Source organism: Lytechinus pictus, chromosome 13 (assembly GCF_037042905.1).
Source record: "Lytechinus pictus isolate F3 Inbred chromosome 13, Lp3.0, whole genome shotgun sequence".
NCBI classification, from domain to species: Eukaryota; Metazoa; Echinodermata; class Echinoidea; order Temnopleuroida; family Toxopneustidae; genus Lytechinus; species Lytechinus pictus.
In genome coordinates, this window is record NC_087257.1 from 4,762,399 (window position 1) to 4,823,346 (window position 60,948).

Here is a 60,948-nt window from a genome sequence, read left to right on the forward strand (position 1 = left end):
AAAATTTGCTATTCCTACTTTTCTCTTTTCGCTCTATCCCCCCTCAGACATTTCAATCCCCCTGTCCGCTGCTTATATACCCCCAAAAGAAAACCCCTTTTCTCGCCCTCCGGGCCAACACGAATTATTAGAATCTTGGCTTGTTCATCACTCTATACTAGCACCTTAATATGCCCAACAACTCTTCAATATTGCTTTATTCCGTATTTTCATGAAGCTTGTCACTCTATACTAGCACCTTAATATGCCCAACAACTTTTATATATTGCTTTATTCCGTATTTTCATGAAATTTGTCACTCTATACTAGCACCTTAATATGCCCAAAAGAATTTTGAATAAAATGTGCTTTTCCTACTTTTCTCTTTTCGCTCTATCCCCCCTCAAACATTTCAATCCCCCTGTCCGCTGCTTATATACCCCCAAAAGAAAACCCCTTTTCTCGCCCTCCGGGCCAACACGAATTATTAGAATCTTGGCTTGTTCATCACTCTATACTAGCACCTTAATATGCCCAACAACTTTTCAATATTGCTTTATTCCGTATTTTCATGAAGCTTGTCACTCTATACTAGCACCTTAATATGCCCAAAAGAATTTTGAATAAAATGTGCTTTTCCTACTTTTCTCTTTTCGCTCTATCCCCCCTCAAACATTTCAATCCCCCTGTCCGCTGCTTATATACCCCCAAAAGAAAACCCCTTTTCTTGCCCTCCGGGCCAACACGAATTATTAGAATCTTGGCTTGTTCATCACTCTATACTAGCACCTTAATATGCCCAACAACTCTTCAATATTGCTTTATTCCGTATTTTCATGAAGCTTGTCACTCTATACTAGCACCTTAATATGCCCAACAACTTTTATATATTGCTTTATTCCGTATTTTCATGAAATTTGTCACTCTATACTAGCACCTTAATATGCCCAAAAGAATTTTGAATAAAATATGCCTTTCCTACTTTTCTCTTTTCGCTCTATCCCCCCTCAGACATTTCAATCCCCCTGTCCGCTGCTTATATACCCCCAAAAGAAAACCCCTTTTCTCGCCCTCCGGGCCAACACGAATTATTAGAATCTTGGCTTGTTCATCACTCTATACTAGCACCTTAATATGCCCAACAACTTTTCAATATTGCTTTATTCCGTATTTTCATGAAGCTTGTCACTCTATACTAGCACCTTAATATGCCCAAAAGAATTTTGAATAAAATTTGCTTTTCCTACTTTTCTCTTTTTGCTCTATCCCCCCTCAGACATTTCAATCCCCCTGTCCGCTGCTTATATACCCCCAAAAGAAAACCCCTTTTCTCGCCCTCCGGGCCAACACGAATTATTAGAATCTTGGCTTGTTCATCACTCTATACTAGCACCTTAATATGCCCAACAACTTTTCAATATTGCTTTATTCCATATTTTCATGAAGCTTGTCACTCTATACTAGCACCTTAATATGCCCAACAACTTTTCTATATTGCTTTATTCCGTATATTTATGAAGTTTGTCACTCTATACTAGCACCTTAATATACCCACAGAATATTAAATTGTGTTCAAAATTTTCTATATCGCTTTATTCTGTATTTTGATAAGTTTGTCACTTTATACAAGCACCTTAATATGCCAACATTTCTGTATTGCTTTATTATGTATATTTTGTATGCAGTCACTCTATACTGCATCAAATTAATACGGACTAAAGCAATAGAGAATTAAGAATCTTGGCTCGATCATCACTTAGTACTTTATGCCCACAAACTTTTCTTTATTCCGTATTTTGGTAAAGCTTGTCACTCTTTATTAGCACCTTAATAATTATCCCCCCCCCCCCAAAAAAAAAAAAATATATATATATATTATTGCGTTTCAACTTTACTATATCGGTTTTTACGTATTTTGTTGAACTTTTTATACTAACACCCTAATATGCCTCCCATTTTTGTTGCCTTACTTTTCCTTTGCTCTACCCCCCGCCCAGCCAGACATTTCAAACCCAGAACACCACTTTTCCCGCCCTCCGGTCAATAGTAATTATTAGAATCTCGGTTGATTCGTCCCTATGCTCACCAAGTTTTCTCTATAAGCTTTATCCCGTATTTAGTGAAGTTTGTCACTATACTAGCACCTTAATCAATTTGCCCATTAAAAAATTCAAATTGCGTTTTAACATATGTTTTTCCTTTATTCCGTATTTGTAGCTAATCACCTTTGGAATATCCATCTGTACCATTAAAAGTTCGTCTTGCTCTTTCTTGAGGAAAATAAAAATAAGCTAACATTGACAAAATCCATTTATGATAGAGTGACGATGGAAGAGTAGAAAAGATACGCAAAAATGTTGGACATAATAAAATGCCCTATATAGAGTTTAACAATTACGGAATAAAGCAATATTGCGAAGGAGGAAAATTAAGAAACAACATAAAAATACAGCATAAAGTGAAAGTTCATGAATAAATAAAATCATGAACAGATGAAAAAAAAGAAAAAAATACACAGAGACACGTAATAAAGCAATTTACACCATAAAGAATGAAGACTATAAACAAACATAACAAATTTATTTATTTATTTAAATATCTTTATACAGGATAACAAGCTCAGATTCACTGTTTTTAAACATGGTCCTGTTAAAATGAAATAACAATATATACAAAAAGATAAAAGTGTAACTTAGGTTCTATACAAATAGTGAATGAATTCGATATCAATAACATTAAAATCAGAATCATCACTAGTAAAACAATTGTTTATAAAAATAACATATTCAATTTTTGAGGAATCAATGAAATGAGAACATTTCTCTCTTGCTTTATTCCATATTTCAAGAAATTTGGGCCTGTATACTAGCACCTTAATATGCCCAACAACTTTTCTATATTGCTTTATTCCGTATATTTATGAAGTTTGTCACTCTATACTAGCACCTTAATATACCCACAGAATATTAAATTGTGTTCAAAATTGTTTATATCGCTTTATTCCGTATTTTGATAAGTTTGTCACTTTATACCAGCACCTTAATATGCCAACATTTCTGTATTGCTTTATTCTGTATATTTTTTATGCAGTCACTCTATACTGCATCAAATTGATACGGACTAAAGCAATAGAGAATTAAGAATCTTGGCTCGATCATCACTTAGTACTTTATGCCCACAAACTTTTCTTTATTACTTTATTCCGTATTTTGGTGAAGCTTAATTGTCACTCTTTATTAGCACCTAAATAATTATGCCCCCCCCAAAAAAAAAAATCTATTATTGCGTTTCAACTTTACTATATCGGTTTTTACGTATTTTGTTGAAGATTTTATACTAACACCCGAATATGCCTCCCATTTTTGTTGCCTTATATACTTTTCCTTCGCTCTACCCCCGCCCAGCCAGACATTTCAAACCCAGAACACCACTTTTCCCGCCCTCCGGTCAATAGTAATTATTAGAATCTCGGTTGATTCGTCCCTATGCTCTCCAAGTTTTCTCTATAAGCTTTATCCCGTATTTAGTGAAGTTTGTCACTATACTATAGCACCTTAATCAATTTGCCCATTAAAAAATTCAAATTGCGTTTTAACATATGTTTTTCCTTTATTCCGTATATTTGCAGCTAATCACCTTTGAAATATACATCTATACCATTAAAAGTTCGTCTTGCTCTTTCCTGAGGAAAATAAAAATAAGCTAACATTGACAAAATCCATTTATGATAGGGTGACGATGGAAGAGTAGAAAAGATACGCAAAAATGTTGGACATAATAAAATGCCCTATATAGAGTTTAACAATTACGGAATAAAGCAGTATTGCGAAGGAGGAAAATTGAGAAACAACATAAAAATACAGCATAAAGTGAAAGTTCATGAATAAATAATAATCATGAACAGATGAAAAAAAGAAAAAAAAGACACAGAGACACGTAATAAAGCAATATACACCATAAAGAATGAAGACTATAAACAAACATAACAAATTTATTTATTTATTTAAATATCTTTATACAGGATAACAAGCTCAGATTCACTGTTTTTAAACATGGTCCTGTTAAAATGAAATAACAATATATACAAAAAGATAAAAGTGTAACTTAGGTTCTATACAAATAGTGAATGAATTCGATATCAATAACATTAAAATCAGAATCATCACTAGTAAAACAATTGTATAAAAATAACATATTCAATTTTTGAGGAATCAATTAAATGAGAACATTTCTCTCTTGCTTTATTCCATATTTCAAGAAATTTGGGCCTGTATACTAGCAACTGAATATGCCCACCAACTTTTCTATATTGCTTTATTCCGTATATTTATGAAGTTTGTCACTCTATACTAGCACCTTAATATACACACAGAAAATTAAATTGTGTTCAAAATTTTCTATATCGCTTTATTCCGTATTTCGATAAGTTTGTCACTTTATACCAGCACCTTAATATGCCAACATTTCTGTATTGCTTTATTCTGTATATTTTTATGCAGTCACTCTATACTGCATCAAATTGATACGGACTAAAGCAATAGAGAATTAAGAATCTTGGCTCGATCATCACTTAGTACTTTATGCCCACAAACTTTTCTTTATTACTTTATTCCGTATTTTGGTAAAGCTTGTCACTCTTTATTAGCACCTTAATAATTATCCACCCCCCCAAAAAAAAAAAAATATATATATATATTATTGCGTTTCAACTTTACTATATCGGTTTTTACGTATTTTGTTGAACTTTTTATACTAACACCCGAATATGCCTCCCATTTTTGTTGCCTTACTTTTCCTTCGCTCTACCCCCCGCCCAGCCAGACATTTCAAACCCAGAACACCACTTTTCCCGCCCTCCGGTCAATAGTAATTATTAGAATCTCGGTTGATTCGTCCCTATGCTCACCAAGTTTTCTCTATAAGCTTTATCCCGTATTTAGTGAAGTTTGTCACTATACTAGCACCTTAATCAATTTGCCCATCAAAAAAATCAAATTGCGTTTTAACATATATGTTTTTCCTTTATTCCGTATTTGTAGCTAATCACCTTTGGAATATACATCTGTACCATTAAAAGTCCGTCTTGCTCTTTCTTGAGGAAAATAAAAATAAGCTAACATTGACAAAATCCATTTATGATAGGGTGACGATGGAAGAGTAGAAAAGATACGCAAAAATGTTGGACATAATAAAATGCCCTATATAGAGTTTAACAATTACGGAATAAAGCAATAACGCGAAGGACGAAAATTGAGAAACAACATAAAAATACAGCATAAAGTGAAAGTTCATGAATATATAAAATCATGCATAAAAGTTTATGCATTATGTGCGAGATGCGGCAAGACATATCTTGATGTCAGTGGGGCACGATTGACATGGAGGGCGCAACTTTTCGCAGAGGATTAGAGTGAGGATTGTTTGAGAGGATTAGAGTGAAGAAAGAAAGGTTTAATGAGAGAGATGATTGATGAGCTTGCCGGGCGAAAAAAAAATGAGGAAATTTGTTGACTTGGAATATTTTGGCGGAAGGAGTGAAGGAGGTTAAAATTCAATATAACGGGGCATTTATATATAACCAAGAAGGATAACGCAAAAGTGAGTATATGAAATTATTTACAATTTCTTGTGCATACTTTTTTTTTTCAATTTTGCCGCGCCTACCAAAATGCCACATTTATTTGAAAATATCCGAGAAGATCGTATATTGGCGGACCGATAGCGACACGAGGTTTGCTGTAGAGGGGATAACTTTGGAGTTCAGAATGAAAAAAAGGAAGCTATATATATGTTAAAATAAAGTTTTAGGCCTACACGCCGACTACGAACATCAAGTGCAAACTAGTTGCGTGAGTATTTTGTTCCATGTTTAGGCCCCCTGTTGCCTAAACAGAGAAATGTTCCAGGTGTTATTTCAGGTGACTCAATATACTCAATAGTAAACGCACATCGTGTTAAAATACATAGCGATACTATAAACGAAGTGAAAAAAATAACAAAATCCTGTTTGGAATTATTGGTACCATTATCTATAGCCCCTGGATCCTTAAATATTTATATTTTCTAATCAATTAAATCACTGATCGTTGATTCCCTGGCCTGCTAACTGCCGCCGGGGAAACCTCCGTACGACTTGAGCGCTAAACCAGTTTCGGCTGTCAGCTCATCTCATGTGGCGTGCTGACTACGATGCTGGACTGCAGATCGAAAGGTTCGAGTTCGATCCCCATCAAGGACAGAAAAATAAGGTTAGTAAAACAGTGTTATGTAATATAATATGAAATGAAATGCACAGTGTGATGATTAAATTGGATGGAATGAATGAATGAGGAATAAATCTACCCACCATGTATCATACAGAAAACACAAAAAGAAAACGAAAATACGATGCACATAGTATTTTATTGAAAACCCGCCGATTTCATATACTAGTATTTTAGTGCCCCGATCACCCCCCCCCCCCCCCAATCCCTAATCCCCGCCCCTCTCTCGCATTCAGCTGAAATACCCATTAACACGCCACTTCACTGAACGCCGATATCCCGCTGACTGAGCTTTGTTATTGTGCGGTCATGTGTGACACCGGTCGCACATGCTCTTACGCACGTCTAGCGATAAGAATTTTCACTGGGCTGAGCAGTTTTAATGGCGCTAGGGCACAATAGCGAATTTGGCCGAGTCTACACTGCTCCACATGACCAAAAATGCTAACTACAGGAGCTGAAGAACTCAAACTCTGCAACATCCTTTTTAAGGGCAACTTATAATTGCATTTGTTCACCAGCAGGTACTAGGTTTGAAGACAGTCATTTTTCCTCATTTGTAATTTACCCTTTCTTTTACTTCTCTTTAAATAGTTCTCTTTACTTAATATGTTTTGCTCTCTTCTAATCGCCTTGAGCATTTAATCAAAATGGAAAGACGCTATATAAATCATATGTATTATTATTATTATTAACCAAATTTGGCAGGCAAAATTATTCCCTGAAATCTGAGTTTAATCTCTACATTTCTATCTCAACAACAAAAAACTATGTTTAAAACAAGTGAACTTTGAAATAAATGAATTAAAAAAAAAAATAATAAAAATTAACAGCAAAGGAGCTGTCTGAGGCGGCTGGGCGTCTGGGCAAGTCCAACGCTAGACAGGAATAACCGTCGTTTCTGGGGATTTATTCAACAATTTCTGACTGAGTGAGCCAACGCAGTTCAGCGGAACAACCAAAATACAGAGACTGAAGCTTTTGGTCTAGTCCAACGCCAACGCTAGACCAAAAGCTTCTGTCTCTGTTAATGTTATATTGGTTGTTCCGCTGAACTCTGTTGGCTCCACTCACCAAATACAGAAAACAAAGTTCTAACTCGATCTGTACATACAGCCAATTACAGGGACTCAATGCCTTGGCCATATTATTAAGTTCGGATAAACCAGGGAAGTGGGAGTTGCGCGACAGCTGACGCGAAGTACGTCAGTTTTCTTTTCCCTTTTAAACTTATTTCTTCCCGTTTTGGTGCATTTCAGGCCTAGATCTTGAATAATCTTTATTTTGGTCCAGTTCTTTTTATATATTTTTATGAAATAAAGACAAAAATCGATGAGCCCTGTTGGGGGGAATTTGCATTGTTAACCCCACTGCACGATCGCAAGCCGTTTGTGTACGAGGAGAAATTTTTAAAAAATTTAATGTTAAAAAACTCCTCAAAAAACAGACGGCTGTCAGCTGTCTACTACGCCAACGCAAGTTCGCAATGTGAATGTCCAACTTACTTGCAAAATGCCACTGGCGTGGCGAAATTATTCCTAGGACACGATCTTGTGAATGCAATTCACTATAATATCATTGCTTTCTTTGAGAATCGAGTAAGATCCAATAAACGCCCAGTTGAATTCCTTCCACTTAATATGTTCCTGGCAATTTACTCCACTGCCAATGCCTGGCATCAAAATACTCCCACTGCACTGCACTGCCAATGGATCGATCTGCACACTCTGCGCTGCACAACTTCACTCCTCGGTTACTTTAAATTCCGGTCAGAAAGAAAGTTCTGTCCTCAATGAAATATGGTGTTAATTCGCAACCCATGAGTCACAAAAGACAAGGAACATCCCGTTATTGGTATCCAAACACAAAGCACAATTAACCTTGCAGCTGCTTATAAAACACAAAGAAAAACTTTGTAGTCTAAATAATAAGATTTGGTGATCCGTGAAGTGTGGTGCTGTCGACTTCATCCATCGAGCTTCTGCATGTAATGTGTGGTTTCTTTCTTTTCTTTTTTTTGTAGGCAAATTAATTGTAGCTGGCGAAAATGTCAGATAGTCTTTCGATCAAGACACTTTAGAAACCCGGCTAAGTCGAGCATGACACTTTTATTTATTTTTTAAAATAATAGGGCCTAAGTGCCATTTCTTAAATTCAAGAATTTCTGCAATTTCCAAGATATTTTCTTGAATTTAAACATATGGAAATTAGGTTTATGGTGCCAAAGGAAATTATTGGGCCTATTCATAAAAGAAAGGAAATGCTTATAATGTCTTAATTTGGCTGTTATTCACAAGATGGGCCTAATTAATAACTCTTTATTAGTTTCAATATAAAGGTAAAACTTCTAACTCCATGGTTTGAGGATCAAGCCCTTTTTACTCCCAGATCTATAGGCATTTTTTTTTTGCTGTGGTTAATACTAAAAAAAAAGCTTATAGAAAAAAAGCCAGAGACCTACCCCTTATACAAATTCGGTGGTTGTTGTGCTTTCCTTTGATGGGATAGTGATTGAGGGGCGAGTGAAAATACTCTACTTTATATCTTTCAATAAAATATATACAAGTAAAAACATACAAATATACATTTAAACATAAATATAAAAATATAAAACATTCAGATCGTATATGAATAAATCAGGGGCGGATCCAGGATTTTTCGAAAGGGGGTCACATTTTCCCGATGAAAAATTTGACAAGCAAAAAAAAAAAAAAAAAAAAAGTTTCAACCAAAAATGAAGGGGATTTCGTCGACGAAAAAAAATTTGACAGGCAAAAAAAAAAGGTCTTCACTTTCGAACGGGAGGGGGGCACAACTCTAATTAAACGGCATTTTTACATTACAAATTTTAATTGTGCATCTCAAAAGGGGGGCACGGGCTGGCTATGCTCCCCCCCCCCCCTGGATCCGCCAGTGGAATAAGTGAGATTGAATGTAAAGAGGGGGCAAATTTTTCGGAGGAAACTTTTGACAAGCCAAAAAAAAAGGTTTACAACCACAAATTAAGGATATTTCGTACCCAAAAAAAAATTGACAAGCAAGGATCTGCGCCTGTATTAAATAGATGAAAGAAAAAGGTTTCCAAAAAGACTCAAAGGGAAACGAAGAATAAAACAAAAGAATATGAAAAATGATCTGCATATAAACAGATAAGATAACCCTTTAAGACTTAATTGAGGAATCCACACTCAACAAGCCGTGCTTTTTAGAGGATCCCTCCATTTCCTCAACATTTTATTTAAATAGTAAAGATGAATAAAAGAAATTATATGCAAAATGCTTTACCATCACTAGCGTACCTACGGGGGGGGGGGGCAGAGGGGGGAGACCGTATACCCCCCTGACGAGTCACGACCCATGCAAAGGACATATCCCTGCCCCCCTGACGAGTCTTGAAGACATTTTTTTTTTTTTTTTTTTTTGCTTGTCAAATTTTTTGGCGGACGAGATCCTTTATTTGAGGTTGAAGACCTTTTTTTTTTGCTTGTCAATTTTTTTTATTTGATTTGATTTGATTTATTGTTTTCTTCTGCATCCATAACATTCGTATAATACATTTTTCATAACATAATAAACATAATATGCTAGCATTTTTGGCATGAATCATAAATAAAGAGTATTAAAAAGATAATTTCAGACAAAAATGATTAACTATATGATATTCACAATTTGCAGGAGAAGGATTGTCATCATAAGCAGATTGCTTGAAAAAAATGACAATCCCAATGAAAAAAATGAAAAAATGAAAAATGGCGGAAGAATTTGCCCCCCCTGTGGAAAATCCTAGGTACGCCACTGTTTACCATACAGTATGATTATTATGATTATCTAGTTCATTGTAAATATCATTATTAATATGATTATCATATTGTTTAGTGTCTATTGCAAATTTTTATTGTCATACTGTATATTTTGTATATTCATTCATTTCTTTGTAATGATTTACTGTTAAATTGACTTGAGTTGAAATGAAAATAAACCAAACTGAACTGAACTGAATTCCCCTTCTTATTGGAATCAAAGATTTTTTTTGTTCTTTGCCTTACAAACTCTTTCGTAAATCTTTATAAGCCAATAATTGATTGATTGATTTTATTTGGCAAGTCACCATAACATATATACAGTAGCATTAAAACAACAAGCTTGCACAGGATGACCCACGAAAGCTCGAAAGCTTATTTCCAGTTTTCAAATGAAAACAAAATAATCAATTGCTAATTTGAAATCATCTGATATAAAGGACTTGTCGGACGTTTTATCCGACAAGTCCAATTTTATTCAGACATTTTATCCGACAAGACCTGGTTTATCTGATAGTTACCATAGTAACAGTGCTTCTCAGCCAATCAGATTCAAGGAAAATTATCAGATCTGACAACTTGTTGAACAGAAATGTTGATGAAACACTCCTCTGATAGGCCTTAATATTAACCTAAACTCAAAAGGAAGCTGGTGGACCTTTTCTGAACCACCAATTTGGGGGATTAAAGAGTTGCGTTTGACAAAGACTATCCCGAAATAGCAATTTCATGATTTTGAGGTGGATTCATATTATCTATGGGTGGATTAGTAGTGTATCGAGCTCCTTGTTTATCCTACAAATAAAAATGTCCCAGATCCATTTAGAAACGTGGCCAGAGAGGGAGACAATCTCAATTTAAGTCTGACTTTTAGTTCAAAACAAAAAAATTTTAGTTGAAATACAGAAATAACGATACTCCGAAAGTCGTTACATTTGGTTAATTCCGGTTAATTTGATTTCTCTAGATTGTTTTCAGTCGAGTCACCGTTATCTTCACTTTTTTTTAATCTGCAATAGGTTCACATTTTTTTAAATATTTTTTATCAAACTATTCTTATTTTGCACAGAAAATAGGATAAAGCATATTGAGTTTTAAACAAATACATGCCAAATGTATTTATTCAATGAAATTAAATTTACATTTAGATTTTCTACCTTTGAATAAAAACTACTTTGAATACACAATACACTTATTAAAAAAATCGTCAAAATGTTGAATGTGTTGTTAAAAGTATATCCGACCACAAAATCGAATGAATAATTTATTGTATTAAAAAAAAAATATGGAATTTTCGTTTATGTTGACCTTTCTCTTTATTGACGTACAAATAAATTAATCAATGAACATTTAATGATTTGCATTTTACGAGCATAGGCATATAGGCTTAGTAGGCCTACATTTGATTTGATTTATTGATTTCCGTTTCACAATTGTACATAATTATGATAAATATATAACAAGGTCGAAAATACTGCAAGACATAATAAAATATATATAACATAATTTTAGATTTAAGGAACACAATTCAATAAATTTGTATTTAAAAGTAAAACGGAGGATCTTGCCGAATAAAGCAAAGTTTGTACAAAAGGCAAGCCCCTAACTTAGTTTCATTACAAAATTACAACAAAAAAATATTGGGTCGTAATTTTTGTTTAAAAATGAATACAAACAATTTTTGTGCACTTAAAAAAAAAGTAACTGATGGACACTGGCGTACCTAAGGGGGGGGGGGCAGGGGGGCAGACTGCCCCCCCCCCTGACGAGTCACAACTCATGCAGGGGACGTTTCCTTGCCCCCCTGACGAGTCACAACTGATACAGGGGACGTGCCCCCCCCCCCTTTTGAGAAGCCAAATTAATCATTTGTAATGTAAAAATGCAATAAAATAGACGCGTACCCCCTTTTTTGTACCTGAAGACCTTTTTTTTTTTTTTTTTTTTTTTTGCTTGTCAAATTTTTTTGTGGTAAGAAATCCTTTATTTGTAGTTGAAGACCATTTTTTTTTTTTTTTGCTTGTTAAATTTTTTCGCGGACGAAATATCCTACAAAAAATTTGCCCCCCTTCTGGAAAATCCAAGGTACGCCTGTGCTGATGGATCGTGTGAGAAATGTTTTGTTTTATAACATTAGAGAGAGAGGGGGGAGGTGAGGGGGAGAAGAGGGGAGGGACAGAGAAATGCAGTGAGAAATGCAGTGTACATTATAGAAAGAAAGCGGGCAGCAGGAGCAGATTGGATGATGTAATCCGTGAAAGAACTTAAAGGTCAAGTCCACCCCAGACAAATGTTGATTTTAATAAGAAGAGAAAAATCAAACTAGCATGCTGAAAATTTCATCAAAATCGGGTATAAAATAAGAAAGTCATGACATTTTAAAGTTTCGCTTACTTTTCACAAAAAAGTTATATGCACAATCAGCTCAGTGACATGCAAATGAGACAGTCGACGGTGTCCCTCACTCGCTATTTCTTTAATTTATTTTTATTGTTTGAATTATACAATATTTCTTTTTTCTTCTTTTTTTTTACAGATTTTACATTAAAGGCCATCTTGACTGAAGCATAAAATATTAAAACAGTGCAAATTCCACATGTTCAGGGAGGTATTGGTCTTTGTTTCCCTTGACAATAATGAAGGAGAAAAATAAACGTTGTCAGTCATTTCATTTGCATACCGACCAAAAAGTGAAACTTTAAAATGTCATAACTTTCTTAGTTTACATCCGATTTTGATGAATTTTTCAATGTTATTCTTGTTGGATTTTTCTCTTTTTATTCAAATCAACTTTTTGTTGGGGTGGACTTGTCATTTAACTGACATAGCTCCAGAAAAGCCCATATTGTGATCTTTGTTCAACTTCCCTAATTTATTTTATATTTTTTGTAACCTGATAATAATTATTACACGAAATAATAGATTAAGCGTTCTCACGATAGTTATCCTTATATATCAATATAGACTCTAAATTTTGCAAGGTTTTAAATTATATCCATATTGTCTGTAAATAGTGACCAGCCGAACATTACATCCATTTTTATCCTAAGGATCGACTTTTAGATAGAGCTAAAAAAGAAATGAATTCAAATCTTTCAAATTTGAATTCAAATCCATAAAATATATTTAGCATTCGGCAGGTTAATAATAATCACGACCGATCTAAATCCTTTTAATATTTTCGTGTGTTTTTTTTTTTGCGAAATTTAGTATTGTTTCTTACTGGTATATACTGAGTGAGATGTATTGATTATTTTGGACAGAAAATAAGGTTAGACAATGCTTGTATGCCAATATACGAAACAATGTTAAAGACAACGTCCGAAATTTAGCAAATTATTTCTTTCAAACGAATATTATCGACGCGAAGTTTTTAAAAATCGAAAATGTCTCATTATTTTCATTAATTTTTAAGTATCATTCAATTTCAGGATCATCAATTTGGAAATAACTCATGAAAGTAGAAAATAAAGTCACTGCACCCGTACGTGTACCAGGGTTTATAGTTATAGTTAAAGGACAAGTCCACCCCCTAATGAAAGTTGACAAGCATGATACTGAAAATGTCATCAAAATCGGACGTAAAATAAAAAAAATTGTGTCATTTTAAAGTTTTGCTGAATGTTACAAAACTGTTTTGTAAGATTAAGCGAAACTTTAAAATTTCACAACTTTTTTTTATTATACGTCCTATTTTGATGTATGTACATCCTGGTTGGTATGCAAATGAGGGGACTGATGACGTCATCCACTCACTATTTCTGTTGCATTTCAATATAAGAAATATGAAATATTCTAATTTTCTCCTCGTTGTTCTGTGAAACAAAAATTCATTCCTCCCTGAACATGTGGTATTTCTATTGTTTTAACATTTATGGTTCAGTAAAGTTGGTCCTTAATGTCAAATTAATGCATGTACAAAATGAAATATTGTATAATTCAAGCAATAAAAAACAAAAGAAATGGTGAGTGATAGACATCATCGACTCTCTCATTTGCATGTCACTGAGTTGTGCATATAACTGTTTTGTGAAAAAAAAGCGAAACTTTAAAATGTCATAACTTTCTATTTCATATCCGATTTTGATGAATTTTCAGCATTATGCTTGTCTGATTTTTTCTGTTGATTCAAATCAACATTTTCTGGGGGTGAACTTGACCTTTAAGCAGTTCAATAACTGCAGCATTATCAGTACCCTCTTCACGTGCACCCCTCCCGCTTGTATATAGACCCCAATAAAATGGAAAAATTGTGGCATTATAGTTTTACACTCGATGTCTGTTTTGAACTCTAATTTTGCTTCTATAGTGGACCCCTCTCATTTCCATATTGCTCTGTTTTATACTGCTCTTCTTTGAAATGTCAATCCATTAATTTAATATCTTAATGTACCAAAATGTATCATAATTTGTTAATATCTTTATATTATGTTGATTAACATTGATGTATATCATGACAATGATCCGTATTATAATGTTCGTTATAAATGTATGAAAATAATTTTTAATATTCTTTGTGTTCTGTTGGAAATAATCTGAATTATGTTTCAGTGGAAATACGGCTCAAAACACTCCTTCACCCCCCGGCCCCCCCGGATATTTTAGCCTAATTTTAGCTGTTATCGTAATCTCTGTATATTCAGATTTCAAAGCAACATATGACCAAACAAAATAAATAGGAGCATGGAAAGTTAAAACCGGGTTCGTATAATCCGTATATATATATCATTGTATTTCGCGGGAAGGTGGTGATTATCTAACTGTATGATCCAATAACCTACCCAATGATCTGTGGTGGTCATTTAAAATTATTTTCAAAATATATTTTGTTGATTCCATTTTTATGCTTGTCAGATTTTTTTTTCGAAGATATATTTTAGTTATGATGATAACACTTTCATTTTTTTTGTTTGCCCCTTTTTTTCCGCTGACAATGACAATGAGGCAATTTCTTGCCAACGATTGCGAATGCGCCCCTCCCCAGCCGAAATTATTTTTGAAATCTTAAATCCGCTCCGAGTAGACCTGTGAAAGCTATAGCTATGTTCAACGACTTTTATGGATGATTAATGATTTGGATTAATCATGATGAATGATCTTTCGAAAGTCGTTATTATAGATTTCAAGAAATTCAGCCAATGGATGGATTTTGTTATCGCAATCAGCATTTAGCATCCTGATTGACTGAATGATCAATTTATTTGTCAGGTATAATATCACAGGTACACTCTAAAAAATATTGGGTAAAAATGCTCCATTATGGTGATTATGGGTCCATAACCAACATTGGGCTTTTTTATTTGCAGTGTGATGAAAATTTTGCCAATTCTAAGGTAATATTGCTGCTTATTTTTATTTTTTTTACCTTGCTGGACAATATATGCTTCCCGCATTGGGTAAAATACTGCCCCAAATGTGTTGGACACATAATGACCCATGTGCTGGTTTAATACCCAATATTTTTGTACAGTGTACAATCATAACATAAAGTATCAAAATACCGCGACAGGATAGATCATAAAAGCAGACATGACTTTTTTCCAACGGGGTCGACCCTTAAGTATTATGTAGTTGATGACAAAATAACATCTACAAACTACGTCAAATAAGTTTTGATCACTAAATTAACAAGAAATATCTTAAAACTTATACAGTATAATTAATACTATGAAAAGATAAAAGCAAAAAACTTGAAATCCAAAATTTCAAGCAGTCTACAAAACATGATGATACTGACAATTGTGAAGGCACGATTATAATTAGAAAGCTAATTAAAACATATAAAAACATGGTTATATAGATCACAACTTCACACTTAAAAATATACAGGTATGATGAAATAAAAAAAGAAAGACTGAATCTAAATTAAAGAATGGGGACATTTTTCACATGTTTCTTCAATACTATTTTAGTTTCCATTTTGTATGGAGACAAATCAATAGATTCTATATAGATCTGAATCTGTATTTTGGCCCCTTCCATTTTTTTCGCGGAGTCCAAAGAAAGGTAATGGATGAGGGAGGGAAGGAGAGAGAAAGGGAGAGGTAGAGAGAGTGTGTGTGAGTGGGGAGGGAGAGACAGACAGGCAGAGAGAGGGGGAGATTTTGATTTTTTTTATATCCGCGTGAAGATTCCCGTTTTAAAATCTTGGACCGGATTTTTGCGGGAAAGCACTTTTGAATAAAATTAATGTTATGCATTTTAATATAATTCAGTTTGACATGCATAAAAAGAAGATCATCCGTCTGTGATTGGGAGCGCCCCCCCCCCCCATGATTGACTCAGCCTAGCTAAGAGTGGGGAATTCCCTGTACTATGAGGGAAATTCCCTTTTGCTTTGTTATTGAGGTATCTGTATGTACTGTGCCGCGAAAAGCTTCCAACGCAGTGACAACAACGAATTTTCTTGTTATATATAGGCACTTCCAAAAGAGTCGTCGAATAGTGAGCATTAATTTCCACGCTGTAGGCTATATCATTTAAGGTAAGTGATTCATATTTTCATTAGATTCGAATTGTAGGTATATAAAATGTTGACTTAGTTATTCACACAGCTATACTGTATTGGAAATCCGATGAGGTATCAAATGGTGAATAATGCAAATAATGTTTTTTTTAGACAATTAATTTCGGATCACACTGTAGCAATATTAAACATGTTCCAGATTTGTATTTTATGATACTATTTGTACAAACCCCTTTTCCAAGCTGACGATATTATTTTGCACGACATAATTATAGAATCGCTTTTACAGATTTTATGTTTCATGACTTGCACTTCGATCAAAATAATATAGAAGAAGAAGAAGAAAGATGAGGAGAAGAAGGTGAAGAAGAACATTATAGGCCTACGATTTTCTTCATTTGGATCGAGAGGTATAAAATTATACGCTCCATCAATTTGCATTCAGCAATCAGAAGCACGGCTCGACGCTACTGTCTACATTGAAAATCTGCCCAATATGTATAAAATATTTATTTAAAAAAAAAAAATGTAAAAAAAAAGAACCAAACACATCTGAAACAATTCAATTGCGGTCGGAAGAGCGCAATTTGCCAAAGGTGGCCAAAGGAAAGCATGTCAGATTAAGTTCAGTTTAGATTGAAAAGATAAAAATAAAAACAGCCCATGCGATTTCACTGTGGTAAAAATAGGGGTTTTTAGAACTCATAGAATATACCACCCTTCTTTCTCTGTGCATTACATTTCCATTTCAGGAGGACCGTATAATATAATCTCGGCTTGAGTTTTATTTTAGACTGCTGTGGAAAGTATATTGATACTAATACAACATTATCAACATTGGGTCACACATTAAGACCACTAAAATATTATTTTATGCCTAAATTATTTCCAAATTTCTTAGATAAAGACATAAACTCCCCCGGCCCGCCCCCCGATAATGATTTGATATATTTTGTTTGTATTTTTCAGGCAAAATGAATTCACAATTTATATGAAACACTTCCTATTATTTCATGAACATTATGTGCCGTAATAGCTATCAATATTTACGACAGGGATGGCACTAGGTTTTGATAGGGATGGGGGGGGGGGGGATAATGTGAATGTGAATGATGTGATATTTTTTCTTAGATGAATGACAGGGGTGGTGTAGAATCACACGAGTTATATCGCTTATTTTTCACCCCTCTTGCCTCTAGTTTTTTATATGTTCTTCTCGGGAGTGGGGCCGGGGTAGGGTCCCATACTTGAAGCAATAGCCCTCTAGGGCACCACCTCTGCCTTGCTATACAGCTTCGTATGATTTCGAATTAACAAAGACATGATCATCATATCCATACGCCATTGTCAAATATTTATACTTATTGTTTGATCAACCCAAAACTACAAAGGCAAGAACATTTTTTCAGTTTGACTGTGTGGAACAGTACATGAAATGGAGCTTTCGCTTTACCTTTCTATGTTTTGAAAGATTGTTTGAATAGAGATATTTCTTTTTCAACCCAAGTACATATAATGGATATTAGAATGCAGAATTAACACCAATTTAGCTATAGTAGAGTAGAAGTAGTAGTCAGGTAAATTTAGTATTATTATGTTTAGCAGTATATATATTTTTAATAGTAGTAGTGGTAGTAGTAGTAGTAGTAGTAGTAGTATTACTGTAGTGAAGGTGTTTGTTGCTTGTTGGAATTGCCCTAAAATATCTCAAAATTTAAGGCCTGCATATACTACACTCTTAAAAAAATTATGTTACAAAATTTTACGACTACATGGATGATAGTTTCGTGGTTGGGTGCATCTATCCAGGAAGTGGGAACTTTTTTTTTTTTACAGGGGCTGCTGATTTAAACTTGGAAAGCAGAAAAAAGGGTTTCACTACAAAATGTAGGTCATTTTGGTGGCAAGAAATATGATAAAGAAAAAATAAATAACTACGAATTGAAGGTAATTTTCGTTATATCTGTCCATTTTGGCACACCTTATACAGAATTCATGGGGAGGGGGGTGGGTGGTGCCTATGGAGAATAACACCCAACGAAAATATTGGGGGTGCTTCAGCACCCCCGCCTTCCAGGGCCATCTATCGTTCTTTTATCTAGTCACAGACAGTTGCAATTAACATAAATGTTGATATCATATGGGATTGATTTCATGAACAAATAATCTGTATTAATTTTTTATTATTATTATTAACACAGCTTTTCCAGGTAACCAATTAGTTAATAGTTACATCTCGGACCCACTGGTTAACAATGGCAGATGAACTAGTTCTTCGTATGCAGAATGAGCCAGTTGGAGAACACCGGCTGACGCATGTTCCTTCTAAAGGTGATGAAAGCTCGAACGTTCTCGATAGCTCTACACCACAACAAGTCAAAAGAAACAGTTCAACAAGTGAAGGATCAAAGGATATCAGCAGGGTCTATCAGGTTTCAGAAACAGAAAGCTCTGGTCATGTTGATAGAAGCAAAGTCAACGTGGGAACCGTCGACGATGATGCTGATCGAAGCCCAGACTATGATGTTGATGGATGCCAAGACCGTGAGGGAACTATCAATGATGATGTCGATAAAAACCATGGCTATGAAGGAACCATCGACGATAATCATGACGATGTTCATCGAATCGAAGACTGTGAGGAATCTATCGACGATGATGTGGAACCAGACACCATCCCTTCCAATCAAGGACCAGGGTTTGTGAACTTTTCTTACGGTGGACACCAACTAGATCATAGAGGGGCGTTCGCGCAGGTGCCTCCATCAAGGTCAAAGACATCAGGTTACTTGGACGTAGAAAGAGAACCATCGACCATTGTCCAACAGATTGATGAGATGTACCGCTGCAGGAGACAGTTTGATGAAGCTAATCATCTCCAGATGATGGATATGGTTGCCATCCTCATGCAAGAGATGGAGATGCTTTCTCTCCAGAACAAAGACCTCAAGCAGCAGGTGAGGTGTCTCAAGGAAGAGAACAGCCACTTGCGGAAATCATCTGGTGGTCTTGTGAAGGAGGTTGGTCAGTTGCAAGAGAGGGAGATGCTCTGTCTTCAAAACAAAGATCTGGAGCAGCAGGTGAAGCGTCTCAAGGAGGAGAACAACCACTTGCGGATATCACCTGGTGGTCTTGTGAAGAAGGTTGGTCAGTTGCAAGAGACAGAGATGCTCTCTCTTCCGAACAAGGATATGGAGCAGCAAGTGAAGCGTCTCAAGGAGGAGAACAGCCTCTTGCGGACATCACCTGGTGGTCTTGTGAAGGAGGTTGGTCATTTGCAAGATACGGAGATGCTCTCTCTCCAGAACAAAGACCTCAAGCAGCAGGTGAGATGTCTCAAGGAGGAGAAGAGCCACTTGCAGACATCACCTGGTGGTCTTGTGAAGGAGGTTGGTCAGTTGCAAGAGACGGATATGCTCTCTCTTCAGAACAAAGATCTGGAGCAGCAGGTGAAGCGTCTCAAGGAGGAGAACAGCCTCTTGCAGAAATCCTCTGAGGATCTTGTAAAGGAGGTTAATGGGTTATATCAGAACATGAAACAGGCGGTAGATAGAGTGTGTTACTATCAGGAAAGGTTCAAAGAATTGGAACTTCCGCAAGCAGAAAAGAGACACATAGAAACAGGTAGGCACAGATCGATAGACAAACGTTTACAATCACCATCAACGCGGTGGGCTTTTATTTATTTATTATTATTTTTTTTTAATTTATATTCTTTTTTAGGGGGCGGGTATGTAACAAAATGAATGATATAATTAGGAGAGTCTAATGTGTTTCTTATAGCTTTCCTCTTGTCTTGACGAATAAAAAATACACTTTGGGATTTTCCCTTTTCCTCTTTTTTCTTTCTTTTCTGTTTTGTATTTCTTTCTATTTTTCTTTTTTTTCTCTTTTAAAAAATCTTTCTCCTTTCTCCGTTTCTTTCCCCCTTCGAGTGGTTTTTATAAACTCTCTGCTGTGGAAACTGTATACATTTAGAATTTGTTTATCAATTGAGTTTCCCAATATGTATCATAATATGAATATTTACATGAGCATACACGGTTTCTAATATTTTACTGAAGTATCTTGGATAATGACCTTTTCTTTCCATTCCTCCATTCGCTATCGATGTGATAAAAATGTAGACAAAATAATGCTGTCTAGTGTCTACATTTCTTTATACTTTTATTCTCTGCAACATTATTCTCACTGTATATTTTCCCTTCTTTTACCAGAACCCATAGGTGCTGTTGATATATCTGATAAATCTGATGCAAATTCGTAATCTGTCTTCTTCATTTTATTCTAAAGCACAACGGGTTTTGCAGGGTAAGTAAAATTTCCGATGATGACGACGACGATGATGATGATGATACAATAATCATCATGATGATAATTAAATAATAGTGATGAGGATGTTATCGTTGGTGATGATGAATGAAATGAAAACAATAATGAAAAAGAATAAATGATATTTTTTAATGACAGTCATAACAATTATACTAATGATGTGATAATGTTAATACGAATGATAATAATAAAAAAAATTATAGTCATGATTGATAATCTTATTAATTATGATTAATGACTATGGCTTACTTCTTTTCTTTCAGTTTTTCACCATCCCAGTATAACTTCCTGTATGAGCTGCCAAATGGATTTCTACATCAAGTATCAAGTATCGAAATAAAGGATTAGTAGACTGTTCTTCGGCCTCCTTTAACGCTATAGGAGTTAGAAGCAGCCGAATTGGACACTATGGTGGAAAAACGCTCACCCATCACTTTTGATTTTTCATTATCATTTTAAAATGTGCACCCGGAATGTGAACATCTATATCGGGCGAAATAGGTTGAGATTGAGATTTATTTATTTCCTTTAACACAATACAATCAAAGTAAATACATGTATCCAATTTGTAGGGGAAAACTTCCAAACCAACCTTCTTTTTTTGACAGGGGCGGGGCTAATACATTACAGAATCAAACTAGATGAGTTAACCAATTATATTGAAGATCAATTTAAAGACGTTCTTATTAGATTCAGTACAGGGGCCGCGCAACGGTTTTCAAAGTGTGGGGGGGGGGGCTGACCATGCAAAAAATCACAATCCTATGGTCATTTTTACGTTTTTGTACACGGTTTTGGAAAAAAGTGGGGGCTGAAGCCCCCCCCCCCCCCTCCCCCGCTTCCGCGGCCCCAGCCTGCAGTATAATTAGTAATTTGCTCTTAATTCTCTGTTATCGGTTTTTCCTGTCAATATTGTGTTCATTGAGCATGTAATTAAAAAAAAGGAACTGGCGCCTTGTAAACCAAATAATAATATATCATTTTCATCATCATTACTGAAGTAGAAGAAGAAGAAGAAGATTGATCTGTGTTTAATTTGCCCTGGTTTATCATATTTTGTAATGAGATGTTCAAAGTTATAGTTTCTAATTTTATCACATTTTCTTTTTATACTTATTCTATTGCTGTATTTTACACTTTGATTTTTATTTCGATCTTGCACTTTATATTATTGATTTGGTTCATTGGAAAACTTGATGAAAATGAATAAAGAAATGAAAAGAAATAAAACAATAACATAAACGTCTGAGTGTCGACTCGTAATATTATTGCAATATTCATTAATTCATTAGCTGCTGGAGAAGGGGGGGGGGTGGGGTCTGTAAAATATAATCCCTTTTTTCAATTCATTCTTGGTGCAAAGTTGTAGTTTTCATCTAATTCACCTGAACAGCTGACCGATTTGCCTCTTTTACCGGGTCTTTTACACGTTCACTTGAAACTAATTGTCCAAAATCACACATTTTTTTAACGCCTTCAATAATTCACTGGGTTAATCTATACATGATTGATCATACGTTTGTTTTTTAGAAACCCAATTGGGATCAATTGTGATTTATAGAATGTAAAGAAAAAATGATAGTGGTGTAATAATGAGGCAAAAAAAGTATGAATAGTCAATACATAGAGCTATAGCTCTGTGGTCAATGGATGAGGCCGGATTTCGAATCATTGAGTACGTGGATTATATAATTTTGGGGGAAATCGTGAATGTTTTTATTTAATAACTAATGTTATGATGATTTCGGCGTGTGTGGGGGGGGGGGGGGGGGGCTAGGGGTTGGGTCGGAGCCGGCTTAGTGCACCGACATCCCTACATGTATATAACAAACCTCCATTTGTATACGCCAGTCAGGCCAGTGCATACAAGAGGAAAGTGAGTTGCATTCATTAAAACGAAAATCACAACAAGTTTAAAGTCATGAACTTTTATCCGCCGAGTGCACTGCCGGCGTGTTTCGCTACCCACAAAATTACGGTTTATTTTCAATTGGTCTGATATATGCCATTGCAATTCGTCCAATTACCAACTCGTTGGTATACCATCAGTTCGTCACCTGTTTCGAATGGTCAATTTGCCATTCCATCCACTCACCATTTCTTCTAATATCCAGTTGGTCCGCAATAGCCATTCAGTCCAAATATTATTTGGCCTAATTATGAATGAATAAGAATTAGGTATCAGACCACATGTATATATAAGAGATGAAATGGTCATAGACGAACTGGTGATAACAAGAAGTGACGATCGATTGAACCAAATGTTTTTTTGTACGAAATGTTGGAGGGAATGGCATAAGACTAAATGAAGGTAGACCATGGGATGAGTAGACGAGTTATATAGCAGTAGACGAATTGGCAATTTACCAAAATTTCCACAACCAAGAAAAAAAAAAGGATGAAAATAAAGAGAGAAAACAAAATAAAGCGGGGGGGGCATATCGATTGTTGAACATTGTGTAAACTCTTATCACATAATCAGATTTTCATTTAATACATGTATATACAGTGCGTCCAAAAAAAAACTATATACTTTTGAAATGGCTGCCAAATGGAAAATTTATCACTTTTGGGGAAAACACTTACATAATAAGAAGCCAATGAAGTCAACTTTCAAATGACATCAAAAAAATTGAAAACTATTCATACTTGAGTAAGCACTGCCCACTGAAACAAAGGGTATGAAAATTAGGCTGGGCCGGAACTAGCCTTCCAATTTCTGTCAGTTTTTGAGAGGCAAATCCTTTGGAACTTGCAAAGTTAAGGGTGTTGTGATAAATTAATGATCAACCGTGACCAGTTTTGGTTGTTTAAACAAATTTCATAAATTATCAAATTGAATTTTAATGCGTGAGTGAACACAAATTACACTTTTTTGGTCAGCATTTCAACTTTATCATGAGGATCTCAGCAATGTGTTCATGGGAGTCGGGAGAATAGGGGGTGAGGTAGGACTTAAGTGGGAGAAGTTGGTTGATATTGAATAAGGGTCAACAGAACATTTAGCCCCCATCCCTCTCTCCCGCCCTCCCCTCCTGTTGAGAGACTGATTGTCATGTACGCGTGAAGTCCAGAGCAGAATGTTGATTTAATGATGAATTCTGAATTGGGGCATCAACTTATTCCCATCAATCGTTTAATCAGCAATGTATCAATAAATCAACTCGTTCAATGTTCAATGTGATCAATCAAGCATTCATTCTTTTCAATAAATTATTTCATAAATCATCATAATCAGTCAATTCCTTGGTAATCATTCAATGAAAAAAAATGACCATCAGCCACCGGTCACTTGGCAGTTCAGTTTTGAATAGGCTACAATCGAGTCCAGGAAAAGAGAGGGAGAGAGAGAGAAGGAGCCGGGGAAATGGAGGTGGAAGGGGGGGGGTACAATTTGTTAAAGGACACAAAGAAGAGCAATGCCCTTTTAACCATGTCTTACCATACCTCTTGCTTGTAACGATTACCATCAAATTACTCTGACTCTCACAAAGACATTGCTTAGGTCCACGAGATGAATATGCTGCACTAAACTTATATTTCCTGTTCACTCATGCATTGAATGTCAATTTAGTAACTTGTGAAATTTGCCTAAGAAACCAAAACTTATCTCACTCATTAATTTAGCATAACACCATTAGCTTTGCAAGTTCCAAAGGACTAAGCACTAAAAAAAACTGTAAGGCTAATTCCTGCCCAGCCTAGCCCAGCTTAGTCTCTCAGGAGGAGAGAAGTGGGGGAGGGGGAGGGGGTAGAGATGGAGGGAGGGGTTGCTATAATGTTCTGTTAACCTTTATCCCATCAACGTACTTCACCTACTTAAGACCTATCTTACCCCCTATTCTCCTGGATCATGAACACATTACTGATATCCACATGAAAAAAGTTAAAATACTGCACTAAAAAATTGAAATTCATGATCACTCATGCATTAAATTTCAATTTAATAACTCTTTTTTTTTCTCAAACAACAAACTGATCACAATTGATCATTAATTCATCACAAAACCATCAACTTTGCAAGTTCCAAACAAAAAAACCCTGAAAGAAATTGAAAGGCTAAGTCCAGCCCACCCTAATTTTCATACCATTTGTTTCAGTGGGCAGTGCCCGCTCAAGCATGAATAGTTTTCCAACTTTTTGGTGTCATTTGAAAGTTGACTTTATTTGCCTTCCATATATTCAAATCTTTCCCCCAAAATTGATATATTATTTATTTGGCAAACATTTCAAAAGTGTATAGTTTTTTTTGGGACGCACTGTATATTATATATATACGGGGCAAAAATTTAATTTTTAAATTTACACCATTTTTTTCTCCATTTGGGCTCACCACGAATTTATATATATCACTTCACAAAATAGAGCAAGGTGTGAGGCAAGGTTGCCCTTTATCAGGTCTCCTCTTTATACTGGTCGCCGAAGTCATGGCAGTGAGAATAAAGCAAAATGCTTACATTAATGGAATTCGAATTCCCTCAGAAAATCCAGTCATGCCAGTTGGTACTGTTCAAGAGAATGTCGTTATGTCACAATTGGCAGATGACGCTGTTATTTTTGTAAACTCTATAGAGTCGGGAAATTTGGCTTTGAATGAAGTTGAAACGTTTGGTCTTTTAGCAGGCCCAAAACTAAACCTAATGAAAACAAATGCTATGTCTACCTCTTTCCAAGAAAGGGAACTGGACAATTTAGCATGGACAAATCAGCCCATAAAATACCTCGGTGTATACATTTCCGCCAAACAAAAAGAATGTGAAAGTTTAAATTGGGATTTTAAAATTGAAAAGGTGAGATCTCTTTTGAGGGTATGGAAAATGAGAAACCTGACATATTATGGAAAGATAACAATTATAAAAACACTTATTGTTTCCCAATTTGTATACATTGGGACATGTTTACCAATTCCAAAGAATACCATGACTAAACTTAACAAATTAATTTACAGTTTTCTTTGGGGTACCAAAAAAGAAAAAGTCAAGAGAGCGGTTGTTACTCGCTCTCCAGCAAATTGGGGTTTAGATATGGTAAACCTAAGAACTAAATTCTTATCATTACAATTATCTTGGTTCACAAAATACCTTAAAGGTGACAAGTCACAATGGAGACTATTTTTTAAATTCTGGATAAACCTCATCGGAGATGTATCGGAGGTTTTGAGAATGAACTGTTCGAGTAAAGATATGCTTTTTTTATGTACGAAGTTCAAATTACCAGAGTTTTATGTCATTCTACTTGTGTACTGGAGTGAACTGAGATATGTTCACTTTTATAACGTTAAAGATGTATTCGATCAAGTATTATGGTACAACAGCAATATTATAAACACGGAAATGACCTCTTATATTTTAAAGAGTGGAAAGCTAACGAGATTGAAAAAGTCAGAGACCTTTTTGAAAATGGGCAGTGGATATCGTGTGACTCATTACAAAGACGATTGGGCACAAATTCATTGTTAATAAATTTTAAATTTTCTAAATTGAAAAAGGCATTTCCAAAAGTATGGGTGAGTGAAATAAGAAATACAGTTTACACCAAAGATGAAACAAAAATTGAACCAGAAATGTTTGAAATATCATCTGGTGATTTCATTAAAGTTTGTCGCATGAAAGCAAAACATTTTTATTTATTACTAAATGAATCAGAACAAGAGAACCCCCCTGTTTCAAGGTGGTGGGAGGAAATTTGTCAACTACCAATAGATTATGAATGGAAGCACGTATTAGATTTTAAGTTGAAAAATGTCAGAGATAATAAAGTGAGACAATTTAATTTCAAATTACTGCACAATATTTTGCCTTTTAGAGAAAATCTTTTTAAATGGAAGATCTCGTCAAACATTATTTGCTCATTTTGTAACGAACCTGAATCATCTATTCACGTTTTGTTAAAATGTCACCAAGTAACTGATTTTTGGAAAAAGGTTCACACTTTAATATTAGATTGGTTTCAAAAAGACATTTATTTAGAAGAAAAGATTATTGTAATTGGTTTTAAAATCAGTGAGTCTAAATTTAATTTGATTAACCTATTATTAATTTATGCACAATATGCAGTGTACAAAGTATATATGTTAAATTACTTTAGGAATAAATTGTTCAATAGTCAATCAATTTGGATGGTATTTAAAAATGATTACAGGAATTATGCTCAGTGGAAATATAAAAATAAGAAAGATGTTTTAGAAGAACTGGAGAAGTTTCTGTTTTAGATACTCTTACCATTTCTGCATTTGTATTACTCTTTTTTTTTTGTCTACACCTGTTGATTAATTTTGTATACATGTGACTATATTGTTATTTGATTTTATGAAATAAAGTACCTCAGAAGAGGAAAAGAAAAAAAAAATATATCACTTCCCGTATGCCTACTGGCATGGCCCTGGGAAGCGGGGGTGCAAAGATTTTCCTGGTGGGGGGCTTATTCTCCATAGGCAGCACCCCCTGGACTTCTGGTAGGTTGTATATATTGAGAAATGTTAGCAAAATTACCTGCATTTTGTAGCAAAACCCATATTTTTAGCCTTCATTTTGTAGTAAAAACTTTTTTTTTTTGCTTGTCAAATTTATTTTTTCTGGACCAAAATAACTATCATTCGGTTAGCATGGTTAGTAGTGAAAGCCTTTTTTTTTGCTTGTCAAATTACATCAGCACCCCCTGTAAAAAAGAAACGATCGTTCACAGGGCCCTGAAGCCTAGTTGTGCGTTCCATGTTCGTCTTAAAATATAACTCGGATTTAAGGGCCCCCTAATTGTTTAAAATAGGCCTACAAGTTCATCATACTGGTGATTACCTCATGGAGTAGGTCCATGATTATATAAATTTGGTCTACAGGTATAGTTGGCACTTCTCGGATAATACATGCAGGGTTTACCCCCGTATATCATAATAGATATTGGTCCCATCGCCGTTTGGCCGGTGTACAACTTGGTGATACCCACTTAGTCTAATATTATCATTATCATGTTTGTGTCATTTCAAGGCACGTATCATTCAGATGAGAATATTTATATGATGTGCCTTATCGATCGATCATTTTTATTTTTCGGTCAGAAAATAATGTTTGGATTTATCAGCGCTGCTTGAAATATTTTATCTAGTCCCCATTTAGTCTGATTTCCACGGTTTTACTCCGTCAAATGAAAATTTGGTTCATATAATAGATTAGGCGAAATGTGTATAGCCCAACAGGCAAAATGGTAAATTGACTCCATGACAATTAAAGACCAAATAGGATTAGACAATATGGGACGATGCTACTGAAAAGCGGGTGTAGAATTCAAAAGTAGCAATTTACAATGCACCCATGGGGGGGGGGGGAGCTGGGGCGGATCCAGGATTTTCTAAAGGAAGGGGGGCATTTTTGTACAGGAAAAAAAATGAAAAGAAAAAAAAAATCCTGATCACTTGCATATTTATGTATTCAAATGCCCCTAAATATAACTTTTGGGTCTATCAACAAAAGAGGCGGGGGGGGGGGGGGGAAACGGGCCGAATATACCACAACCTGGATGCGCCAGAGTAGGGGGGGGGGGCTAATTCCAAAAGATTGCAATGATATATATAGCTATCAGTTAATAACTGATGTTCATAGTTATAATCGAAAACTAGAGAGGGGGTACGGGGGGTGCTGATGTAGGCCCTAAATTTGACAAGCCCCCCCCCCCCTCAAAAAAAAAAAATATATATATAAACTATAAAATAAAGATCGTTTTGGTCTAGAGAAATTTGGCACGCAAAAAGAATAAATCTGTATCTGTATCTATATCATTAATTGAGTCAGCGAAATACCAAGATTGGCACATAACGCTAACTAACTAACTAAATAAATAATAATCAAGAAAGGATTTCACTGCAAACTGAAGGTCATTAATACATTTCTCCATTTTGCCACACCTACCAGAATTCCAGGGGTGCCGCTGCCTATAGAGAATAATAGAGGTAGCATATATCGATCCCAATGAAAATCTTGGGGTGGCCGTAATTCAGCACCCCCAGCCAGTAGCGTACGCAGGATTCCCGGGCAGGATTTTTAGGATTTTTGAAGGGGGTGGGGGTTCAAGCTGAATGAAAAGTTGACAAGCAAAAAAAAAGGTCTTTACCAAAAATTTGAGGTCGTTTCATACTTTCATACGTACGCACTCAGCAGCAAAAAAAAAAAAAAAAGGTATTCATCACAAATTAACGGGGGGGGGGGGGGGGGCTGTTGGGTATAAAAAAATTAGGGGGGTCGAACACCTGTGCCCCTGCGTACGTTACTGCTCCTTGCACCCCCGCTTCCCATGGCCATGGCTTGTCAGAGGACAAAATGGGACAAAATGTTGATGAGATGCCATGCAGCTGTGTCGATAATCATAGTCCAGGATAGAAGGGGTCGAACCTTGTTTTTTTATATATACAATGTTTTTTTATGGTTTCTTGTCAATTCGAGGGTGCTGATTCCGAATCTGAATGATGCCACTCGTGTAACCTTGAGCATTTTCTGCAAATTGGCAAAATCCAATATGGCCGCCAAAATAATCAAATTACCCATGAAAATCATAAAATTGTCCACACATTGGCTTTAAAGTACATGCAATTGTGCTGCCGGAGTGAAATAATATCTGAAAAAATGATTTTTGTCAAAATATTTATTTTGTTGATATCAAAATGGCCGCCATCATAGACCCCTGTACAATATGAATGGGGAAAATTAATTTTTGCAAAATTGAGCACTGAAATGCAAGTAATTATGATCTATGAGTGAAGCAATGTCTGTAAACATGATTGCTAACGATATATATCATTTGTTATGTCAGTTATGTGATAAATCCTGTATTTTGATATTCAAAATGGCCTTCAAAAGCCCTAACACTATTATGTACAATGTGAATGGTGACACACAAAAATCACAAGAGTGAGCACTAAAATGCATTTTGTTGAGATAAACGAGTGGAATACTGACTAAAAACATTTTTGTTAACGAAATTTATTATTTAACATGCCATGTATGTGATAAACCCTGTATTTTGATATTTAATATGACCGCCAAAGGCCCTAAAATTATGATCTACGATGTGAGAGAGGACAAAACAATCACAAGGTGAGCACTAAAACGTATTTTTTGTGGTAAATTAGTGGAATACTGTCTTCAAATATAATTTGCAACGAAATATATTATTCGGGTTTCATATTTGTGTTAAATATTGTATTTTGACTTTCAAAATGGCCGCTAAAAGACATTGGGTTTAGATAATACTTAACACTTACATCAAAATTAAGCCATTTTCATAGTAAAAATTTTGTCAAAATTATCTGTCCCCAGTTACAATGTACATACTACTTTGGGCTATGGCAGCAATTTTGAATTTCAAAGTAAGGCCTTTATTACCTCCTCAATCATTATGTGATGTATTTAGTCAGAAATCATGTTCAAGACCAAATTTTACCGATACATCACATAGTTACGTGCGTTTTTGGTTCTCATTCTGGTGATGATTAGTTTCCCTATACGCATGTTACAGAATTTGTAGGGGCTTGTGCGGCCGTTTTGAAAGTCAAAATACAGTATTTATCACCTATGGGAGAGGAAATGTTATATTTCATTAAAAAATCACGTTTTCAAACAATATTTTCCTTATACAACAGAATTATATGGATTTCATAGTCAGGCAAATCCTAATTCTTTCAAAAGTATTTGTCCCCATTTACACTGTAGATAATACTGTAAGGGCCCATAGGGGCCATTTTGAATTTTACAATACAGCATTCATCTCATGCATTTTAAATGAAATGATATGTTTCGCCAGAAATCATGTGTTTAGACAATATTTCACTCGTATAGATTACAATTGCATTCATTTTATTGTTTTTACTCTTGTGAAAATTAGTTTCTTCATTCGCTTTGTTCATAATACAGATAGGGCCTATGGCAGCCATTTTGAATGTCAACATGCAGCACAATTACCGAAATTGCAAGGGAAATGATATGTTTCGTTAGAAATCCTTGTTGTCAGACGGTGTTACACCAATATTTCGCAGTTATTGGCATTTTAAAGTCAAACAAATTCAAAGGTTGTGAAAATTATTTGTCCCCTTTTATATATTGTACACAGTATAAGGGGTCTATGACAGCCATTTTGAATATCATAATACAGCATTTATCACATTAGATAGTATACAAATGACATAGTTTTGTTAATAGTCATGTTTTCAGACAGTAGTCCACTCGCAGGTCACAATCACATGCAATAATAGTGCTCTTGTTTGAAAAAAATATTTCCCCCATTCATATTCTACATAATAAAGTATACAGGGGTTATGGCGGCCATTTTGAATATCAATAAAATAAATATTTTGTCAAATATCGCTTTTCCAATTGGTATTTCACTTCTGCACAACAACTACATGCATTTTATAGCTAATGTATTGGCAATTTTATTATTTTCATGGGTAATTTGCCTGGGGGGGCCACTTACATTGACGAGTGGATACCATGCGCGACCAAAAAAACACGTAAAAAGGATGTCCTTTTCACGATAGGGCACGTTACGTACGTAACGTGATAAGGGTGTCAAAAACACAAAAATAATGAAAAAAGGGTGTCTATTTCGCTAGGAAAATTACGTGTTTAGGGTCGAATTTGCGGGAATGATAAAACCAAAAAAAAAAAACGTTTTATAAAGGATGTCCATTTTGCCCCAACACTTCGTGTTTAGAGTCCGATTTGCGCGAGGTGTAGAAGGTGGGGTCGTACTAAACCAAATAAGGTGAGGCCGACGACCGAAGGACCCGTAACAATAAAACATTCCTGTACTTGTTTAGGGGTTGATTTCAGGGAATATTTGCCAAGAGTATCGTTTTGTTTCCAATACTTGTTAAGGGTAGGGTTTCACACGCCAATACTTGTTAAGGGGTGCATTTTCAGAATATGGAAATTACGTGTTTAGGGTGCTTTTCGAGACCCCATGGTCGCGCATGGTATCCACTCGTGAATGGAAGTGGCCCCCCCGGGGTAATTTGCATATTTTGGCGGCCATATTGGATTTTGCCAATTTGCGGAAAATGCTCAAGGTTACAAGAGTGGCATCATTCAGATTCGGAATCAGCACCCTCGAATTGACAAGAAACCATCAAAAAACATTGTATATCTAAAAAAACAAGGTTCGGCCCCTTGTCTATGGGGCCTATCCTGGACTATCACGTACACCTTTAGTAGACTATATTTCTGCGTTGCCGTTAGTATAATCATTATCATTCGTATAATTTTGCTTTCCGTATAAAATATTGCTAGCCAGTGAAAACAAGAAATAATAAAATATATATTTCTTATGAATTTTATAAATTTTTAATTGAAAAATTAGTTCATATTATTGTTTAAAATAATTTAATTAAAAATAATAGGTTTGTAAACGTTATTCATTCCCGGTAAAATTTGAAAGACCTCAGCCCTTTGGCTTTACCGTGATAAATTCCTGCCTTTTGCAGTTATTCGGGGGTGAAATCTTTGAAACGTAAGATGTATATAAATATATTCATACTGATTTCATTTTCGTGAACAAGCCATGTTAAATAATGTTAATTTCGAACTTCTTTTCGAAGGTAAATTCGCGCTGCATTATTATATATTGCCCCACATGTTCAAAACCGTGTTAGTGTTGACTTACCTCGAGCGAAGTTCGTGCAGGCTCCACTCCACTTCACTACCGCTACACTACGCTCCTTCTACCCGAACTTCGAGACCATGAACTCGATCGGATATTCCGAGTGACAAAAGGTGGGATTTTATGGGGAGAAAATACAAAATTCATGCAACATCACGATCTTTAAAAACAAGCAGACAAGTAGGGGCCTAGGACTAGGTAGGCAGGACAACAAGAATTTCAAAATGTGTTTGTTGTCCCAAGAATGATATCAAAATATTCCTTAATATCTAATTTATCATGTGAAACCACTTAAAACTTACGTAAAATTCATTTAAACTGTAAAAAAAAACAAATTCATAGCACCAACATGGTCCGAAAAAGCCATAGACATCGCGGTACCTTTTTAATACACTGTTCGTACTATCGATAGTTAAAACGATCACGATGTGCTCGCTAAATGCGCGCGCCCATCGGCGTCTGCTAGCCGTCATCTGCTGTGACTCTCCAATAGCCCCGCATGTGCAATTTTTTGTAAGATCGTCCCATATGCTGTTTTTCATGTTAGTACATACATGCGTGCACGTTATTTGCGGACGCAGATCATGTACGCATCTCCGTCGTCTGCTACGGCTCTCTTTATCAGTCCCAAGTGTGAAATATGTGTACATGGTGTATGTTCATTTGGTCTACATGCAGTTTGCCCACTTGTCATTTAGTCTAATGCCAAATGGGCTAAACCCATTTGGTCTACTGAATTGCCATTTGGTCTACACTACACTTGGTCTAATTCTCATTTAGCGAAATGTCCAGTTGGTCTAATTTCAGCATAACCTACATAATTACAATTTTTTTACTTTGTCAAATACCGGTACATAAAATTGGCTTTATATAATGCAGTTCCACAGTGTGAAATATGTATATATTCGTTTGGTCTACATGCAGTTTGCCCACTTCTCATTTAGTCTAATGCCAAATGGGCTAAACCCATTTGGTCTACACTTGGTCTAATCCTCATTTTGCGAAATGTCCAGTTGGTCTAATTTCAGCATGACCTACTTAATTATATTTTTTTTACTTATATATATTTTTTTAGTCTTTATACCAAATGGGCTTGACCATTTGGTCTATAAATTTTTTTTAATTGCCATTTGGTCTACACTTTGTGTAATTTACATTTGGTCTACACTACACTTGATCTAATTTTGAGTCCAGTCCAGGGTCTAATTTCAACATGACCTACATCATTATGATTTTATACTTTGTGAAATTTTTTTTTTTCTTTATATAATTTCATTTCACCTTATAGTCTTAGCATTGGTTTCAAATAAATAATACTTGGACAGTGGCAAAGTCATGATAATGGAGCCAAAAGTTTTGAAAGGTCCATATATGGTGTATCAGGTAAAGTTATAAAGTTGTAAGCAGGAGAAGCAAACAACAAAAAATGTTGAAGCGGGGGGGGGGGGGGGCGGTGTTCATTAATTTCCTTTTATTTTCCAATGCCAGATCAATCTTTGTTTTTGCTTGTCATTTTTTTTTAATGATATGTTCTGTTCACTCTACAATTTTTACTAATGATCTTTTTTTTTTGGCTTATCATTTTTTTCAGACACATTCGCACCCGAACTGACTCTACAATTAAGGGAAGAGAAGGAATTATTGAACCTCTTGAGAGAATATACTGGTCAAGGGCTGTAATAGTATACAGGGGCACTTCCTGAGAGAAAGTTAATTTTATTTTAATCATGTGTTTTCAGGATTTCTAATAGTACTATTGAAATGGCGGTGAAAATTATTGCCCCTGCTGATGAGATTTTTCAGCTGCACCCTTCCTTTATTTTAGTGAATAAGGTGTGGCACTGCCCTATATGATTCATTTTGAATTTTAATGGGCTCCAAAATGCAGTAATTTATAAATTATAGCATAATCTTATTTCGATAAAGCCTTTGACATAAACAAAGCATATTTAAAACAGATTTAGTTATTGCATATCAGAATGTTATGTTTGCCTGATGTTTTCTCAATAACTCTAAGCTGTTATTAATGAATTCTTTCTAGAAACAAAAATAAGCAATTTATTCAAACATGTCAGTTTCATTTTGTAGACATATGCATTGAATTTACCAATTCAGTATAAGGTACGTATGCCATCTTTCACAAATGTTGATTTTTATCACTGGTGGATCTGGGGGAGGGCACATCTGGCTCACCCCCCCCCCCTTAGAGAGCCTCAGTCGAGATTTGTAATGAAAATATGCCATTTTCACCAAAGTATGCCCCCCCCCCCCCCCCGGAAAGCAAGGCCCTTTTTTTGCTTGACAAATTTTCATCATGAAAATGTGCCCCCCCCCCCCAGGATAAATCCTGGATCCACCCCTGGTTTTCATTAAGTTTACATGTATTTTCATTTTGAAAAAAAAGGTTTCCTAGAGATTTATAAACAGCATGATTTACACTGAGCATGTCATACACTTCTGTGCAGAAGAATATTATCTTGAGAAATTTGGTTATTAAATTATGGAAAATATCTTTTGCAAATGAAATTACTTGATTGCAATTATTTCTTACATTGTATTGTCATTTTACTTGATAGAAATTCATTATTTTTTATAACCATGACAGTGTTCTAATTTCATATTTGCTAAATTGTAATAATTCTTTTGATCTTCCTTCATCTTCATGAAAGTATGAATTCTAGTCATCTGCTTCAAAGTCTGCCCAATACAATGGTTACAAAGGGCCTAAGCATCAGTGGCGTAGCTAGGATTTTTTTCCCGGGGGGGCACTGGGGGGTCCTTGCTTTTTCAGGGGGGGCACCGACCATTTTTCCGGTGTGTGTGTGTATGTGTCACAAGGGCGGATCCGACTTTCGCCAATAGGGGACGGGGCCCGAAATTATCTTCACCTATATCAGTCACTTCTTAGTTTTATTCTTATAAAACAACATAAACATGAAATAATCTCATAAGCCTGATAAAAAGTGCGAGCGCGAAGCGCGAGCGATTTTTTTTTAACTTTCATGTATTTTTAATTTAATTTTCTGGGCAATGTTATGTGTGATCCTGAACAAGATTCGTATGTAACTAGATGGCTACTGCGAACGCCAAGCGCGAACAGAAATTTTTATCAAGTGTTCTAGCATTATCGAAAAGGGACCTGTTAAGGACTGCTTACAGTTACCCACGAAGACGGTATATATTTCGATAATGCGAGTGCGAAGCGCGAGCAAATTTTTTTTTAACATTCCGACCTAAAAAATGGTCATTCTAAGCACTTTTTGTATTAATAAATGGGATAGGTATGTAACTAAACAATTGATGCGAGCGCGAAGCGCGAGAGGAAGAAAATTGAGATTTTAGACCTAAAAGCGGGACATTCTATTCATATTTTGTAAATCATAAATAGGATATAGTCAATTGGGTATCATTAATAATGCGATCGTGAAGCGTGAGCAGACAATTATTGATATTCTGATGTGAAACTGGATAATTCAAGTACATGTACATTTTAAATAAAGAACATGCAGGCTATCGCGCGTGTTGTAGATGTAAACCTAGAATCTGGGCATTCTGGATACATTTGTTTAATGGAACATTATGGAATACACGTAGACAATATGAACTTCGCAAATCAAACAATGTGACCACGCAGCGTGAGCTTAAAATGCTGATATATGTAGACCATAAAACGGACATTTTACAGAGCACTTAAATTTGTAAATGAAAAAAAAATAATGAAAGCTCGATGTCGAGCTAAAATATGTTTTGCATATTGACTTCAAAACTTGCTCCATATCAGCCTATTGAGCAAGATATGAATCTCATCGAACAGGCAATTCTGGCGCGAAGCGCCAGCAAAAATTTTATATAGTAACATAAAAAGATTTGTTTTTTTAATTACATTATTTCATTCACTCGTCTTCCTCCTCTTATTTTCTTCTTCTTTTTTTCTTCTGTCTTTCTTCTTCTTTTCCTTTTTCTTTTTTCTTTTCTTCTCCCTTTTTTTTTTGCTCTGCCAATTTTTTCTGGGGGGGCACACCAAATCTCAGGGGGGGCACGTGCCCCCCCAGGCCCCCCCGTAGCTACGCCACTGCTAAGCATCACTTGTCATTTTTCAATAAGTAGTTAAGTCGGTAGTCAAGTAAGGGGTCAGACAGTTTGGCTGTATTATATTTGTTTAATTATCTTACTAGTGTCAATTTACTAAACTTTTGCTGTTTGTGATTGAACCCCCAAATTGCTCGATAGTACCATTATGTTGGACAGACGTTAATATTGACTAGAGGACTATTATTACTTTCCAAACCAACCTGAAGATAATATGATACTTCACGTAGTACAGGGGTATATTGTCTCCCTTCCATTGTTGTGATGTATGGGCTGGGTAATATCATCTAACTTGTCCTGGAATAATCATTCTCTGCAACAAGTTCCACTTCAGCGACTCTCAGTTGAACATCATCATTCCTGGCATTGGCGGCGGAAGCCAAAAATTTTAGGGGGGAACCGCCAAAACTTTTTGACAAAAAAAAAAAAAAATAGTGACAAAAAATCTTAGGGGGGGGGGGACACAGGAAACAAAAGTGAAAATTGACAAGCCAAAAAAAAAAAAAAAAAGGTTATCAACAAAAAATTGAGGGGGGGGTCGTCCCCTCCCCACCTAAAATTTAGGGGGATACGTCCCCCCCCCCTCCCCCACTTCCACCGCCTATGATTCCAGGTGCTTGGAGATCTTCGAAAGGCATGCTATAACATCCACTTAAGTTCCAGTTCCTTTCATGTTTTTTCCTCATCTTAGTGAGCATCTCCAAGTGTTCATATTTTTAGTGTCCTTTTTTAGATTTACCAAACTCAGTTTTATTACCTGATAAATGAAATTACAAAATTCTATCCCAAAAATTGAACACTTTGATCAAGTTTGGTTACTTAAACTTAATGTTAAATAAACTGAAAATATGTAATAAAAGGCAAAATAATGATAATGATGAAAAAAATACCGGTAATAAAAACAAAAGTTACTCAAATTCACTCAAAACCATACACTTATCTACTCTCCTCAAAAATCAGTTCTCACTTTTAGGTATTGATCATTCATTCAGTCAATGAAATAATAAAAAGAGACAGGAGATCCTCATCAAAATAAACACAAACACAGTGTCTCACACACACACTACACATTAATAGTAAAATCAGTTTGTATCTTTCGTGGGATTTGTTTTTATGTAAATCTCGATTCTTCTTGGTAGTAGGGCCTTAGGTCGCTCTGACTTGAACTTAAAACTTCCAATCTCAAGAAGGCAAGATATATCTCGGGAGATAGTCATCATCAAGATGTTTAGGAGTTCAACCTGGTGGTGAGGTTATTCATGATGGCATCTGGTATTCTGGCAGAAAGAATCAGAAATATCAAATGCATAAATACAATTGTTTATTTTTTTCAATACAAATTAAATTACCTGAGTCATTAAAGATAGTGGGTATTTTTTTTTTTTTGGGGGGGGGGGGGGTGATGGCATGACAAGTTTTTAGTCAAAAGTATTTTTATCTTCATTTATCTTTTTTTTCCCACTTTGTATTACCATTTATTCAAAAATTGCAATAAACATATCAATAAATGAGTTTTTAATCTAGTTGGCAAAAGAAAAACCAGTGCAAAAGTAAAGCCAGTATTGGCAGTAAAACACTGACACCACGGCACTGACACTGACAGTGAATGTTCATTTTCCAGTGCATGCACATCACTGCCCCATCATCTTCACTCGTTTTCAGAAAATATTTAGTTATTTCTCAAATATGACCATGATTATCTTATTCATGTCATTACTCTGGTGTTTATTCATGATTTTAAATTCAGGAAATCATTCAGCAAACGAAGAAAACAAAGCATTTCTTGACTGTGATTCCGTGTGATTCAAGTTCAATTTCATTTCTGTGTGTATCACAGGTACGCACGTACGTGACGTAATCTTAATCTTAATTAAGGAAACTTTATAAATAAAAATGAGTGAGCGCCCTGCGTGGCTGCCTTCCACTCAGTTCTCTATAGTTTTGCTATTTCTAGTGCTGTTTTAATTTTTCAGTCTTCTATTTTTACATCAGCTATATCTCATATACTTTGTGAATCTCCTGGACCAATTTTGTGTTGTATAATTCTGAATTTTTGATGTATTTCAGCTATATTGGATTTAGATTTTTATATCTTCTCTATGCTATTTTAGTGCACAGTCTCCATACTGATAGTCCTTCATGTACAGCATCTGTGCACTCAACTGTCTACTGGTTTGAGTTGATCTTTCTTACTGTGATGTGCTTACATGGTCTGTATAAGCTACCTTTAAGCTTTTAATACTATTGTCTAGGCCTGCTGCTTATAGTTGTCAGGTTCAGTACAATGGAAGGAATGAGACCTTTCTTTATTGTGAGTCTAATGCTGACTCTTCTCATTTTCTCAAACTACCATTGTACAACTTCATGTATTCGTACTTGTAGTTTACCATGTATTAATGTTTGGAAACAAATGCTTGTAAAGGTAAAAGGCTACTCAAATGCACGTATTTTGTACTATAACAATGCAATCCCTACTTTTAATGTTACATTGCTAATTAGTGGGGATGTTGAGAGTAACCCGGGCCCAGATAATGATGGCCAGGTCAATGTCAAAGCAGAGAATAAGCTGTATAGGCCTATATGTAGAAGTGTTAACACAAAATATCTGTATAGTACTCCAAAATTGTTAGAGCTTAACCCATACAATGTCCACTCAAGGTTCAAGAATCTTCGGGTCAGTGAAGCAACATGGAAACAAATCACGACACTACATATCAATAGAGTGAAGAAGACTCATAGAGGAAAGAGAGCAGGTAAACAGACGAGAGAGAAAGCAGAGAAAAACATGCACCTGAACAATGACTTTTTGAGTAAGAACATAAAATTTGCTATGTTGAATGCTAGGTCAGTAAAGAATAAAACTGCTGAACTCGCTGATTACATCATTGAACACAACTTAGACATTATTGCTGTCTGTGAAACCTGGCTATCACCTGATGACGCCTCTCCGATTGGCCAGCTGACACCTCATGGTTTCACTTTCAAGCATGTCCCCCGAGTAGGTAGAAGAGGGGGAGGAGTAGCTGTGCTTTTCAGAAGTCATCTTGATGTCAGAATCGTCGATAACCCAGATATAACCTCATTTGAGATGATTCAGATGACACTGAACCATGAACAGAAGTCACTGCGATTGATTGCTGTGTATCGTCCACCAGGTCAGAGACAGCTCCAGACGTTCTTCGATGAATTTTCCAATCTTCTTGATAGACACCTTCTCCAGACTTCTGACTTAATCATCACAGGAGACTTCAACATACCCATGGATTCTTCAACTCCCACATCTAATTCCTTCTCTGAGTTATTATCTGCCTACAATTTGACCCAACACATAAATGAGCCCACCCATAATCGTGGTCATGTATTAGATTTACTCATTACTCAAAAGTGTAATACTGTTCAACTACTTAAGATTCATGTAAAGGAAGGTATATCTGACCATTCAGTATTAATGTGTGAATTCAACATTCCCAAACGATCTTCCAATAAAAAGCTTGTTACTACACGTAACCTTAAATCTCTAGATCCAAAAGAGTTTGCAAATGACACTCATTTTAATTCGCTCATATTAACACATTCTTGTGCCAAAAGTGTTGATGAAAAGGTGAATTTGTATAATTCTTTACTTACTTCTGCACTTGATAAGCTGGCACCTAAGAAGCAGCTCATTGTAACAATTCACCCTAATACTGAATGGTACAATCAAGAAATAGCAAAAGCAAAACTCCTTCGTAGACAATTAGAAAGGAGAGCAAGGTCCACTAAACTGGAGATTCACAAACAAATGTATCGTACTCAGAAGCAACACGTAAATGCGTTAATTAAGAAAGCTCAATCAAACTATCATTCAAAGAAAGTTGAGGACTGCAAAAAAGATGCAAAGAAATTATATAAAGTTGCTAATAATTTACTTAATAGAAAACAACCATCTCCTTTGCCTCAACATTTCACCCATGGTAATCAATTACAACTTGCTAATCGTTTCAACCAATATTTTGTAGACAAAATTATCACAATTCGACAACACTTTCAAATTGATACTGTGCAACCGTCGAATAATGTTTGTGAACCTAATTCAATGTGGTGTGAATTTCAGCCAGTCACTCTCCACGAGATTGAAACTCTTGTCAAAAATTCACGAAACAAATCATGTGAACTTGATCCTGTGCCTACCGATCTGCTTAAGAAGTGTAGCTCATTCCTAGTACCCATTATTACTAGCATTATAAACGATAGCCTGATTTCAGGAGTTGTCCCACAAACTTTCAAAACAGCTGTCATCCATCCAACATTGAAAAAGTTGAGTTTAGATCAGGAATGCCTTAAAAATTATCGCCCAATTTCGAATTTATCTTTCTTGAGTAAGTTGCTTGAAAGGGTTGTTTTTTCGCAACTGACTTCATATCTACAGGAACATGAATTGGTTGACCCACGCCAATCTGCCTATAGGCCTGGTCATAGTGTAGAAACTTTACTTGTCAATTTAACTGATAACATATTCAGGGAATTAGATTGTGACAATATAACTGCTCTTATCATGCTCGATATGAGCTCTGCTTTTGATACAATAGATCACGCTATTTTAATACACAGACTTACATCTTTAGGTATCTCTGGTACTGTTCTGGACTGGTTCACGTCATATCTCACTGATCGGTCCCAGTATGTCAGAATTGGTAATTTTGCATCCTGCAAAAGTTCTTTACAATATGGTGTACCACAGGGTTCAGTTGGAGGCCCCCTGCTTTTCTCTTTGTATATTCAACCTATCAGTCAAATACTTAAAGAACACAATATCAACTATCACTGTTATGCAGATGACATACAAATCTATCTATCATTTAAACCCTCTTTATCTTCTCTATCATTGGCTATTGGAAAACTTGAAGCATGTCTAAAAGATGTAAAATCATGGCTCACCTTGAATGGTCTTAAACTGAATGATGACAAGTCAGAGTTTTTACTTTTAGGTTCAAGAAAGATGTTAAGTAAGATCAACTATCGATCTTGTCGTCTCAATATTGGTAGCACCTCCATTACACCATCAGATCGAGCTCGTAATTTGGGAGTTATTTTCGATCAGGACATGTCTTTTCGCCATCATCTAACATATGTTCAACAAAGTGTCAGGTATCAACTTCGAAATCTAAGTTTCATAAGAAAGTGTCTTTCCAAACCTGCGGCTGAAATCCTCATTCACTCTTTAATTTCCTCCCGTTTAGATTTTGCCAACTCATTGTTCTGCAATTTACCTAAGAAGGACATAATAAAACTTCAAAGACTACAAAATTCTGCAGCACGCCTACTGACACTGACAAAGAAGTCTGATTCAATAACTCCCATCCTCCGATCTCTTCATTGGCTACCAGTTGATAAAAGAATTATATTCAAAATTTTGTTACTAGTTCATCACTCTGTCTACTCTGTTTCCCCCTTATACCTGTGCAACTCAATTTCTCGATATTGCCCGACACGAAGTCTTCGTTCTTCATCAGATACATTGTTGCTTCAGATACCAAGAACCAGACACACATGGGGGGATAGGGCTTTCTCTGTCATGGGTCCAAAACTCTGGAACGAACTCCCGCTACGAATTCGACAGTTGTCTTCTACAGAATCATTCAAATCCCAACTAAAAACCCATCTATTCCCCTGAAATGATTAATTTAATAATTTAAATTGCCTTGTCCTGGAGATATTTTATTTTATTATTCTTTCTTTTTCTCTTTCCTTTTTTTCCTAAGCGCCATGAGCACCTTAATGTGGACCTGTGCGCTATACAAATAACCACTATTATTATTATTATTATGATGTAAATTAATCATCCCGCGCGCGATTAAAATGGCTCGAAATTCGACCAAATTCAAGGGCAGCTCAGCTTGCAAACCTCACTGAGAAGGGCTTCCCCAGCGCAGCCCTTGCGATTCCCCGCGCTGCAATTTCACTGCAATACACAGAAAGGAAATCAACTCAAGTTTCACAATCAACGGAAAATCCGGAACCCTTCGAGACCCATTTTACAAGAAATACAACTAAATAAGGTAAGAATTGAAAGCAACTCAAGACATTTTCGACTTACCGACACTTTCATGTTTATTTTCGGAAGATTTCATGGAATTTGGGGCACGAAAATGACATCGGTAGCTCGCGAAAGTCCTGTGCAATATGATGACATATTTTTCATCGCACGGGAGGACAAGCACAAAGAGAAAATATCATGTTCATCCGCGATAACAGGGGCTTAATTTTGACGATATCGCATCGCTATGCGATTGCAATGATTGACATGCGAACGAAGCTTGCGTACAAATTTTGAGCACTTCACAGAGATACGATCTTACGTAGTACGTAAGCTCCCGAAGGGAGCTAGAGAGGGAACTCTTTTCGCGCGTTTTTGATTTTCCATAGGTTTTGTACATAACAAACATGGCTGCCATTTGGCCAATTTGAAGGTTGATTTTGGAAGGTCAATGTTTAATTCATGAGTAATGACGTCAAAATACGCATAATGCACTTGTATGATTGGATAAAACGCTAATGTTTTATTCAGGTCCTCATGCATTAAACATTTGTCCCCGTCCCACAATTCCCTACGATATCTGTGCGAAGTGTCGTTCTTTTTGACTCTGCGGAATTCAACTTTTTGAAATACAATAGCAAGACTAATTATCTGATTATAGAATTAGTGTCAGGAATCATGATTTCTGAGTGAAATTCAGTTGAGCAGAAAATCTTTGAGGGAACATCGACATCAAAGTAATGGTATTCTATACAAATAAAAGTAAGTTAAGTTCAATTTCGTGCTTTGATCTCAATTGTAATTGTAATGTGTTTGCTGGGGTTCGGCGTCGCAGTCAGGGCCTTTACGTACTGCGTATACCGTAAACCAATTTCCATATAATTTCCATTTCTCTTTCCTGATCCCAAATAAATCTGAGATCTTACTGACATATTTTCTCAAAAAGTAATGCAGTTTTTCGTAGAGCTAAGTTGGTTAATTGGAATGCTTCATGTGTGTCCTTATTAAATCTGTATTTCAGTTCTATCACTATCAGGGGTAGATGTGGACTTGTTCAGTAACGGGCAAAGCTGCATCAAATCTAAGCCAAATAGTCAGAGCGGGATACAGCCTTCGGTACCGCCGGTGCCAGCCGGCTGCGAAATTGCCGTTGTATAGGTGTTGGGACTTGGTGTCAAACAAGCTAAAGTTAGAGATGAACTTTGAAGTTAAAAGTTAGGCCTGGGCCTACTGATTTTTTTACACCGCTATTTCACATTCTAACTAAGTAAGGCCTAACTTAGGGCTCGGCCCCTAAATTCTATTTTATTCGGAATGATATTGGTAGATACTGCCAAGTGCCATGGACATGGTCATGGAAATTGGAATGATTTGAGATAGATTAAAACATTGGTCTTTTTTTTACTAAAACTAAAAGTAACTAAGTAAGGCCCTGAGATAGGTTTAACTTAGATCTAGATTTCTGAAAATGAAATTCTAGATCTGTCTGGTTTGACTTTTTCTACGAAGATTGAAGTTAACCCCTTTATTAGTCTAGTCCCTGCCTGGACCGTTGGACTTAAATTATGTGATTAGCCTAAATATAACGGAGTTAAATGATTCTTATTTTGTTTGGGCCAACATTTCTTTGACAGGTTTCAAACTGCTGTATTATCGTATAGGCTAACATGAGTGTGCAATTTTTATTGGAAGGGTTGAGAAAATTTAAAGTGCCCCATTTTTAATTTTATCAGAATAAGCAGAGAAAGGGGCTGATCCAATTTGTTTTTATTTGTCCTCACTTGACCGTATTTATGGTAAAAGGTAAAGGGTCGTTTAAACTTGCGAGCAAGCTAACCTTTTTTTATTTTCATTTTTTAAAACCAAAATCAAACTTAAAGAGGAAATCACTTAGACGTAGAGATTCACATGTCTATACTATAGTGCAAGAAAATAAATAATTGTCTCGCACTGGTGAATAAGCGAGAGCCAAATTACCATACAAATAATAATTATCCTACATCTGTCAAAGCTGGCTTGGTGTATATACATTATCTTGAAGATTGACAAAAGGCTTCGCTATAGTAGGCCATGTATGCTTGAACCATTTACTGACTCTTGTTGACAATGAAGATGGTCAGTGGAAACAGCCAGGTATGCCTGTTTCAGTAGAACATGATATAGAGAGAAGGAAGCTTTGGGTCCAGACCAGCTTTTTTTCTAGTTGGGAATATTCATAGGCTTAGGATATGACTAGCTGGAAATTTTGAAGAAAAAAAATTAAAAAGAGGAATTTTGTTTATCACTTCTAAAATTCTAAACTGTAAAGTATTGTGTGTATTTTAAATTGCAGATCCAATGGGATCAAGTTCTTAGCAGTCCCTGCCCAGTCAGAAGTACAAAGTCAACTACCATTTGCTTATCACCAAGAGTTACAATCTGATGAGGAACAGGATATCTGAACTGAAAACTTGCAAGGTATGCTTGTTTTTGTTTAAAAAGGCCCCTATTTCCTTGGGGGGGGGGGGCTATAGCAACTTTTTTTTTCTGCATTGTGTTATCCCATATAGTAAAGCTAAATTGAGAGTTCATATTTATTTAGATTCAGTATTTCCATTATCATCAATGCATACTTATTGTCCATATCTTTTATCTATATTAGTCATACATAAATAACTTTAAAAGTCAGTTACTCTGTATACAAATAAAAAAGGACAAAATATTGAGAGTAATCTTATGATATATATTTGAATGAGTTTGCACATTTAGTCATAAAAAGTTCTATGAAGAATGATCTATGAATACTGATCTATGATTTTTATCTGGCTATAGTAGAAAAAAATTCTACATGTGCATTATCTAAAGAATATTGCGTGGAAGAATAATAAAAAGTTTAAAACTTCTTAATAAACTGGACTAGAAGAGTAAGAATAATTTATATCAGCAGCTTATTTTGTTATTTTCTCTTTTTGTTTACCATGCAGGTTTCGCAGGCTGTTTGAGTATCACAAGGGCAGATTGAGCAGAAATATGTAGGCCAAGTTTTGTAACAAGTAGTTCTTCATCGCAATTACACATTTTAAGAATTGAACCAATTTTAATAAATGTGTCAACTTGATACATATTGATTGTTGCTTGAACTACACATCTGTTAATGTTCTAATCATCTAAATGTAATACTTATAGTAATGAAAGAACTTTAATGACATAAGTAGTTTGAAAAGGATAGGTTGTATTCTGGTAATATGATAAATTTAGAATGGGTCTTTAATAATAATAGCAGAGCCCGCTGGTAGAACAGTTTTCGATACTGAAGTGGCTACCCTGGGTAAATATACCTATATTATTATTGTTATTATTATTACTGAGCTCTGGGTTATTCAACAATCAACATACATGCCTACAGACATACATCAGAAAAATAATGGATTGGAAATTGGGAATGGAAATAATGGATTTTCATTGAAAATTTTGCATAATAAAAAAAAGGTGAGAGAACAAAGGATTTTAAAAGAGGTCACTGTCACTTCTGGACCCCATTTCATTAAGACTTACCACTATAACTTTGCCATTCTGGTAATTACCATGGAAACATTAAAGTAACAGATCAGCATTGAGGTTCCCATGTTAGTTGCTAGTTACAATCGGGGCAAATTTACCATAATTGAAGTCTTTATGAAACAAGGACCTGTAGTGCTAAACATTAGGATGTTGAATTTATTTTTTGGGGAAGTGAAAAGTTGTACTATTTTGTTCGGTTTTAATCTCTTGTTGTTCTTGTAACACTGTATTGTCCATATCCCGTATTATGAACTAAATTAGCTCTGGAAAAAAAAAATGTTGCAAATAGAACACAGCTCTAGCAGCACTTCACAACAAATAGACAATTAGTAATTTTGTTACTGATATACTGATGTGCAGATTTGGAAAGGCACTCTTTAGAGAAATGTGGCAATGTGCTCCCCTTTTTTGTAAAGTGCCCTTGATTAGATTAGCATACTATTTCTTGTCAGTAAATGCTTTAAAAAATGACTTGATATTTGAGTAACCGACTTTGAGAGAGAGGTATATCGTTAATCTTTCTTTAATGACACCCTTGATGCCCCCTTATATTGACTATATAAGGCTTATCAATACTCATGAAAGTGAATACAAAATTTTTTTTTTTCTCTAGATTTTACAAAAATATTACATCCCTTCCCTTGTAACAGCCTTGCAATTTCTGTTGCATTCATTATATGCATTTTGCTGATATTATGTGATGCTTTGGCAAGAAAAAAAGGATAGGAATATTTTAATCACGTATTTGAAAATTGATTCCTTAATAAACATTTTATTTTGAAATATACTTTCTAATTTTGATATTTGTGATTTATTTAATCCACCAATTCATATTGCATGAAATATATGTGATGATGATGTCATTGCTACCAAACTGTGTTGTGATGAAATGGCACTATTTAGATGATGGTGATGATAATGAAGAATACTTCTATATGTCTGGAATATGATGGTGGTACTGATTGATTGATTGATTGGTTGGGGTTGGTTGGTTGGTTGGGTGGTTGGTTGGTTGGTTGATTGATTGATTGATTGATTGGTTGGGTGGTTGATTGGTTGATTGATTGGTTGGTTGGTTGATTGATTTTGTTTGTCAGGTATAATACTAGACGGTACAACAGGTAAGAGTATCAAAGTATCAAAATACCATGCATGGCAAGATAGCCCATAAAAGCCATTGCAACATGGCATACTGTGATCAGGCACAGCAAAATTAAATATTCTTCCTGAAGAGATAAATGAGTTTGATTTAAGAGTGGGATAGAAATAGAAATGACATGAGAATAATTGTTTGCTCGCACAATCATGTGGTATGCTGGTATGTGTGTGTGTGTGGAAGAGAGAGAGGGGGGGGGAGGATTGATATAGAGATTTTGGGGACGGGCAGGTACAAACATTTTATTTTGTTTGGAAGGGACCTTTATAAGATAGCCTTGATGAGAGCTAATTCATGCAGGGGGGGGGGGGGGGGTACTGGGCTGTCTTTTGCTCCCATCCCAAACTCAGATTTTAAAAAAATCTTTATAAGATTTGCACCAGATTGTTCATTTCAATTTCAAAATAAAGACAAAATGACCTTCTGATTGATATGCTCTCTTGCTCAGATATCTTTGGTAAGTTAAGCATTTAACTGCCCCCCCCCCCAAAAAAAAAAAAAAAAAAAAAAAAAAAACACAAATAATCATGGATCTTCATGATGTGTAATGAAAATAAATGATATGCAGTGATGAACAGAACAATCAGACCCCTTAGTTCAGCCCTATTAATTAATCCCTTGCAGGCTTCCATTCCATGTCTTCCAGGGAAATAGCTTATATTCCAAATAAAAATTTGTATTAATTGATGTAGTAATAATTGCGACGGATAATAAGAAAAAAATATGTAAGCAATGAAAGATGAAAACATCGGGGAAATGAATGACATAATCTACCAACCAACGAACCAATTATCCAACCATATTAATCGCATGCTCTATGAATTCATTTCATATTCAATCACGTCGCGCATTATGCTGATTAGTGACAATATACTTATTTGCATATTTTTACGCTGTGCGCGCAGGCCAATTCTGACCACGCCTCCGTTTCGCTGGTGTGCCATGAAGTTGCGGTGTCCATAGGCTTGTACGCGAAAAATGGGAGCAGTGTGCACTTTTGACCTTCCAAAATTTCCCCATGTCTGACCGGATGCAGAAGCGGAGTTTCACCCCCCTGGAGCACTTCCGCGACAGCGCCATCTAGTGACTACGGCCGTGCCTAGCCTAGGCCTACAAGTACAACTAACTGACTAAGTAATTAATAATAATATCTTGCTTTACACAAAGTTTCACTTCTTTTCCATGCTTCTAATACTGTTCTAAGTTCTATCAGTATCACTCAGTCTCAAAATTGATGATTTAGAGCCAACATGAAGTTCCTCACACGTAATATTCGCTGCCGATTTCAGATTTCAGAACATCACATGCGCCCGAGGGTCCGAGCTCGGACCAGACCCGGTACCTCCCGCATGCGATGTTTTGAAGTCGGCAGCGCATTAATATTTATACGTGTGACTGTGAGGAACTTAGTTCATGTTGGCTCTAAATCATCAATTTTGAGACTGATAGAAGCATGGAAAAGAAGTGAAACTTTGTGTAAAGTAAGAATATTAGTTGCACTTGTTTTTAAACTTAAAGATCGTGATGTTGCATGAATTTTGTATTTTCTCCCCATAAAATCCCACCTTTTGTCACTCGGAATATTCGATCGAGTTCATGGTCTCGAAGTTCGGGTAGGTGAAGCGTAGTGTAGCGGTAGTGAAGTGGAGTGGAGCCTGCACGAACTTCGCTCGAGGTAGTGTTGACTTAGATTTTGCACTCGAGCTTTCCATTCAAGACAGACGAAGAATTTATGCAAAATCAACTTAAATCAGTCTAGGAAATCACTACTGCCAGATAGACAGCAAGAGATCCTAGAAGTAGAATAGACATCATGTTTGTGTGGCTTCACCTAGGCTGAGTGTAGGCCTAGCCTTAAGGAGGCAGCGTAGGCGTAGCTCAGTCGGTTAGTAATAGTAAGTTAGACTTAGATCTCAACGTGAGGCCAGGGGTTTGAGTCCCGCTCATGCCGAAACGCGTCTAACAAAAAAATCTGATGCTATAGCGTTGTGTGTTAGCGTGCCTCACCACTGTATTCAGTGCAGGTGTGAATGCAGTTGCAAAACACTTCGTCCATCGGAAAGGACGCAAATGTTGGTCCAGTGTATTAAGAGAGTCACAACCTATCTATGACTATGCACGTTAAACCAATACACTATTCGTCAAAGAGTAGGGTGTTCACCCGGTGTATTGCACCTGCGGGTCCCAGCAAAATTCAGGTCAAGTCAATCTTGACATTCATATGCCATAGTAATCAATATAATGATTGTGGGCATTAACGGAAAGACAAGACTCCATGATGATATTTTAAAAATATTTTGACATATACTTCCTTATCATGGACATGGAGCCTGAACCGCCTCCCATAAAAGACACATCATAACAAATATGGATTTTCCTAGGGAAATCCATCTTTGAAGATAGAAGTCACGTAAATGTTTGTGATTTTACTTATTTTTACACCTTCATATATGCCTAATGCGTATGAAGGTTAAAAAAATTGGTTAATAAAAAGGTGAAAAATTGAAGGTTTCTTACCAGACCGATCTTGTGTAGATCCCTCGATCCATTTGTATAGAACGCAAAACAATAGGCTTGAACCGCTTATGTATGACGTACCTTCGATTAATGATGTTACTACAAAATGCCGTTTTGAAGAAAACTTTATAGATAAAAATGATTATTTAACAAATAATAAAATCTAATATGTGATTAAAAATAATTATAATTTTGCATTACAACACAGTCTATGTTGCAGTGAAATCCCATTGGCCTTGCAATGCCTGGAAAATGCCAAATGGTTTGAAAATTTTTATAATTTCATTAATAGAGTAGAACTAGCTAGATCTATTTATTTTGTCTTTGCTTTCTATTTACAGTTGAATTTTGATTTGTCGTTCCTAGAGCCAAGAGTCTCAACACTTTTACCAACTGTGAAGATGATGGGAACCGTCGCAGACCAGGAAATAGCCAATCTCTCTGCAAAGCTGAACCAGGCCAGTGATAAATTTATCAACCAATGGACAGGCCCAAGCCTTCTACAATATCTCAAGCACAATGAAGCACAGCTACTGCAGTTCATTAAAGAAGCAGAAGGTATAGTTCCCGCATACTCGTAATGCAATAAAATTTGAATTCGAAATCATGATAAGTTGTAAAGTAGAGCTAATTGAAAAATAAAAGGGAGAGAAAAGATACCGTGGTTTTGACCATAGAAGAGGTTTCCTGAAAAGCTTTCTTGACATTTCAATCAATGCAATTACATGTGCTTCCAACATAAGGGAACAACAGAGGCTGCAATGCCCCATTGCATAAATATGGCACAAACTTTGCTATCATTTTAAAACTACAATTTTTAGCAATGCTAACCAACCAACCTCAATGCTTACCAACCAACCTAATTGATTTTCATTTCCATCACATTCATTTTCATTCTTTAATCATGAATTCTATTTCTCATCAAAATGACCAAATCATAATTGCACTTGAATACTATTTTCAATTTCTTTCCAGAGAAAATTGAGGCTCTGAAAGGAGAGATGGAAGCGCTAAAGCAACGAGCGACCAGCAATCAGTTAGGTAAGATATACCATTTGGTCTAATCCTGGGTCCCGTCTTACAAAGAGTTACGATCAATCCGATCAATCGTAACTATGGAAATCCATCAGTGTCATAATTTTTTCTCCAGGATTTTGCAAAATGTCTTTTGTAAGTGAAGAGAAGCACAGTGAATTTTCAAGAAAACAATGAATGCATGAAATATGGATCATAGCTAGAAAAAATATTTTGAACAAACATGCATAATAGATGTTGACGTTGCTAGCCGTCCATAGTTGCGATTGATCGGATCAATCATAACTCTTTGTAAGACGGGGCCCAGATCTTAAGATGAATACAGTTATTGTCATATTCACGTGATTGCCACTTGGTCTACACCCACTTGGTCTACTTTCCATTTGGCCTCATTCCACATGGTCTAATCCTAGTTGGTCTGCAACCAGTTCATTTTTCTGTCTAATTACCAGTAAGGCTATCTGCATCTAGCTCTTCATAAACTCATTCATTAATATACAATAGTGCACGAAAGCGCATGCATGCAGGGCCAAATAATGAACGATGTGCGAGAAGAGCCAATGGATATACCGCACTGAGTCCCGCAGGACTGAGTGCGGTATATCCATTTGGCGAGTCGAGCACAGAGTTCATTATTTAGGTCCTCGATGCTCAAGAATGCGTGCATTGTTTGTTTTATACAACCCCCTCCCTCCCCCATGTTACTGAGTTGCCCCGAATGCTATATTTGATCTAAATTCTAGATAATTCAAGATACTTCCAGACCTCGCACTATCCTGCACTCTGATGTCAGAGTGCAGGATAGTGCATTTTGGATGCCATAGTGCGAATCGCTGAATATCATATGTGATCCGATTTGGACCAATCAGATTAGAGAACATTGTTGGGAGTTGTATAATGAGTTCTAAGACATAACTTACCTTTCTCCCGAAGACGATAAGAATGCACTTGTTGAAACATCAAGTTTGGATGGTCATTTTCAGAAAAAATTGTGTACTTTGTAACCACATTACTGTTCTTCTTCACCATGGAAACTTTTAGGAGTTACATTATCTACCAACCATTTGGTCCAATTGCCTTTATCGAATACCGGTATATCACTTTGTCTAATTTCCAGTAAGTCTACGAAGCTCTTCATAAGGTAAATTGCGAATTCGTCTACTGCCAACTCGTCCTCTCACCACATGGCCTACTTTCATTTACTCTAATGCCATTCTGTCCATCAACATTTCGCCTTACAACCATTTAGTCTAATAACTATTTGGTCCAATCATAACTTCGTCTATGACCATTTCGTCGCATAACCAGTTGGTCCAATATCCATTCCATTTTCATTCATTTTGCACAATTAACACTTTAATAGTCCAATTAGACCAAATGGTATATAGACTAAATGGCTATTGGACCAACTGGTTATTAGAGGAAATGGTGAGTGGACGAATTGGCAATTAGACCATGTGCATAGTGGACGAACTGATGGTAGACCAAATGATCTAGACGAGATGGCAATCAGACAAATTGGCAATAAAGGAATTGGAAATAACCCCTTCATAAAGTCACACATCAGTTAGTTCTCAGAAATTCTACTCCTTCCCTTCCTCAGCTGTGGCAAATCAAGAATCCCAAGCCAAGGAAATAGAGGCGGCTATTGAACAAGCCCGTACTACTACAGAGCAGCTACTCTTTCAGAAGGAGCAATGGGAAAAACAGCTGGTGGATGAGACTAAGCAATGCCAGGAGCAGAAGGAATGTAAGCCAAATATATTGCTGTACACACGCGTGACCAAAAAAACGCGTTTAAAGGGGTGTTTTTTCAGTTTTGGACGCGGGCCGCGCTTGCTCTCATTAAGGGTATCAAAAACACAGATTTAGAAAAACAAAAGGGGTAGTTTTGAAAGACTGGTCAATTGTCAATCGCAGGGTCAAACGTATTAAGGGTATGTTTTTTCCAAGGTTTTTTTTTTAAGACTAGCCAAACGTATTGAGTGTATGTTTTTTTTTCCCCAAGCTTTTTCCCCGGTGTCATATTTTGGTGACAACTTGTTTACGGGCCAAAATGTGTAAATAAAACCCGCGAAAACTTGTTTAGGGGGTTATTTTGCACACAGAGAAAAACTCGTTTAGGGGGTGTTTGGAAATAATTTGGCCACGCATGTGTGCAGCAATAGATTTGACTGCCCCTCCCCCCCCCCCCCCCCCGGAATGTAAGCCTATATCAAAGAGCACATTGCTATTTACATTTTCTTCTGTAACTTGAATTTCATGGCTGTGTTCTATTTGACATAGGATTGTGCAATTTTCGCATATTTATTGACGCATCCAAACGGAAGCTAAAAAGTGAAATTGACTAATCAGGACCCTTTACGATACAAAACACAACAATACAAGTTTTATGCATATATTCACTGCTGACAAGCCAAGTATTTTACTGTAGAAATACTAATTGGCGAGTTTCGAAAAATAGGCTCATTGTGCGTATCCATTGCTGGAAGATGGTGAGAATATGGTATAGATTTGTATGAGGAAATTCCTATTTTATTTCACTTGATTTCCAATCAGTTATAAGGATGTAAATATAATTGGCATTTGGAATTCCTTGTTTACTTCAGCAGAGGAATTGTGAAACTTCACGGTGGTGAAGGTTATAAATGTATGTTGATTATGTTTCTTTCAGTGATCGAGGCACAAGAGAAGGCGACCAGACAGAGACTGGAGGCCCTGAAACAAGCCGAGCATTACTTCAAGGATATCATGGCTTTAGAGTTTAGGAAGATTGACGGTAGGTATAGGTGTCACACTAGAGTAATGGTCAAGAGTCGGTCAATGATGGCAGAAAGCCTGTTTGATGAGTATGGCACTAAAATCTGCGTTATTGAGCAATCATCTACTTTTGTAAGGGCTATGGAATTGAGACTACTGGAATTTACTTTGCATTTGGTTGAATTGTAAATCCCACTTTCATGTAATGCCAGTTGTGGACCGTGACCCGAAGGAGACAAATGATTGGAGGGGCACTGTATTCTTTGTGAACAATGCTGTGCCCCTCCAATGCTTTGTCACCTCCGGGTCATGGTCCGCCATTGTGTAATGCTATATTTTCAGAGGCCTTTTCAAATACATTTTTAAAGGGAGGGGGTGGGGGGGCCTTAGTTTTGGAAGCAAATATTGCCCAAGAGAGTCATATATACATTTATAAATTTGGCTTTTTCCATAATTTGTCATAATTTAATTAGCCAAGAAAAGTGGTTAAAACAATTGATTCATGCAGTGGGCAGTAAAAATGTGGTTTTGCGAAATGATATTAGTGATAGTCTGCTTTTATATAGCGCTTTTATCACATTGGAAAACATCAGATAGAGCTTAATAGATATATAATTATCCCAGTCTTCGGAATCTTGCTGGTCCATTGCAATCTATCCACAACCTCCACTCCCTGGGGAGTGTTCCTCCGAAGTCTGCTAATCATGGGGGAATCGTGGTCTCGTGGTTAGGACTCTCCTCTTTCATTCAGAGGGATGTGGGTTCGAATCCCAGCCATGGCATGCATTTCTACAGCATGAAATTTACCCACATTGTGCTGCACTCAACCCAGGTGAGGTGAATGGGTACCCGGCAGGATTAATTCCTTGGATACACTTGAGTGCTGGAAGGCAGCTCGAGCTAAAGCTAAGGTAATACGTGTAATAATAGTAACACTGCGCCTCAGAATAGATTATTTCTAGATAGATGGTCCTATATAAATACCTATTATAATTATTATTATTCATCACTGGTGTTTGTTTTTTGATCAGGTGATCATCTGCAGTTTGTCTTCACCAACATCGACTCTAAGAACCATGATAGGAGCTTCTATCTAACCATTAAGATTGATAACAACAAATATCAAGGTATGTACGTGGCAGAGTTGCCAACTAAAACTGTTTTTCAGTATTAAGTAGGATGGGGGTGAGGTGTCCAGACACTTTAAAATTTAGAAGCCTTCTTCAGACATGCCAACCGATCCCTTTTTAGAGTATTTGTTCCTCTTTTTTGCTATGAATACACCAATACTTTTTTGTATGATTTGTTACTTTTTTTTAAATTTCCAATCATGGAGTACATGTATGTATTATACACAACACTTGACACTAGCGCCGGTCCGACGGTCCCCGACCGGTAAAAAAAAATCACTGTCGGGCCAGTACATTTTTAAAAGCACGAATTATCAAGTTTTCAAGTAGAGTCATTTCACATGTTTTTTCACTGATATCACTACAACAGGCTGGCAATTGTTGCATTGAGACAAATTTTAAAAAATACTCTTTTTTGTCAAAAAATACTTCTCTTTTTTCTAAGAATACTTTTTTGTTGTTGTAGAAGGTTGGCAGGTCTGCTTCTTTGTGGCTTTGGATCACACACAAAATATGAATTCAATAGTTGTTATCTTCTTCAGTTTTGTTCGCTATAATATTGCGTAACAGTTTATACTAAATATTGATGGAACTTTTCTAGCTAACTTTTCCAAATGGCTCGGCTGCTTAAAATTGATAGTCCAGACACACAACCTGTCCGGACACACAACAACTGGGTATACTGAAAAATGAGAAGAATTCGGATGGTTTCATGCAAAATACTGATTTCTAAATTTTCTATAGTTTTACTTGTCGTCCTATGTTATTGATATCCTCACCAAAATACTGACTTTCAGCTTTTAAAATACTGAAATGTTCTTATTCAGGTTGGCAGCTCTGTTATAGATGATTGCCAATTGGTATTATCTCAAAGTCTGTCCAGGGCCCACATGTAACTATGATAACTTCACCATTATTGTAATTACCATGGAAACCTTTATTTTGATTGGCTGCTGAGCCCTTTTGCCATGGTAGTTGTCATAATGGCAGAGTTACTGTAGTTGTAACTTTTTATATAAAAAAAGAAATCCTTAAAAACATGATTTCATGCACAGTTCAATACAGATTGAATCAAGAGCTAAAATGTGCGATGTGGGTGCAAACCAAAAAGGTCCTCACATTCAAACTGCCCCAACAATGCTACAGCAACAAAATTCCACTATCCAATTCGTCGAATTTTGTTTCCAACAGCAACACACTTTTGTAATTGTTTGTTTGATTTTTCACCATTCAAAACAATATTCACATTGACAAAAAATAGTGTTACATTTGCAGACAATAGTACATAGTAGAAACTAATTATAAACAAAAAATGTTATTACTGTATGGCAAGTTCCCCTTAAGTCTGCGCAGTCCCCCTTGTCTGCGCACACGCGAATCTGCGCAATTCTAGTAAAAGAAGATGCGCAACGAACACAGACTTTACACATGCAATACGTAGACAGATATTCATTAAAAAATCAGACTCAAAATTTTGGAAAAATTAATGAATTTCGGGCATTTCATGTCATGGCCTCAAAATGCAGCCTTTCTCATCAAAATCCCAGAATCTTGTGCAAAGTGAATGGGTGCGCAGACATGGGGCACCACTATTTGGTTCAATCTGAAAATGACTGCCCTATGTTTATTCCAAGAAAATCACATATATTTCAATCAAATTTTTATGAGATATTTGGCACACCAATAATATAAGGAACATTATCAAACGGAAAAATTTTGTGAAATAAAAAGAAATTCATGTTAAATCGTAACTCAAATCGTTAGGTGCGCAGACTTGGGGACCACCATCATATACATGTAGTTCTTACATTATTATCATATTCTTAATTCCTCTGTTTCTCTTTCTTTCAAACAATCTTTTGAAACCTAGTGACCGACTGCTGTCCGGCTATTGAGGGAATTCCAGACATGCTCAGTGAGCTGAACAAGACGAATAACCTCATGCACTTTGTCGTGGGAGCGAGGAAAAAGTTCAAGCTCACAACCACGTAAATCGGCATGTATGATTCGTTTTGTAAATGTGTATTTTATTTTACCATTGATACTGTGGTATTAAGATGTATCTAACATGATTTTAAAATTTGAAATATGTCTTACCTAGTTTATTGAAAATTCTACTTCATTAGGCTAATTGTCCTGAATTATTAATGGGTTGCATAATTGCTACCAATCCAAATGCCACACAAAATTACATGATTCCTCACATTAGGCTATACTTTGTTGAATCATAATCAAACTCCAATATCAAATTATATAGAAATCTTGTTAAATTTACTGATAAAATGTGTATGAGAATATGAATGAAAAAGAGCACCAAAATATTCAGGGTCAAGAAGAGGGGCATTGTAGCCAGTCAACAGGGCATTCACAGCCTTCGTCTTTGATGATTTAATTGTATAAATGGTAAATGGATAAGAGAAAATGTGTTATTTTTGAATGCCACAAAGTCCACATTCCTGTGTATATTGCATAATTGAATGATGCAGGCGAGAATGTCAGAGGCCTTCCTCTTGTCTTGCGAGATACAGTGTCATGCCTAATCTTACGACAGTGCCTTGTTATCATGTAAACATGGACATTAATATTTGAACAATTAGTTTCTGTAATTCAACATAAAACAAAGGCCAATGGTGTCTAAAAATGTGGAGCGTTGTGGCCCAGTGGATTGGTCTTCTGACTTTAAAACAGAGGGTCGTGGGTTCGAATCCCAGCCATGGCGTAATTTCCTTCAGCAAGGAATTCATCCACGTTGTGCTGCACTCGACCCAGGTGAGATGAATGGGTACCTGGCAGGAATTTATTCCTTGAAATGCCACCGCTCTGTATAAGGCTGCGGGGCTAAAGCCACGGTAATAATATCTAAGTTCTTTGGAAGCGCATAGGAACGTTATGACATAATGTGATATGCGCTATACAAGAACTGCGTATACTTATTATTATAAAGATGTGATGAATCATATGTACAGTATTTTTTAAATAGAACAACACTGCATGTCCATAAGGGTGACCTGTAAGATGAAGCTTTAGCTCATGATCGATCATGTTTTGAATTGGTCAGACACATTGATCAATGCGATCAATTGTAGAAAACAATCCCATGATCAGTCGCTGAGCTTTGCGCTTTGTGTTCTGGGGGCCTGATTATTAGAAGCCAAATATGGGTCCTCACTGTATCATAAAGCTTAGTTTTTTATTGTTGGACCGATATTTATGATTGATTATACACAATAATCAATGCAATCAGTTGCAGAAATCAATCTAAGCTTCATTTTATGGGGCCCTAATTATGGGGAGCCAAATCGGGTGGCTGTGATCATGATGAACAATAAAATTGTTTATTACATAATAGTTGTGTAAATTAAAAAACTATTCTTTTATTCCATTGCTTCAAGGTGTAAATTCATACCTTTTGTTGGGTATGAAGTTTTGTTCTCAAATTGAAAGTTTACCCTGAAATGTGGGTGACTTGCTGATTAGTCTAAACCAATATATCAACTAAGTCTAATCTCAATTTGTCGATAAACAGTAAGTTGATTGACTTTTAATAACAGATTCATGGAAATGGTTGGAAACTGGAAAAATAAACAGGGACTGGGGGCGATTTAGCCCCCGAAATATCCATTCATTGCAATGATAAAGCTTATCTTAATGTAGTGGATTTAGGCAGTAAGTGAAAAGTGGCACCCAAATTTAAAAACATTTTTTTGGCCTGGTTGGAAATATCAATGATTGTGTACATACATGTATTGTATATTTGCTTGTAAATAGCAATGTTTTTCCTGTGTACTTTACACACAGACATTGTATAATATGTGTATCATATTTTAATATCATGTATATAGTCTTTTGAAATATATAATAAACACAATATGAATAGTATATTCAGCAAGTATGATTTATTTAATGTGATTTATGTACCTACCACTTGCTCTCTCTCTCTCCCCCCTCTTTCTTTTTAATTGTGTCCACCTCTCTTTCTTTCTCTCTCTCTCCTGTTTGTCTCTGCATGTCCGTCAGTCTATCCCTCTCTCTCACTCTTTCCCAACCCCTTTCTCATCAGAAAGTTGAAATTTGGAAATTGACTAAAAAAGGGTCTAAATAATTATGTTAAAATAAATGGGAACCAAAACTGTCCTTTTCAGAGTAAGAAAAAATCAAACATACATGGTACAGTCACACGCATGCCTCTTATTCGGTTACCATTACGTAACTGGCAATATTATGCAGTGTTAAGTAGAGGTAAAGAGCTTCACAAAGTCAATGTGTTTGGTATTATCTGGGCACCATTTCATAAAGCTGTTCTTAGGTCAAGAGCGACTTTAAGAATGACTGGTGATCCTTTCTTACGCACTAAATAATCAATGGTGAATATCATTTTTCACAAGAAAGGATCACCAGTCGTACTTAAAGTCGCTCTTGACTTAACAGCTTTATGAAACACCTGTGAGTGCTCTAATTTTTCTCTTTATAATGATGCAAAAGCATTCTTTTCACGATATCAAGTCAAGCACTGTTAGACTTCAAATCACACACACAGAAGAGAGACATATAGATTGATTAGTCATACTTTGATCTTTATTACAATTAAATAAAACAAATAATCAGGAGTAGAGACAGCATCATAGGGTATATATTTACAAAACAAATCTAGACACTGAAGCATATTACATGTACAGTAGCTAGTCATAATACATCTTACGGGGCATTGCAAGAAACTTGCTATCAATCGCAAGTCAATTTGGGGTCCAAAAGTCAATCATAAATCTTGAAATTATTGGCAAATTTGTATTTGATTGCTGGTGGGTGTTTCATAAAGCTGTTCGTAACTTACAAGCGACTTTACAAACGACAAGTGACCCTTAGGAACCTAATCAACACTTGATGACAGTGTGGTGTATATCATTTACCGCGAGAAAGGTTCGTCAGTAATTCATAAAGTCACTTATAACTCCTAACTAGGCCTACTACTAAAAGCTTTATGAAACACCCAGTTGGGCCCATCTTACAAAGAGTTACGATTGATCCAATTAATCTTAACCCTATGGAAATCCATCAGTGTCATAATCTTTTCTACAAGAAATTTGAAAAATGTCCTTTGTAAACAAAGAGAAGCACACTGAATTTTCAAGAAAACAATGAATGTATGATTATACATCATAGTTACAAAATATTTCGAATAATCATGGATAATAGATGTTGACATTGCTGGCTTTCCATAGTCGCAATTGATTGGATCAATTGCAAAACTCTATGTAAGACGGGTCCCAGGTCTGCTTCTTGCAATAAACATTAAAAATCAATTGCATGTCATGGTAGTTAAAATACACCAGTTATAAATTTGAAACGGTAACTTACAATTGACCGCCAGTAATTTGCAATTGTCGCCAATAATTTCTTGCAACACCCCCTATATAGTGCACCTTCCACATGTTCATAACATATAGTTGCTTTGAACACAAAAACATGCTTTCGATATTGTTTTATTTGAAAATTATAACAAAATATAAGTTTGGTGTAATGCCAGTAATGATCACAAGTTTCAGAATTTTTATACAAAGATGAAAAAATGGAGTACAGACAAATAAAATGGCAATAAAGCCTATCGTTTGGAATTTCTTTATTTAATAAAATGTAAAGGAGGACTACACTATAATAACACTTGCAATCATATATTTATAAAGACCAACTGCTTTCATATTTTGTTCAATGCTTCTTGTGCAAGTTTTCTCCTTCCGAAAACCTGATTATTAAATTTTAAAAGCTAATCCTTTTTCTCACTTGAATATTCTTTAAGATGCATTGTGAATCACCTCCAGGGTGAATGTTTTTATTTTCTTTATAGAAACAGTTGGTCTATACAATGAAGGGCATTTTCAAATGTCTCACTTTGCATGCATATATATATATATGTACGTTCAACACACATTTACTCACTCTCATAATAAATCAGTTATTGTTTTGATTTGTGCACATATTTGCAAAAAATTGTGTAACATGTTTTAGAACAATCAGGAATATAGAAGAAAAAACAAACTAAAATTGTGTTTTTCATTTACTTGTATCCATACATGCATCATTTTTCAAAGGAATTGGTGCGTTGTAGAGAGCGGCTCTGTAGTAAAAGCGAAAACTCTCTAATATCATTCTTTAAAACTCACATAACCACGGGTCCACCTTCTTTGGATTTTCAATAACATTTGATGAAAATGATTATCGATTATC

General features: G+C 35.9%; 2 protein-coding genes and 1 long non-coding RNA gene across 16 annotated transcripts; 2 read left to right on the forward strand and 1 right to left on the reverse strand.

Moving 5' to 3' along the window:
• Nucleotides 1–16,440: 16,440 nt before the first annotated feature.
• Nucleotides 16,441–22,039, forward strand: LOC129274824 (uncharacterized). The gene is made up of 4 exons (XM_064108706.1): nt 16,441–16,526; nt 18,710–20,132; nt 20,726–20,819; nt 21,104–22,039. The coding sequence occupies exons 2-3, from the start codon at nt 18,764–18,766 to the stop codon at nt 20,773–20,775; spliced, it is 1,419 nt and encodes a 472-aa protein (XP_063964776.1). The 5' UTR covers nt 16,441–16,526; nt 18,710–18,763; the 3' UTR covers nt 20,776–20,819; nt 21,104–22,039.
• A 10,164-nt stretch (nt 22,040–32,203) lies between these two features.
• On the forward strand, nt 32,204–58,605 carry LOC129274383 (kinetochore protein Spc25-like). Of its 14 annotated transcripts, none has more exons than XM_064108366.1 (8): nt 48,365–48,418; nt 49,039–49,179; nt 50,143–50,359; nt 50,777–50,842; nt 52,440–52,586; nt 53,511–53,615; nt 54,628–54,723; nt 56,597–58,605. In XM_064108366.1, exons 3-8 carry the CDS (start codon nt 50,203–50,205, stop codon nt 56,716–56,718), a joined length of 693 nt encoding a protein of 230 aa, XP_063964436.1. In that variant the 5' UTR covers nt 48,365–48,418; nt 49,039–49,179; nt 50,143–50,202; the 3' UTR covers nt 56,719–58,605. The 14 variants fall into 14 exon arrangements, with proteins under 14 accessions (XP_063964428.1, XP_063964435.1, XP_063964431.1 ...); XM_064108368.1 differs by having other exon boundaries at nt 48,370–48,418; nt 49,039–49,169; nt 50,168–50,359; XM_064108367.1 differs by having other exon boundaries at nt 48,374–48,418; nt 50,168–50,359.
• Nucleotides 36,899–42,703, reverse strand: LOC135156327 (uncharacterized). Its single transcript, XR_010295431.1, has 3 exons — nt 42,649–42,703; nt 37,814–37,849; nt 36,899–36,980 (listed from the first exon to the last, which is right to left on the reverse strand). It is a non-coding gene; the product is annotated as an uncharacterized LOC135156327 (long non-coding RNA).
• Nucleotides 58,606–60,948: the final 2,343 nt, after the last annotated feature.

What these genes read in the sequence shown, in the direction of transcription:
- LOC129274824 (XM_064108706.1), top strand. Translation starts at nt 18,764, where the DNA reads ATGGCAGATGAACTAGTTCTTCGTATGCAGAATGAGCCAGTTGGAGAA. An exon ending in AAAGAGACACATAGAAACAG is followed by an intron (nt 20,133 to 20,725) that starts GTAGGCACAGAT and finishes TTCTTTTACCAG; the next exon opens with AACCCATAGGTGCTGTTGAT.
- LOC129274383 (XM_064108355.1), top strand. Translation starts at nt 48,634, where the DNA reads ATGCGATGTTTTGAAGTCGGCAGCGCATTAATATTTATACGTGTGACT. An exon ending in ATGCCAGGAGCAGAAGGAAT is followed by an intron (nt 52,587 to 53,510) that starts GTAAGCCAAATA and finishes TGTTTCTTTCAG; the next exon opens with TGATCGAGGCACAAGAGAAG. An exon ending in AGAGTTTAGGAAGATTGACG is followed by an intron (nt 53,616 to 54,627) that starts GTAGGTATAGGT and finishes TTTTTTGATCAG; the next exon opens with GTGATCATCTGCAGTTTGTC.